The sequence below is a fragment of the Tripterygium wilfordii genome, chromosome 23 (assembly GCF_013401445.1).
Source record: "Tripterygium wilfordii isolate XIE 37 chromosome 23, ASM1340144v1, whole genome shotgun sequence".
In the NCBI taxonomy this organism is placed as follows: Eukaryota; Viridiplantae; Streptophyta; class Magnoliopsida; order Celastrales; family Celastraceae; genus Tripterygium; species Tripterygium wilfordii.
Window position 1 is genome coordinate 4,508,990 of NC_052254.1, and position 69,915 is coordinate 4,578,904.

A 69,915-nucleotide genomic window follows, 5' to 3' on the forward strand; every position below is an offset into this window, starting at 1 on the left:
TATCTACACTTGATGGCACACACATTATGAGTCGCACTAATGAACAATTTGCAACACTAACGCCAACCAGCTTTGAAATTTTAGTTTATTAAACTATTGGGAGACTCATCACTTCAATTAGTCCAATTACGGCTTAATTTCTAAAAATAGGAGTTTGATTTAGTAATATTTTTAATTTGTGCACTCATTCAAGTTTATTGTATATAGAAGAGGATAAGAATTAAGAGAAGATTGCGATAAAATTCAGTGGAATAAATAAAAATTTGAATTATCCAATCGGACAAAAGGCTCAACTAGTCCGACAAGAAATCAAATAATAGAGATATGCACAATTATTTTCACAATGTGGGATCCAGTTAACAAAGATTCTCTAATGAGGACAGACATATATGCATGTTACTTTGGATTCTAAACTCCTTTGTGAAAGTGAAAACACAGGCGCTTTTTTTTTTTTTTTTGTCATTTTCTTACAATGAAACGTCGACCGTATGTTCTGCATGAAGTTACTGTTCACGTAATCCGATACCAGGGTGCAGCGTAATCAATGCATGCCTTTATGTGCCACTGATAAAAGAGAAACCACAAATAGTGTTTTGTTTCTTGAGAGAGATATTTTGTTGATATGATTGGGTAAACAAAATGTATTAGAATAATTATATAAATTTGTCGGCTTTATTTTTGATGTAATAGATAAATTCTCTTATAGAGACATCCATAAATTATATTAATTTACGCATATTTTTTAAAAGTGTAGATGAGTGAAATGACAAGTGAGGATCATTAATTTGTGTGTCACATGTTCCAAACAAACATATATATAGCCAACAAAACGAATGTGAGAATATATATATTAATTTAATTAATCAGTCGCGTCTGATTTTGAGAAAGCCAATTAAATAATACCCATCTCATCTTTTAATTATTTATTTCAAAAGGTCAGTACTTACATTTTTTTTTTTTGGTTTATAACTTTGTTTGTCGAAATTAATTATGTTTCTTTTGTAATTTATAAGTAATAGTATCAAAATAACCCCTAAAAAGGTGACACGTGTCACAATGCATGATGAAAAGGAGACCATCAAGTGAACATATATAAAAAGTTAAGAGAGGATGAGAGCTCTTCGGTCATGTCGAGGAGCCACCCTCGGTACCCCCAATGAACAGGAATACTTAGTATGAAGAGCACGCCCCATGACCAAGGGCCTATGAAGAGATGAGTTACAAGGGAGCAAATGTTGGGTCCTTTAACCCACGTTCTCACCCTCTTAATGTGGGGAGATCCACGATCTCTCGTGACCAACAACTCCAAATTCATATAAAAAGAGACCCTCCACCATAGGTAAACGATTTAAAAACTCTCGCACTCATAAACACTGAATAACAATAATCTCTTTGGTTCTTTGGTTGATAGATAATACATTCTCTTTGTTTGGGAATTAAAATAGGTGTGTAAGGAAACATCATATGGTAGTTGATGGAAAAGTGTGGGTCTTACATGCATGTGATCTATGACCTTTATGATTGATTAGTCTGGCCAACTAATTAAGGTCTCAACTCACAAACATTGTTTTGTCTCTTTCAAATGTGTCATCGTTGTTTAAGAAACAAGGCCTTACCTTCAGTTCTATGTCGTCGTTTGGTCCCTACTCTTAGGTTTGGTTTCAGTTACATAATTAACAACATACATGTGAAATAGAGAGAGTCACTGTTGTTCAATCTGTCAAATGCTTTCTAGTAGTGTTTGGATTTTTTAACTAACAGTCGAGTCAATTTTTTTTTTGGATAATCGAGAATTCCCCAATTCAACATGTTTATCGGACAGTTGGGTTAGCTCAATCTAAACTCAGGCCGTTAACCTTAACCGCTCTTGGATAATCGAGAATTCCTCAATTCAACATGTCCACTCGATAGTTGGATAAACTCAATCTAAACTAAGGCCGTTAACCTTAACTGCTCCACGCTGACTACAATTAAGATCAGACCAAAGCCCAAAAATAATGTTAAAATTGCTTGACGTGTGATTTGAACTTGTAGCTTCCTGCATTTGTTAGAAGTTACCACGTTCAACTTCACCACTACATAGAAACAAATTGATGACTAAAACTATCGCATGTTATGATTTATGGGATCTTAGTCATCCCAGTAACCAATCATGTCATCCCAGCAACCAATCATGTCATTTGATTGATGTACATTAGGTTTTGTAGACCCCTAAATTTGCATCAATCAATGATCATGATTAGTTACTGAGATGACTGGAATCTCATTTATTAAGATCCCTAACAATTTTGCTTAGCAGCAGGTACCTGTTAACATTTTAAAGAATCTATACGTTAGACTTGTCATTCCTAATGTGACATATTTGCCAACCATGCCGGCATCTAATATACTCTTCATCATAGCAGAACAAGTAAAACTTCTCCTTTCAGAATTTTTTCTCCTCCAATCTATTAGAGATATTCTCAGACTTCCCTTCTGCCTAACATGAATGAAAGATGCAACAGAAGACTGATTGCAAATACATTACCAAAATTCTTTCTGAATGACAAGCACACCCATGCAAATTAAATATCGAGGCAAAATCAAAGTAAAGTTGGGAGTACTCTAGCAACTTAGAAACCATAGGCTATTTTAGAGGAACTAAAACTCTTCAAGAAGTTTCATGAGGCTGGATGATGATTCAGAACAATTGTCAATTGCTATGGAAAAAACCATATTTACATTTCAAGAAAAGCTAGTGCGCACAAAGAAAAAGCTCCGGCTTTGAATTCCTTCTACAAGTCAGTCAGCTATAAACATCAAGAAGTTCCACAGGCCTCCTCATGAAACAAAAATGAGAATCATTGCGACAGGTAAATGCGGACAACAATAGCATCCAGTCCAACACTAGGAATTGTGCGCTCTGCAGCAGAACTAGGCATGTCATCTTACGATTAGTCCCATACGGATGACCAAAAAATTAACCTCGTGAAATGAGAGAGTGCCTCTGCAACGTCCAGGAACTGGAATGAAAGTATCAAGTATCAACAGATTCGACTGATATCCAGTGACAAACATGTTACCAATAGTTCATGGTAAATAATAGGTCCGTGTGATTTTGGAATCTTATCAAAATAGTGGCTTGGTCTATTCTACTGAAAGGGAAGTCCGTCCTACAATACACAACTAGGAGGGTGTGCATCTGTGTAAAGATTCTCTACTGGTTCTTTATTTGGTCAAGGGTGAAGTTCTCCTCAGGTTGCCTCTGCCACATATAGTTGGTTGCCTCTATCCACGTTGGATGGACCAAAAATTTCTGCTCTTTCACTGCCCAACGGGACTTCTCAGTTCCTGCATCTGTCGAGACCACATGAGTGACTGTTTGATCAAGTTCTGTTGAGCAAGAGGCTCCCAATTGCTCGGCCATCTTCCAGAAGTGGTGCTTTTCCGCCTGGAACTTGGTAGGAAAAACACGGCTGAAGACAAGTTTACAATTCTTGAGAACTTCCTTGCGTACTGTTTTTAGCACCTGCAAAAAATAAATTCAACATCCAGATTATTGAAACATTCTTATAAGTTAATACCAAAAAATCCAGCATTCAATAAACAATTGCGGGTCATAATGGAGAAACGGCAACATGGACCAGAGAAGGTAAAAATAGATCATCTTGATTGCAAGGGACGACATAATTAAAATACAATAGAGAGTACCAAGAGCATGCAACAGATTTGAAAAATAAAATGGCATGTTTAAAGTTATACAATGTCAATGTCCCCAAGCGATGTGCTGAGCCCAACAATTGGGGATGCAAGGCAGTGAACAAATTGGTTTATAAAAGGAGTAATTGTTCAATGTAAATGAAAAGTCGTGTTCAATATACTTCAGAAATAATTCTACCTGCCTCGCATCTCTGCCATCAACATTATCACCCAGTTCCTACAAGAAAGTCTAGCATCAATAAACTAATTGCCAACAATAACAGCTCCAACAGGGAAGATGTGAAAAAGCAATACATACATCAAAAAACAAAGAGTGAATTCGCCTGAGAACTTTGAGAACAGATGAGAGTGCTCCATCAAACTCGCTTTCGTCACTCTTCAGCTCAGAAAGAGATTTACAATTGAAGCCAAATTGGCGGCAACTTGAAGCAAAGAAATGATATCTCTCCATCAGTATCAGATTGTCTTTGTGCTTTGTCCATGCCTGTCCAATAAAATTAAATTACCAAAACTACCATATGAGCAAAGGAAAAATAAGACAGCCACAATCACCCAATGAGAATACATATCCAAAGGACTTGAAAACATATGTATTAGTATCTCAAATGAATCATAGAAATATATATATATATATATATAATTTATATTACAGCTAGACGTTACAATCTTTGTTTTTGATTTGGTGGGAAACATCTAGGTAACAAGTAAACAACACCCGTGCACAAGACTGTTTTGAGGAATTGAACTCATGACTCTAGGTTGCACCTCGGCAACTCTACCACTGGGTCACATGTTTCCCTATGAGAAACATATATAATATATATAAATTTCAATTTTTTTTTTTCCATTTTTACACCAAACGCAACAGGTGAATTAATTAAACAAGAATGATGTAATCATGGCATTAATGTGATATTTATAGAATTAAGATAAAATAAGTAGCTGATTGCATATTTACTTACATTTTCCGTATCATCAAGGATCAAAACAGCACTATCTTGTCCTAGAACCACATCAAGACCCTTCTGATGTTTCTCTGTACCATCATCTCGAGAAATAATTCTAGAATCGAAGTACTCTTTTCTGGGATCAAGCAGCTTCGCCATTTCCAATGCATAAGATCTATCCCCCATCGTGTATATGTACATCTCGAACATTTCACTTGCTTCTTTCAGAAATGTACGAACAAAGGGCCTTAATTTCGTCATCATATGCATAAACTGCAACTTAAAAAGGCTGCCTTCCGACACATCTGTTGATTTCAAAAACATTAAATCATAAAGCTGCTAAACTGACCAGATTATCAAAGGAATTTCTATGATACATACAGATTTAGCCACAACAAATATGACAAGGGGCATGTCATATATGAAGGAAAAAAATCATCATTTTCACTTGATAATTAAAACCAACTTTTAAGTGAAACAAACTAAAGAGGGTTAAGAAGGAAATAGACTTCACAAAAGCTTTATGAAGGGCATGAAAACGGAAATGCCCCAGTGAGAAAACACACAAGATTTAACAAAAAAAATGAAGGCTAAAAGACATGTGCAATAGTACGAATGGATATAAATGAGAAAAGGATTAATAAAGTGTACTCTCAAATAAGATTGAGTTTAGGCTAAAGCAACATAGCACTAGGATAAAGAAATATGTTACCAACCCTAAATATTTAAGCAATTAAGCTTACGGTTCGCGATTATTTGTACTATAGTCAAATTAAAAGGTGTAGAGCTAATTTCACGCATATGTATAAAAATTTAGTTGTTAAAGAGTTATTAAGTACGCACATTATAAACCACTGGAATCCAAAAACGTTGCATTCCCAAATATCAATTTAACAGAACATACCTTGCAAAGAATCTGTTTGTTCTTTCAGGTATTCCTCCTCCACTGTCAAGTGTATAAGTTGAGTGGAATTAAGCAGAGTGTGATCAAGATCAAGAACCAAATAGAGCTTCTTACGACGCAGCAAATTCTTCATGTCTGTAGCGCGTAGCCGAACAATTTCATCATTACAAAGTCTTAATTCCTGCAAACACAATTGTTCTCTTATTCATTCTAATAAAACAAAACAGGGAATTTCAGATAATCAGATTAAATTTTGGCATCATTTCCACGATAAACAGATATGTTCTTTTTAAATAGTTATACCTTATGGATATACCGTAAAGTCACACCAGATTCAGTGTCCAACATTTGTCCACAAAGTATGCACATTTCACCAAATGATCCCGGATGTTTACACATATCCTTCTTCCAGGATGCTTCTGAAGACATAAACATGTTGACACAAAAAAACAGCCAAGAAAATATAAATCTCAATGAAAGCAAGTCCAGAAGATGCATCAAGGGCAGATGTTATCCCTGTTCTCTCCTGTACCCATATTCTGTAATTGAAATTTGAAACTGATTTCCTACATTGGAAAAAAAAATTGAACATCCTAGTCGGGCTCCAAACTAAAAGAAATAGAAGACAAACTCACTAGCAGAACACCTTACCACCTTACCATGCTCCTACCCAAATGAACACAGAGACACATGAAAATCATGCAGTCACTTGCAAAACACTTTACCTAAGGGCTGTTCCACAAACACATCAGAAGTTGACTCCTGGGTTTCTCCTAACGGCAGTTCCAAGAACCCATTAGAAGTTGACCCTTCGGTTTCTCGTAACTGCTGTTCCACAAACCCATTAGAAGTTGACCCCTGGGTTTCTTCTATGCTCTCCAATTTCTCCACCCTGGGCCTTTTTATTCAGCAGTTTTCAGTAAAAATTACTCATAGAGAATAAACAATAAAAAATTGATGAAATAAAATGACATCATCAGAAACAATATGCACAAGCATGGTGGACGGTTGGACACATGCATGGACACACATATAGTTTACAATTCAATTATATGCCAAAAAATTCTGGAGCATGTCCTAACTTTCTACCTAAAGCAAGCCCAATCAAAAGCATTACAAAATAACTACAGACACCTTGTGATTAAATGTCAACCTCTAAGCGCCTCTGCCATAAAATATGTTTTTCCATTCAAAAAAAAAAGGATCAACCTCATGATTAAATCCTCGTACTTATCAATACTTTACCAAATGAACTAGGAAATGTCTTTAGCTGTAGGATTCCTCCAAGCTCATGTCTTAGAATCATAGACTTGCATATAAGGAACAGCTCGCGGATAGGGGTCCTCCAAACAATCAGTATGATTTCATAAATGTAGACAAGTACATATTTAAGGTATAAGAACTACTTCAGTTTTATGACAGGAAGAACTAAGTTTACAAATACTTGTAAACTATTAATGAATAACATTTGAAGATGGAGATAAACTGATAAACTATTTATCCAGATTAAAATAATGTCAAACATATGGAAATATAGTAGATCAAAATCTAACATGTACACCAAGTAAAAGATGGGCAGCTAGAAGTTCTAATGATATAGGTGGTGTACAGCTTCTTAGCTGCAACAGTACCTTCAATATCTTCCTCCAGTCGACCAAATAGTACATTTATATTTTAAAAAAAAACAAAAACAAAAAATACAAAGCATACAAGTGCAAGGGTTGAAATATCAAACGAAGAACATAACAGTAGATGAAAGAATTACAACTCTTTACCCTAAATCCTATTTAACATAAACATTAATTGATTATTTCATTAACCCCACCCCAACCTTCAAAACTATAAAATGGGATGAAAAACGTAGGACAAGCTTCATCCAACAAGCCAAATTTTAAAAAAAAAGAAAAAAAGATAAGAAAGAAATACTTTCAGAAAGCGGTTCCTTTCAAGCTTTCACTATTTTTTTCTCATAGACCAAAAAAAGGATAAAAAAAGAGACAAAAAAAATACCTCTTGCTTATGAGATTGCAGTCATCTTCAGCCTCTTCGTCAGATGATGAGTCTGAAGAATCAGAATGCCCATCAGTCACTGCGTTTTCATCTGGTGATGAATCTGAAGATTTAGAATCAAGCGTCGAATCAAGAAAGGCCGCAAAATCATCGCTGCTACTAGACGAGTGTACTGGAGAATCGGTCACAAGACTCATCTGTAATACCGGTCAAGAATGGACATCAATTTTTGTGTTGCATGTGTAGCAGTCTCGTGCGATGCCGAACAAACAGAAAATACCTACACACAGTTAAAGAAAATGCCCAATAATTTTTAGGACCCCCAAACCCTCACCCTCTCAACGAATTCCAACACACAGTTACACAAAAATACCCAAGAAAAATTAAAGAAAAATACCTAAATCCTCAATATTTTCCATTCTAATGATTTTAACAACTGATAAAGATTTATTTACCCGCAGTCTCAACAAGCAATGCTTGCCCAAGTCTATCACAATTAACTTCCATAATGCATCAACTATCGAAGCCATTCAAATCAGTCTAGGGATCATGAAACCGATAAAATACAATAATTAACAAGAAACAAATTAAAAAGAAAAGAAAAGGTAATAAAACTGAAGAGAATCGTGAGGAGTAAATGAACTTACTGAATTGTGTGTCACGAACAGCAATATCTGGAAATTTCAATGAAGCAGAGAAAATGAATCCAAAGAAGATATTTCAACTTTTGAAAGGAAAGAACCAGTTATGTTAAACTCTATGATTTCCATTGATATGAATCGAGCATGATGAAGCTCATCAGGTCTGGAAAATTTCGTTTTAGGTTTGCGATTGTTCTGATCGAGATTCATATTTTAGGGTCATCTCTGGGCCTTGTATTATTGGGCTTATCATTGGGTTGTTGTATTAGTTGAGGTCATCTCTGGGCCTTGTGTTTTGTGCGTTTGGTAGGCCAATTTTTTTTAAAAAAATATTATTGAAAAATATGTTTCTCATTAGAATAAAACTTTGGACATACATATGACTAATCCAATCGATTATCAACCGAGTGACCTCTCGTTGGTACTAGGCCAAATTCACATTATCTTTAAATATGATATAATATAAATTATTGAGATATCAGCCCAATTATTTATAAAAAAAATATCAACCTACCATCATGTCTCTTCTATTTATATATTTGTTAAAAATTTGATACGGGTAAAAATATTTTTAAAAAAAATGAAAGGTGGAATTTTTTTTTTAAATACCATTAAGAAATTTTCTCCTCATTGGAATTGAATATTTGACACACATATGCCTAACTTCTTCTATTTATATATTAGTTTTCCTTAATGCATGACTCCAATGGTGTTAGGAATCCTACATCGATTGGTTAGATGTGGAAGTTTCATTCACTTAATAAAAGGTGTTCAACCTCATAATACCTGAGGGTCTTTTTAGGGACAAAACTCACATGGGTATTTGACCCAATGTGACAATACCTTAAGTATTGGTTAGGCCAATCATTCTTCCTTACTCATTCTTCAAATTATTGCACATGGTTAATTTACAATAGTATTGAAACTAATTGATTGTCTATTGAGTATGGAGTGTTTGATATACATTTTTAGGGCAAATTTTTTTTGGACAATCAAGAATTACTGGTGCAACATGACCGTTAGATAGTTGGACCACCTCTAAACTCAAACCGTCAACCCCGATTGCTCCACGCTGATGCATAAGATAACATCTATAGACAGCATGATTTGAAACATATATATGCGCTCTGCTATGCCATTTATGCTTCTTCCTTCCACCATGAAAGCCTTGGTCTGTTACCACAATAAGAAAACACATGATCATTTAGCCAATTAGCCTTATCTTTATTCAAAAATGATACATTTGAACTCATAGTTGATTTAACATGTGATTTGGAGCATATAAATATATATGTATGTGTACCTCATCAACCTGAAAATTTGGTCGTCTTCCGGTCAATACTTGGACCATATACCCCACACAATATCCATCGATATTTACAACCTTTGCTCCCATGTTAAGATTGGTTACTTTTTCTTCTTCTTTTTTTCACTTCCTGAACTTCAATGCTTACCGTGGTAAGTATGTGTAAATTGTTAACGAAAAATATAATTTTTATTATGCAGAAAGTTCAATAAACATACGCATTCTGATCATATTTTTGATAGAGACTGACCTACAAGCCAGCCTGCTAAATCACCGTTGGCAAAATATTCTTAGGCATTGATCCATGCTTTGACAGTAACTGAGAAAACTGACCAGATTTGGATGCCTCATCTTTGCTTTGCATAACTCATCAATAAAATGTTGGATATAGATAGGTTGTGCAATGAGGCTTTTTTTGAGCACCAATAAATATAGGACCCACACGTCTTTTGGAATAAGTGCGAGGTGAAGTACGCACATCTCCGAACATAGTATGTTTACATTGCAAAAACTTACATCGAGATGAATGAGAATTGATCCAAAAGGCGTTCACATAAAGTAGGGAAAGTTGGCGTATTAACTATCAAGACGGTGAAAAGATCACATATGTAATTGCCTGAGATTAACCTAATAAATCTTTGATCTTCTTTGAATAGTAGGTGCATTTTCTTGTTAACTGATAAAGAATTGGAGCCACAATTAATAGCAACGCTTTCAGGATCATGATAATTATTACTTTCTTGGAACACTGGATATACCTATCTGTGTATTTATCAATCAATCAGAACTAATTTGCTTTGGTGTTAACATGAAGGAAAAAAAAAAACATTCTCTGTATTGTATCGAGAGCAAACATGTTTATTGACCTTTCTTGGGATTACTGGTTGCGATCAGGGGAGGAGTCATGCAATGATGTTAGGGTAAACTACTATTAAAATAATTTTCTTTGATTCCTCTGATAAATTTCGACAAGGCTCATGAGCCGCGCGTCTGAATTTTTTTTACGATTATTTATACCAATACAAACTTCATATTTGATATTATCATATTGATATGTGATGATACTTACAAAATTCACAAAGGATGGTTTGGTCATATAAAATTCAAAAAATTTCTTCTAAGTTGAGTAAATATAGCATGACATTAATACTAATGAAACTCTCCACAATACTTGAGAAGTTTTAGAGTACAAGAATAAAGCTCTTCTAAGTGCGTTTTGCGATCGAGAAGCCTGGAATACAAGACCATATTAAGCTCGACTCTAGTTCGACTTTTATGAAATGACTTGAGAGATGTAGTATAAATGGGAGTCAGAAACGGCAAAGCTGGAATACCACTACTTATTTTATTTATTCCGTGAATAGGAGGAGGAAGGACATTAGCACTACATTGCCCCTCTTTTTGGACCCAAGGCCCCGTCGGGCAAGTATACATGTTTCTTAAAATATAGTTTAGAAGCCTAGACGTCACAAATCCTGCAATCACACCATTTATGTGTCTAAACAGAAACGTTAATCGCAACACACAACCAATGAACAATTTGAATTGCAGTTCCTTCCTCTTTTGCCAAAAGAAGCAGTACTGATCGACTTGCAACCCAAGTTAGTGCAACAGCCACGCATGTGTCAATGGTGATGAACCCACAATTCGCGACTATCCGACGCTGCAAAGATTGTCAAGCCGTGTTACCTTATAAACCCAAATGTATGTTCCGCCCCATATGAGACCCTCTCCTTTCCACGCTCTTTAAACACACACAAGTTGCAGAAGGAGAGCCTGGGGGTTCTTAGGATAAGAATTTCTTCTTATCTGCTTATCTGCTAATGGCTTGCAGACTTGCAGAGTCCTCGTTCCTCTTCATGGTATGCTCAGTTTCTCTTTTTCTATTCCTCTCATTTGGGGGTTATGTCATGAATCTTATGTTATTGTGTTCATTTTCAGGGACCCCATGAGAGGCCAAATCGTACCCACATAATCACAACCCATTGTTCTTCATGTACGTTAATCTTTCTTGATAGCTTTCGTGTAAATGGGGATTTGGGTTTTTTGTTCTTCTTCTGTACAGTGCATGTACTTTGATGCCGCATCAGATTGTGCTGCATTTTGCGTTTTAGTATAACTAGTGGGTTCCAGTGGTTGCATAATTTTGAGGTTGCTCCATCCAGTTATTCCTATAATATTATTCTTTTTCCTCCTTTTAAATTGATGAAATTGATTACAACCCCAGTGAGCTCATAATCAAGTAATCAGCCCAATATTGCAAAAGAGTTCTTTAGTTCTGTGAGCATTCATCAGCTCATTGTACTGTTTCACCATTTGGCATTGAGACGCTTTCTCGAATTAAACACTTTTTTTTTTCTCAAGCTCAAATTACGCACTTGATATAACTTAAACTGTACCCTGCATAAGTGCATCCAGTTTCGGCCAGAGTAAGTAGAGTTGGAGATTTGGAAACTTTAAGCATGCTTCTCATTTGCAATAAAACCTATAGCTGATCCCACAAAGGTAGTGCCCTTATGTGTTTTGCCCATATTTTAAGCCAATTTCATTGCAAGCATTTGTGTGCTTTGCTGGTTTTTCCACCCAATTCATTCTTGGTAATGTTTACTGATGAGGCTTTTTTCAAGAGACAGGTTTCAACTATTTAAAATGGGACAGCCTCCTGCTTAGGGGATTTAAACCTCAACGATGTTTAATATCCACAAGAAGGGCTAAACCGGTTCAAGCTGTGGCTATTCCAGTTGCACCATCTCCAGCGGACAGCACTGAGCATAGAAAGCAGTTAGCAGAAAGATATGGCTTCAAGCAAATTGGAGAGCCACTCCCTGAAAATATCTCATTGAGGGATATTTTTGATTCCTTGCCAAGGAAGGTAAGTTGTACCGTGTAGTCAATCAATACGCTGTCTCTTCGGAAAACCATCCATTTCTGTACAATTTCGCTACTTTGGACCTATCATTTGGGTTTTCTCTGGCAAATTATAAAAGTGTTGAAATGTGTGCAACCATTTAATCAGATAAATTTTGACTCGAGCGTTTTCTCTTTACTGCATGGTTGGAGCTTATAGTTTTCTGGAAAATATTTGAGGTTTTATTGCTTATTTGGAATGTACATGACCCAGTACTAACTGGCCTAGCATTTTTCATTAAATATAATGAGTTTTCTTGTTGCTGAACATTGTGTCATTCTTTCATATTCTTTTACTTCTTATTTCCTTTTTCACCCCCATATCAGCTTCAGACATCATTTACAAGGGATAAAATATGTTCTCTAAACTGAGATGTTGTCAATTTCTATATTAGAGAATGAAGTATCAGTGTTATCGTTTTATACCAATTTCATTTCTGTTTTCTTTTTCTTTCGTGTAAGGTGTTTGAGATTGATGATGTGAAAGCATGGAAGTCAGTTTTGATATCTGTAACCTCATATGCATTGGGGCTTTTAATGATTTCTAAGGCTCCATGGTACCTACTTCCTCTTGCTTGGGCATGGACCGGGACTGCAGTGACTGGGGTAAGATCTGTTTTTGTACCTTTTCTTCATGCTCTTCCTTGTTCAATATTTCATTTGCTTCCTACAATTATTATCAAATTCACTCATTTGCCAGCTTCTTCTTTTTAACACCTTCTCCCTCCCCCCAACCCTGAAAAAAAAAGTTATTCAGTATAGGTCATGATTGTGCTCACAAGTCATTTTCGAGGAACAAATTGGTGGAAGACATCGTAGGAACTCTGGCCTTTCTGCCAGTGATATATCCATACGAGCCCTGGAGGATTAAGCACGAAAGTCACCACTCGAAAACAAACATGTCAGTATAATATCTTCCTTAACCAAGATATCAGCATCTCCGATCACCTTCTAACATTAGGCTTCATTTTTTTCTACAAAAGAATCAGAATCACATCCATTATACATAGACTGATTAGACCAATTGATTAATAGAATGCAATGCCCTTGCAGATTTGAAATATCTATTTGCCGCATATATTTGCATCCATGCTCACACATCTTACCTGATTTTATGATAGCATGTGTTGCAAGTGTTATGTGGTGGATATCCATATTTAGGACACTTATCCTTTTTGGGAGCTTGTCATCGCGTCACATGTATTCATAAAGTTTGTGGGGAGTGAATATTGTCCTAAATTTATCAGTCAAGTACAGGCAGGCTTCCCTAGTTTTTAATGTCAGATTGTTGTTCTTCCATCTCTTTGCATTTTAGCTTCCAGAATTTACACTTATCTTTCATCTTATAAAATATAGGTTGTTTGGAGATACAGCCTGGCATCCTGTTTTGAAAGAGGATTATGATTCATACCCTGTTTTACGAAAGGCAATCACGTATGGGTACGGCCCACTTAGGCCATGGATGTCTATTGCTTACTGGTATGTCAGTGAAATTAAAGAACTATTAAACATGAGTTTGAGGATTACAGGACCTAAATTCCTTTGTCCATTATTGTTGATGTAATAGGTTGACTTGGCACTTTGATGTGAGAAAGTTTAGACCCAATGAAGTTACTAGGGTGAAGATCAGTTTGGCATGTGTTTTTGCATTTGTGGCGATTGGATGGCCTCTGATTATCTACAAGACGGGTGTTACTGGATGGATTAATTTCTGGTTAATGCCATGGCTGGGCTACCATTTCTGGGTAATGTTACTGCCTGGCCTTTTCTGTTCTAATTCATGATTTGGAACCTCATGCTTTGAGTATATCAGTTTTGTAATTTACCAAGCTGCAGACATTTTGCAGGTTTTCATAAACTGCTGGATACTCATTAATTTTACTTGGCTAAATTCAAATGTTTCCTATTTTCCTCTTCTTTTTTCTCCTTTTCTTAACTTTGCAGCTGAGTACATTTACAATGGTGCATCATACGGCTCCTCACATACCTTTCAAATCTTCAGATGAGTGGAATGCCACTCAGGCCCAGTTCAATGGATCAGTTCATTGTGATTTCCCTCGTTGGTAATAATTCTTTCAAGGCTGGCCTTTCCTAGTAAAAAATTTGGTGCAGAATCCGCAAAAAATCCTTTAGAAAGGCAGTGACAGTGTGTTGTATTTTATTCTTGATATGTTTGGTTTTGAGATTGATAGGTGCCTACCACTTATGCAAAAGAGTAAAATGGCACCGATTTTTCTTCCACAGGGTTGAGATCCTCTGCCATCATAGCAATGTGCATGTCCCTCATCATGTTTCTACAAGGATACCGAGCTATAATTTATCAGAAGCTCATAAATCTCTGCAGGCCAACTGGGGAAAGGTAGAATCACTTGTTCTCTCACAGTTGTTCAAATGATATACGGAAAAAGATCTGTCTTAAAACATTCTTGTCTGGTTTAAACTCAATTCTGCTGATATATTGTGCTCTTTTCATGCTGTGTTAACAGTACTTAACTGAAGCTACATGGAATTGGCGGTTAATGAAGACGATAATGACAATGTGCCATGTATACGACAAAGACCGAAACTATGTTGCTTTCGACGAGCTTGCTCCTGAAGAATCTCATCCCATTACCTTCCTTAAAACATTCATGCCTGATTACACATGATAACTCAACACTGTGAGCTCCACCACCTTTGTTTTCCTTCTTATCTACGATTTCTCCTTCTTCTGGTCAAATTTGGTATGCCATCCATTCATTTTCTGAAAGAAATGACAAGCAAAACTTCCTCCCAAGTTCTCTATTTGCTTCTCTTAAAAGAGGCTATTATTACCTAGAATATACCCTAATTGTTAAGTTTGGCTATGTTATTAGACAGAGGTGATACTAAACCTTGAGGTTTCATTTTACAGCATCAAGATTTTAAGTGGAAATTTGATCATCATTAGTGTTCAACTTCATATATGCATCCTGCATCATACTATTACTGTTTATTAAGTCTCAGAATTTATTTATTTTTTTAATCTTCACATGCAAAGAGCATCTTACCCTCATTGGGAATATGGGATCATTGATTAGATATTTACTAACACCTGCAAGAGAACTTTAAACCCTAGATGCCACTTTTTGTATGTTGCAGAGGTCAAAAGAAGATTAAAAAAGAGTTCAAAAGAGATGGGCATTAAAGAACTATTCCTCCTTGAGTTGTTAAAATAGCAAAAAGACCTGCAATTTCTGCTACTAGTTAATGATTCCGGTATAACAAATAAGCAAACCATATTGTCTAAGAGGTTCAGACAATCAAACTCTACAAATACAAAACTATGAATATCTACACTGGTTTTCCTGATTAGTATTGTTTCAAATCATACTCCTTATCTTCAACAACCCATAAAATGAAAAGGCAACAATATGTATATGTGAATGTAGCTATGATGAACAAAACCCAGATTGCAAAACCAAGCAAAGTATAGACCTGAATCATATAATGGGAGAAGGTGGAGTCTCCCAAACATCAAACACATTTTCCTCACTGTGAAGTGCAAAGAGCCGATCTCCACCGATGGAGAAGTCGCATATGGATCCCCCATTGCTTCGTCGCAACCTAGATGTTAATATGCAATCCGGTCCAGAAAAAACTGAAATGCAATCATCCATGGATGAGAACAACTGCCCTTCATGTAGTGCCAGTTTTGGATAACAAGGTTCATCAGGCAACTTCCCTCTCATGAGCTGTTTCATCAACCGACTCCTCGAACTCCACCTCACACCACCTCCATTGATTCTCAAGTCTATAAACCCTAAATCATCATATTCATTCACTACACAGATTGAATTACTTTCCTCCATAGCTATTGCATCTCGAACGCGCTTCTCATCGACATTTATAGGCACACCAATGTCAGACCAAGACCAAACCATACTCTTCTCTCTGAAATCCAACAGACTAATGTAACAGTTGTCCTTCCTAGGAAACAATGTAGCTACTAACAAACAATTGTTTCCATTCAACCACTGCAACTTATCAGCATCACCAAGGGACCAACCTGGAGATTCATAGAAGAAATCAATCTGTTTCCCTGTAATCTGATCCCAAACCCCAATTCCATACTCATTACTCCTTCCTTTACAACTACTGAAAACGCTCTCTCCATTCATACTCAATGCACCACCAGTGAAACTCTTCACCTGATTTTCATGGTACACCTGAAACTTGTGTCTTAATTCACCTGTGGATTTGCTGAACAATCCCATTCCACCATCTCCAACCCTGCCTAATCTCTCACAAGCACTGATTACTATGTTTTCAGAGTCGATCCATATAACATCATTGACTCTCTGGTAATCAAGGTTCATTGGAGGGTGCTCCTCCATCATCCAATCATAGACATGAACTATGCTACCGTGTGCGACGGAGCAACCCCCGTCTGGACCGGCCCGGATGGCAGTACCATCTCCGGGTGCCCGACCAGTCACGGACTGGGAAAGGCGGAGGCGATTGCCGTCGAATTGACTCCCCTTGGCGAAGCGGACGTGATCCAGGAGACCGTAGAAGGCGGCCTCACGGTAGAGGAGGCGTTCGGGGATGTTTGAGGGCAAGTGGAGCTCTCCGGTGCGGAGGAGATCGAGGAGGACCGAGAAGCAATCTGGGTTTCGGTCGATGAAGTAATAGTCATCACCATCGCCGGAATTACTGTAATAGTTGTTGGCCGATTCTATATCCCAATTTTCGTCGAATAAGGCACCAAAGAAGGAGTGGCGGCCGGCGTTGGCGAGGGTGGTTGTGGTGGTCTCGAAGACTCTACCACCAACGTTGAATTTAACTCTGTCTTTCTGTATTCCCATGGTTGACTATTTGGCTATATTGGTGCCAAATTCAGGGAAACCCAGATTTTGGGATTTCGAGAGGCCACGAAAACAGAGCCAATTAGGACTGCGAATGGAAAAAATAGGCTGATTTTCCTAGAAAGTTCCAGGAAATTGCGGGATTGTTTTCTTTCTTAGAAACGAATAAATCTGAATGTGAAGGAACAAAATGTAGGTGGAAACAAAAACAATGGTGTCTTCAGCAATGGAGGTTGATCAAACGAGAGAAAATTTGATCAAATTTCTGAGAAACTGAGATCTGGATATTGAAAGGAGAAGGTTAGGAGAAATGGGTTTTTAATTCGGTGGGCTTTGGTGGCAATGAAATGTAGAATTGGAGCAGTTTAAATTTGAAGAAAAGGAAAACACACCGATTTCAATTTCAAATCCGTGTCCTTCCATTTACTCTGCTTTTTCTTTCCATGTTTTTATCTGTGTTCCCCACCTCTGTTTATTTCCCCTGTTTGGTCTCACTCGGGGTCCGGACACTGTTGAAGCTTTATACAACCAAAACACTCCATGGCGGGCACCACTTTAACCATGTTCTCTCCTCCTGTTCCCACCGTAAGATGAAAATTAAAAAATCATTATCTCAAATCATTCTCAAGGAGAAAGAACATTCAAATAAAATTCATAGGTGTCAAAATACATGGACGGACGCTCTTGCCAAATGCGTCTTTGTCAAATCTTTTTCTGGCAATATTTCCAATCACATACTCTAAGAACTTCATATTTGATTGTTTAATGGTCGGGTCCTCCTTATCATAATTTTGGGATTCATCTTAGTTCATTATAATCATTTGTTTGACGGACTGGAAAAAACGGTCATTCCAACGGTGAGGAGTAGATGTTTAATAGTGTTCATTTATTTTGAAGATAATGGCACTGGGTATGCTAATTTTTTGTTAAATCGTCAAATCATGCCATTAATAAGGGCTCTTGTCTTTAATCACTTAGCTTTAAATAGTACAATTTTAAAAACTTGGGTCTCTGTTCTTGTTTGGAATAATTGACTCATGAATTGGTGTAAATAAATGCTTTGCGGGCCGTCGAAGGCAATTTCATTTTTGACCCTAATGAGACTCTTTGTGTCACGATGTTCACTAAAATATTCAACTTATTCTTACCTCACCACCAATGGACAAGCTCAAACCAAAAAGGGCACAAAAATAATTTAAATAATAATTTGAATCTGGATAAGAATGAGCCAAAAGTGAGTGGAAAGAACATTGTGGAATATGGAGTCTTGATTGAGTTTGTCACTAATTGTGAGTCTTGCTCTGTTTCTCTTTTTTTTTCTTCCATGAAGAGGTGGGATTCGAACTCTAATCACTAGGATGATATACATCATACTTATCACTCTAAATAATATTTGAGGTAGTCTTGATTTGCGTTTTCAGTTTCCAACTATGATATTGAATTTTTTCTTAAAAAAATACATGATAATGATTTCATTTTATTTTTTGAAAAAAAGTATAAGCCCCAACAGTTTATTCCATGATAACAAAGTTTCACTTAACGTCATGATAATAGCTTAGGAAATTACAAACTGAAACCGAGGAAATGAGGCACTCGAACTTAATAAACAATAAAAAAACACCAAACAACCATCAGAAAACACTTGGATGACAACACTATCCCGAGATAATACTGGACAAACTAAACAAACCAACATAAAATATACATTTTTCTTAAAATAATACATGATAATGATCTAAGCACTAAAATTATTGCATTGATCATTTTTATTTATTTTTAAATAATCAAGAATTGGTTCAAATTGAACCAATGTTGCAGGGGCCCCAAACCGCTCAAATTATCATTATGGCATATTAAGGTTGTCTTAAAATCGAATAAACTGCTTTGTGTCTTGTTCCTCTTTTGGGTTAGTTGTTGGTCTTTTGAATCCAAATCTGTGTGTGTTCTGGGTGGATTTGATGGAAATAGAACCCAAAAAAAGCAGTTTATACTGCCAATTGTCTGCAGGATTATTTAAATAAGCCATCCAGTCCACAAATTCCTTCAGTCTTCAACAAGTTACTGCCAATGGTCAATTTACTACTGAGCTTTGTTATTTTTGTATTTAATGTATTTTCTTTTGAAAAAAAAAACTATCATAATTAAAGGCCGAGAATAGGTCTAACTAGGGTCACTAAACCCATGAAAAGAGATTCGATCTTTCTTCTCAAATGTAGTTGAAGGCTTGAAGCCCACTTAATTCCAAGCACTATCATCGTCATCCCAAACTTTTGCTGAGGCGGAGATGTTGGTTGGAGGGGACGCAATTGTTATTAGGTAGAGTTTTTGGTGGTGGAGTAATCACCTAGAGGAGCTCTTGTGGGGGGTAGCTGGAGGAGTTATCGAGAATGACAGGGAGGTGTGAGACACTGAGATTGAAACTTAAGAACAAGTATTACAAGGTCAGAGTAAGGTAGAGAAAACTTTACGGGAAATCTTTAAAGGGTGCGTTTGGTATGAGGGTAAGAATTTGGGGTATAATTTGTTACCCATGTAGATGTTACAAGGGTAATAATAATTATGAAGAATAAGTGTTACCCTTATTTGGTAAAGAAGGGTAAAATTTACCCAAGTATTCATTACTCTTGTTTGTTACGACTATACATTACTGGTGTAATATCATTACCATTGTTTGTTATTATTGTAATGAACCAAATTAGAAAAAAGTGAGATTATGTCTTTTATTGTTATGACTATCATGTATCAAAATTTTAAAAATATAGATACATATGCATATATATACACACACAGCCAGACATATATATATATAATAACAATTGTTAACAATTTCAACAAAATAATCTGATAACATTCAAACCCATGACAAAGACTTAACACAAGAGTAGGGGTCATCATTTGACCAGCGGGTCTAGATCCGAGCTCGGCCCTGCCCGACCCCTTGGGCGGGCATGGGCTCCATTTTTTGGGTCAGCCCAACCCGAAGCCAGACACCTCAGGCCAATTTTGGCTCAGCCCGAGCCCAACCCAAGCCCGACATTATTTATTTTTATATATATATAATATGTATATATTTATATTTATATTTATATATATATAAAATATGTATGTATATATGTATGTGTATTATATATATATATATATGTATATATATACACAGAGAGTGCATATGTATATATTTATATGTGTGTGCACTGTCTGTGTATATGTATATATGTATGTGTATATATATATATATATATATATATATATATATATAGACACACACAGACAGTGCATATGTATATATTTATATGTGTGTGTATATGTGTGTGTGTGTGTATATATATATGTATCTATGTGTGTGTATACACACAGACAGTGCATATGTGAGTGTGTGTGTGTATATATGTGTGTGTGTGTGTGTGTGTTTGTGTATATGTGTATATATATATATGTATATATATATACACAGCTCTGCTCACATGCGCAGACCCGTGTTCTGTGAAACATGCGGGCTTCCATTTTCAGCCGTTAGATCTTGGGGACGGTTGAGATTGAAATTGGTTTTTAAAAAAACAAAAAAACAAAAGACAAACAGACAGATGCAGACGGAAGTTCACGTTCATCGTCTTCTGTGTTTGGGTCTCCCCTAAATCGCCTTCATCATCGCACCAAAAGGGATCTTTCAATCTTCTTCGCCTCGCGCCTTCGGTGATTATGGTTCGAAAGACAATGGTGAAGCTCCATTCAAATGTTCCATGTTGCTAACCCAATCCTCTTCATCACTCTTTGGAGTTGTTAAATCTTATGAGGCTTGGTGAATGGTGATAGTGCCTTGTTTTTGTTCTCTTTGTTGTTTCTTGTGTTATGTACGCTTTGTAATATTATATATTAATGAAAATTAGCAGTTTATAACCTCTGATTTTGATGAAGACTTTGTTGCGATTATTGGGTTTTTTTTTTTTGAATATCGCTAAATCGTGGAAATTTCGGATCAATTTGAGTTGTAGACTTAGGTGTTCGATCTTTTGTCTCAATAACTGTTGCAGCTTTGAACCCAGATGCATCAGCTACCCCACAACGAGGGAAACATTTGCACGAGAAGAACATTCTTCAGTAGCTACAAATTTAAAGGACCCAGGCGCTCGATGGTGAAGGAGCTTGCAAGACCTTGCCACGAAGAAGACGAAGCTGCTAGTCGAAGGCGATTTAGGGAAGACCCAGAAGAAGAAGACGAACGAGCATGAACTTCAGTCTTTTATTTTTTCTTTAAAAGAAAATTCATTTTCAATCTCAACGGTCCCAAGATCTAACGGCTGAAAATGGAAGCCCGCATGTTTCACAGAACACGGGTCTGCGCATGTGAGCAGAGCTGTATATATACATATATATAATATACATACATATATATATATATATAATATATATGTGTGTATATAACTTATGGGCTTTTAGAATTTTTTATTTAAAGTGGTAATAGATTGGAGTAAAACTTCTCATTACTTTTTATTACCCAGGTCCCCCACTAGTAAACTTTATGTGTAAAAAATAAGCTCAATTACTAAAATTTATTACAGGAGTAAAAGTTATACTGACATAACAAACACAAGTAAACTTAAAATTTAATTACCCCTGTAACTATTACACCCTATTACCCTTGTACCAAACGCACCATTAGGTGTAATTGAGTTTTATGTTTGAGAGAAAATTGAGTGTGTGATTATAACAATTTTTTATATAATGAATTTTTCTTGGTTGTCTATGGGTGATAGATTTGAGAGAATGATGGATACGATTTGTAAAAAGAAGACTTTCGATTTTTTTTTTTAAATTTCTTTGTGGGTTGGGACTGGTCTAATGTCTCTAAACTCTAAAGTGGTATTTCTAATTGGGTTGGCCGCCCTTTTGGTAGTTTGTTTTATAGCTTTCAATTCTATTTCTTTATGGACTTTATAACTAATATTTTTAGGTTTTAAAATACGTTGAGACTGATTTTAAAATGGACTATCATAACTAAAAATTTTTAAAATTTAGGGGCCTTTGAAATTTGGAGAGCCCTAGACGTTGGCTCAAATCACCAAGGCCTAGGGCCTTCACTGTAGCAACTACAAGCTATTATAAGATGAAAGAAACCCAACTCTAGTCTTTATCTATCAACCAGCAATCGATGCAAAAAGGAAAAGAAGACAACCAAGTAAAAAAAAAAAAAAGTCAAAATCAAAGCAAAAAAGGTCTTTCAAGAATAGCTCAGTAAAGTAGATTGAGAAGACCAAATCTTGGTCACGAAATAGTGAACAACTGAACTGACCATGAAGACCAAATCTTAACATTTCTAAGGTTATAAATTACAAACCAAGGGTATTTTGAAATATTAATCAATAATTTGATGTAGATTTAGAATAACTTTGTGTAACCATACAATGTTAAATTTTGTGGTGTAAACTTAACAATTTATAGTGTGTGAATAAAATTTCTTTAAAAACAATTACAATTATTTAATAACAAACACAACCCTTCATTGTCCAAAAAGGAAAAAAGATTTGCTGGAATTATTCCATCAATTTCACCAAATCTACACCATTGAATGATAGGATGTGATGTTGTCAAATTCAATGCAATCGTGCATTGAATGGTGGAAATGTGATGGAATTGACTGGACTAATTCCAGTTCCCCTATCCCGTCCAAAAAGGGTTTAACAACGGGATAAAGGGCCTACAATATGCATGCAATGTATGAAATCTTTTTACCCACAGCCATCCATATAAAATGAATGGTTGAGATTTAAATTCCCAAAAAACACAACCTTCACTTTTACAACTCCTCTTTTCTTTTCTTTTTTCTCTCTTTCACGACTCCTCTTTTTCTTTTCTTTTTTTTCTCTCTCTACTCCTCTCTTGTCTCACCCTCAATAAGTACCTGTTATTGTTGTGTTTGTTGTGGTGGTGGTATAGTCGGGAACAGGGGACACTGTGGAGGAGGAGAGAGGCGGGGTGGATAAAGTAAAAATTGCGAGGCTAACTGGCCTTCCATTTCCGTCGAAATGGAAAATTTGCTTTTGGTTGCAAATTGCAAATGAAATATGATTTTAATTGGTATTCGAAATGGAAGAACATTCATTTTTCTGTCTCTTGTTAATTTTTCATTCTATTTCTCTGTCAAAAACGTGGGAATCTTTGTCTCAAATACTATTTATATCAATATATGATTTCAGAGACAAATAGAATGGAAAAGAAATTTCTCAATAAACAAGAACATAAAGGAGAAGAAGAGACAGAGTTCATAGTCATTAATTTTTTTTCTTTGTGTTTTGGTTTTGGTCAAAGAATAGAAGAATAAAGAGTCTTTAACAGAGGAGAGAGAGTGGTAAAGATATAATCGTGTGTTTTATATGCATTTGATGAATTGAATGGCTTAGATTAAAAGGTTTTGGTCAAAGAATAGAAGAATAAAGAGTCTTTAACAGAGGAGAGAGAGTGATAAAGATATAATCGTGTGGTTTATATGCATTTGATGAATTGAATGGCTTAGATTAAAAAGATTTCATGCATTGTAGGCAAAATAGATTGCAAGCCCCCCTATCCCAACAACAACTATCAATTTGAATTTAAATAAAACAATTATAAATCATTTATTTTTATTTATTGAAATAATATCCAACATGATTATGGAAAAACAAAGTTCGAAACTGGCTATATTAGACTCGTCTATCTATTCAAGCTAATTAAAACTTGAACGACTCGATAAGAGCTCAATTCAATTGTAATCCTAGACATTAGGGGCCATTTCAGTATGATAATATCAAAATATTCTGCCAATAAAACATTGACACATGTTTGACCTACAGAGAATTGTGCTGAGATCACCTAGGTTTAATCTGGTGTCATCTCGATCAATCTCCTCGATCATCAAAGAAATCTTGGTGGATAAATTGATAAATCATCCTACCGTAAATGTATCTTTAGCTCCCATGATCTCAAAAGGGTGGTCACAATAACAAAGGAGTGATTATATCATGAACATATAAAAAGAGTATCTCCACTCAGGTAAATCTCTCTCACTTTTTACTTATTACTTTTGGTTAAAGAGAAAATTCTCAATACCAAGAAAAAGCTATTCGTGTTCCATTTTTAAAAGGAATTGCATGCAATTTGGACAGTCAATCATAGAATATAATGTGCGAATGTTCAATGCTCCAATATATTATTTAATGCCCTTAAATAAATATAATCTATGTCTCCCATGATCACACACACACACACATATATATATATTATTGTTTTTAGGGAAAAATCGGAATATTTTAACCAAAGTGCATAACGGAGGCAGGGACGTCACCTAACAGAAATCCTAGAATCTCAGATAAACGGCCCAATCGAACTACACTATCAGCAACCCTATTGTTATCCCTTGGGGTATAGGCTACGGAACATGAAAGACTAGCTAGTAGAGATTATATATTTATATTCATACACAAAAATAAAATACTAATATTCCATAAAGATTTTAATACAATTGTGTTTATTCTATAGTAGTGGATACTATGCTATGTCCGAGTCAAAGCCCTCATGTGCAAAAAAGCCCACGGCACCGTTAAAGAATCCGTCAAAGTCAACAAAGCGAACGGTGATCCCCGCAACAGATGCCACGGAGAAATCAACGGCAGCCGTTACAAGAAACCACCTGAGTCAATTCTAGTCAAAGGCACATATACCCTCGACAAGCGCACTGACTACATCCAATCCCGATACGCATAAAATCCGACTTGCAATCCATCCCGTATGTAAGGTTTCGGGTCCTCAAAATTCGGGTTTCAGTTTCGGACAGCACAACATTATTACTAGACTGTTGAAAAATCGAAACTTTACTCTCCGTCTCTCTCCCCTTGCGCGACGGAATCTGCCATGGCTGAGAGCTCGAGCTTTGAAGCTCCGCAAGTAGAAAGTCAAGTACGACGTGATGAGGAACCGCTTGAGGAATTGGAGGAATTCCACGTGGAGGATGATGAGGAAGAAGAAGAAGAGGAGAAGAGTCAACTCGGTGAGTCGCAGCAATTCGTTGAGCTGCCGAGTACTGAAGCGGAGGTGAGAGAGCCTCAATCGGAAAACTTAGAATCGCCTTCCCCGGTTTCTTCTTTCCCGGAGAACGGTCAGTGTGCGGATATTTTTTTATTATTTTTGCTTGCGTTTTCTTTTTGCAATAATTTTTCGGAAAACAGTCTTGTGTTTTTTCGGGGGCATTTTTTTTTATATTCTTTTTTGGTGGAGATGATCGATATGTGGTGATTTCTGTGAATGATCGGCAGGTTTGCGGGTGAATTCTGCTCCAGAATTCCATGAGGAAGCCGAATTGAAGGTTAGTGACGTGACTTTGCTCCGTTTTGTTTTTCATTTCTGCCATTTATATGCTCATTCTTGCATAGTATTTTGAGTGCTCTAGTGATCATTTGGGCCTGCTTGCATGATTTTATCAGTGTTTTGTGTTTGCTTGTTTTATCTTTCGATAATTTGAGTTAAGGAAAGTTGTTATAGTATTAATTTATCTGATTGGTCGAGTATTAGCAGATGATATCTATATGGGTTCCTGATGCATTGTCCTTAGAAATCAAGATATTGGGGTTTGGCTTGTCGATTGATTCATAACCTTTCAAACGCAATTCATATCCCTTCGAACCCCTTTTACTTGTAGGAGTATGTCTTGGATCTGTCGCTTATGTTATGACCGAAGTCCTACTCATGCAGACCTGGTTGAATTAGGAGAAGCTGTAGGTATTATTGTGGGTCAATCTATTGGAGAGCCGGGTACTCATACGAAGAACAAGCCATTTGTGGATATTAAAAGGAAGTTTGTGAAGAAACTGTGTAGTCTCTTTTTCAATACATAAGGATCAAGATCAAGTTCATTTTCTTTCTATTTCTGGTGAAGGAAGATATATTTTGAGCTTGTCGAGAAATAATGATTTGTTCTAGTATTTGTCATAATTACAGAATCCATTTTGAGAAATCGAGTGAAAACAGTTTGTTTTTCGTGTAATGATTGTTGAGTAGGGATTTAGAGTTTTAGTATGTTTCGAGTTGCTGTGGGTTGTCTGTGCGACTGTGCTTATGTGGATAGTAAAGTTGTTTCTTAACATGTAAGAATAATACCTCCAAATATTTATTTAATTCATGGACTATGTTTTACTATCAAAATGGAACTCTGAAAGCCAAATAGATCCTGAAGAAGCTTTCTTTTTTAACCAACATCTTTAATAAGACCCCAGAAAAGTACATTTTGTCTAAGAGTCCTCAAGGTAGAGTCCATCATGGGGAATTTACCTTTCCATCTAGAACCACCACCCCAAACTGACTCATGTTTTAGTCTTAATGCCCAAGACACATACAAGAATAAAGTACTGTGAATTTCCAATTGGGAATCAGTTTTGAACTTTAGTTGCATGGCAATTTGAAATGCAATAGTATGAAGTCATTATGTCACACTTGATGTGTGGTTTATTTTAGTGTATCTTGGAAGTGGTTCTATTAAAATCATTTTCCAATCTCCCAGTGTATTTTGTAGCGTTGTTCCCTATCACTTCCTCAATAGCCAAAATGCTTGGAAGATATTCAAAAAAGATTTTTATTGGAAAGTTTGGGAGAAGTGCACAAGCTTCACCTAATTAAATGGGAGACTGTAAAACAACCCAAGAACTTGGGAGGTTTTGGAATTAAATTTATCTGGTGTTTCAATGAAGCACTCTTAGATAAATGGTTATAGAGGTTTACTAAGGAAGAAAATCAGTTTGGGAGGAAGACTATAAGACTATTGTTTCAAAGTACGGGCTTGACCCAACAATGTGTGGATCACCAAGCATTATTCTGATTGCTATGGGATGGTGTTATGGAAGAAGATTATAAATGGATGGAAGAGTGGGTTTCTCAAACCTTTTTTGTTGGATAGGGGGAATAGGAGTTGATTTTTGGAATGACATTTGGTGTGGCACTTCCTCGCTAAAGAACTCTTTCCAGCCTTGGACAACTTGGCAAGAGACAGATTGCCAAGGTGATTGATAACATGCTTATTTCCAATAGTGAGACTATTTTGAATGTGATCTTCAATAGAGAGGCCATGATTTGTGATTTGATTCTCTTTGATTCCTTCTTTGGGCCATCTGTATCCAAACCTTGTACCAATCTTGAAAGCCGTATGATTTGGAAAGAGCGTCCCTTGGAGGCAAGCTTGGGAATGCAAGGTCGACGCAAGGCATGCTTTGCTGGCTTGGGAAACAACTTGGGAAAGGGTTTTAACTCTAAACAGCCTTCAAAATAGAGGTATCAAACTACCTAACAAATGATTCTTGTGCAAAACGTGTGAAAAAGTAGTGCGGCACCTCCTCCATTTTAACTTGGCAACCATCTTGAGAATGCAACCATCAATTTAATGGGAATAAATTTTGGATGTTGTAAACACTGGAGGGAGAGCCCAAAACTTGGAGTTATTGCTCAGGAGCAATAAGGGGAAATAGGCTAGTCAGGGAGATTCCCGTGACCATGTTTTTTGACTGTGTGGAATGAGAGGAACAAAAGAATCTTTGAGGAGAAGGAAACTCGCTATTTGATATTTTGAAGACTAGATGGTTTTCTAGCATTTGTACGGGGTTAGCGGCACCTATGAATGATATAGAAGACAAATAGAGAATCTATGATGCATACAATAAAGATCTCACGAAGGGGTAAATTCAAAAACTTATGCAATGTGGGCTCATCGGTTATTTGGGAGCTTGCATAATTTAGTTTCAATCCAGTGATCTTATTTTATATTGGGTTATTTAGTACTTCGGTCTTGCTTTAGTATATTATGTTATTGGGTTAATTCTGGCTCTAGTAGTGATAGCCTAGTCATCGAAACCAATTAGGATTATTCCTATAAGCGTATATAAATCAGATGTAACATTTTTATTAAATGATGAATAACAAGATGAGTACTTTCAGTGCCTTTTCATGGCCTGTGTAATGCAACCATGTCCGAGGTGTGATGCCGAGGAACCCAAGTGTGATGCTTAGGTTTGTTTCTTCTAAACCCTGATTGCCTAATCTTACAAAATCCATTAACATAATTTACTGTTCATGGGTATCATTCATTAGTAAGTACTTTTCCTACATCAGTATCTATTGGCTATTCTTGCCTTCTAGGTTCTATTACTTGTGAATGACATTCTGATATTTTTGTATGTTTGTGGGAGACACGCCCTTGGTGACATCATTAGCAAATTCCTTTCTCTGCTGTTGAAAAGGAGTTAATTACAATCGGGATTAACACAGTTACAGTTACATTTGAGACTTGAGAGCATGGGATTCCTAATTTTTCTTCTCAACAGACACATTATGCTTATAATAATGAGTAAGTAACCATGTCATGCAAGGGTGGAGTCTGTAAAGTGAATGTGGCCTACTTGACCTTTGTTGGAAGAGAGATGGTCAGATGGGGGTAAATAGGAGTGCTGGAATGAGGTGGTGTCATGGCCCAAACTTGGGCAAGGAATTGTACACTTCTTAGCCTACAAAGCCTCACAATTTTGCCCTAATGACACCTGCAAAAGTTATGTTGGTGCCCTTCCCTTAAAATTTCTTTATTCACATGATTAACCACTTGGGAGCTTGCACGTCAAATTAGGTCAGTGTAAAATCGTTACATAAAATGGAGAATTGAATATGAAGGCGAGAAAGAGATATGTAAAAGAAAGTGTTGTTGTATCCTGCTGTTCATGTATGAGTACATTTAGTGCTTCCAAAGTTTCATGGTAGTTCTATGTTGGATGAAATGTTAGCCCTGTAGAAAATAAATAACATTATCTTTGCTTTCGTCATGTGTTAATTTGTTTAATCTTCATAGGAGCAAGTTAAAGGGACCCACCAGGAAGCTTTGAGAACTGTTACGGCTCAATGTTCTGAACCCCAAATTCAAAGTCAGCTCGAGTCATCTGCTTGTCCCGCTCCCTTGTCAGAACTGTCGCCAACTTCTGTTACGCAATGCATATCTTCTGCTCAAAGTCCAACAATGCCCAAGGTTGATAGCTTTTGCACACCCGAAGCAATTAAACTGAAGTCTTCGGACGTTAAAGCTCTATCTGTAGATCCAGTTGTTAAAACTTTGGTTTCGGATGGTTACAACTGGCGAAAATATGGTCAAAAACAAGTTAAGAGTCCCAAAGGCTCTCGAAGCTATTACAAGTGTACTCATTCTGACTGCAGCGCGAAGAAGATTCAATGCTCTGATCACTCAGGTCATGTTATAGAGATTGTTAATAAAGGAATGCATGCTCATGATCCTCCAAAGAAGAGTAACAGCACCAGAGAAAACAGGCTTGCAGTATCACCTACCCCGACTTTGGCAAATGATGTCACAGAGCGTCCTATTGGAATGCCTACTGCCTCAGATGCATCCACTTCTTTGAGACAACCTACAGAGCAATCAAGTACCATGCCTGAAAGAAAACGACAGACCTCAAGTGGCTCCAAGGGTAATGGTGAAAGTCAAGTGAAGGAGGAGCAGGTTAATGAGCCAGTACCAAAACGGAGGTAGAGTTTTTTATGAAATTACTTTCTTCACATTCTGTGTCCTTTTTGGTGTTGCTTCTGGTTTTTCATAAAATCATTGTGAAAAGCACTGTTGGGGATGATTTGTTATGCTTTTTTTCCCCCCTTTTTTATGGCCAGATTGAAGAAAGACAATTTGGTGTGTTCGGATTCTCTGCTAAAACCTGGGAAAAAAACAAAGCTCGTTGTGCATGCATCAGGTGATGTTGGTATCTCAGGTGATGGATACAGATGGCGCAAGTACGGACAGAAAATGGTGAAAGGAAATCCTCATCCCAGGTGCATGCCTATTTCTTGATAGTCTTATTGATAGGTTTATGAATTTATCCAAGTTGATTACTCAAGTTTCTAACATTGAGCTGTCAGTGTTATTGAACTTGAACATGATTTGTTTGTAGTTTTATCATAACTGTGAATTGATGTTTATTCCTCTAATAATTGATGATTACCTTTTTCGATGTTGATAATTGATGGTTCCATGTTTCAAATAATTTCTAATGTGAACACCTAGGATAATACTTTCTAATTAATTTTTCGTGATGATAACTTCATTGGATTTGTAATTGCTTTGTTTACATTATCATTTTTTTTATTAATTTGTTTTTATGCTGTTAAATGTAATGGTATCCAGATTTACTGATTTTTTACTTTTATATTTTCTTTATTTAGATTTCATTGACCGAATGACGACTTGCGCCTTTATTTTTATATTAGTTTTCATTATGAATTTTTTCTGGGTATAAATAATAATTGTTTGTTATCATGATCTCGTGCACATTTTTAAATGCTTTACGAGTTTTAAGTTCCATTTTCTTAGTAAAAACTTTGACTTCAAGTTTATTTTTCTTTTCCCCCTAAAATATCATAGCATCCTCTCAGCCATAAAACTTATTTGTGTTTTGCACCATAGTTTATATTCAGCGCATGATTACCCATGACGGTTCCTGCATTGGAGGCTCAAATCTGGTTTAGTGTAATGCGTTAGCAATAGCTACTTAACTTGTCTATAATATATATATGTGTAAATGGGCCTCAATTGATGGTCCAATTTGTAAATCATATGAAAGAGAGTTGCCTCTGGAAGGGCTGAAATGGCTTCCAGATGTTCAGGGCTCCACTCTTTTATATGATTTGTATTTTACGAGCATGAAATAAATCCGATCATGTAAACGATGTGACAGTAAAATTGCTGATATTTCAAACTTCTTTGAATAAGACATTTACTGAAAGTTTACTACTTTGCAAGATCAAGGGCTTTTGTTTGTCCACATGTTATCATGCTGACTTAGTTGATTACCTTTCTGGCATTATGATGATGACAGTTCCCATAGCTTGACTAGTCTTTCTTTGAGTGGTTAGGATTTGGTAAGGTTGCCAAGATCGAACTCAAGTGATTTGGTAAGTGGGTCTTTAGTGTTTTTTTATTGTAGATGGTGATGTGAGAGAGGTAAGTTTTAACATTTTTTGCTAGATCAGAAACTGAGCATCGTGTTTTTTTGACATTCAATTAACACCAAGATATGTGTCCAGAACATTGTCATCTGTAGCGCAATTTCTTAGGGTCTAATATTCCTGACACTGCTGAAACGTTGTCATGAGAAAAACTTTTTCATCCACACAGTAGAACAAAGTTGTATATCTTGTAGCCTTGTAGGTTATCCTCTTGGTGCATTAGAGGCCATGAATAGGTGAAATTAAGGGATGAAATGTGGAAGACGGTGGTGGGCGGTGTTGAACCTTTATATCATGGAACCTCCAGAGATAATACTCCTGTCGTTATGTGACAGTAAGGACTCCAGAAGGTGGTCCTAACCAGGAAACCAAGACTTAAGGCACATTTATCTCATACAAGATGCAGTGACTTATTTGCCACAATTGTCTTGACATCTCAAAAAGTAGATAACTGTCTCTTCCGCAGTTCCGCTGATCATTATAAATCATATGCATGTTGGATTCCTGGGATTCTGCTTATCAACCCCCATCTGAGATGATATAGTGAATGAAAACCTTGATGGGACAGCATGAATACACAATTCTTACTCAAATTTTTATCACTTGGGGCATCTGATGGTGCATGATCTTTGATCAAGCACCAATGTATCTTCTCGTGGCCTGAAGATGAATCAACTAAGATGTGAAGTCACCTTTTGAGAGATGGACTTGGGAGTTTTCTTCTTTTGGCCATACCTGAGGACTATGGTGGGGTCTACAATTCTTCTCTCATTGCTTCCCTCAGCCTATATGTTTCTGATTTTTCAAGGGTGACTGGATCTCCTCGCACGATTCCCTCCTTTTTCTTTTTTGTTTTCGTTCAAGTTTAGTCATCAGTGATAATTCACGTCAAAACTCTAATATCGAAGGCTTTGCATCATTTTTTTCGCTGGATAGAAATTCTGTGGAATGTTGCACTTTCTTAACCAATGGTTGGGCCTCGGTCATGATTCCATGTGGCTTATTGTAGAGGCTTTTCCAAATTCCGCTGTTCTGATTACCGAGAGGATAACAAATATTGCAAAAGATTTATTCTGGAAAGGAATTTCAAAATTTTTAGTAACCTCCCCTTATCTCATATAGAACCAAATTACATTGTCAAAGTAATTTTCTTGGTCTATTATGTTGCCTCAACTTAATTTTATTATTTATTTGCGTGTAGGACCAGCACATAAATCCATGTTGATTTTTTGTCAATTATTGACCTTGCTTGTTATTGGATGGTCAAAATGATGACTGTTTAGCACACTACATCAATGTTTGTACATAGAGCTGACTTAGCACCCATTATTTGGCTCCTTATACTCAGGGTTGCTCCCGGAAGGATACCTATTCATACATTGCTTTATGGCATATTGGATGTGGTTCAGATAATGATTAATATCTAGTTTTGTTTTTGGGGAAATTATTGGAAAATTTCCTATCCTAGCATTTTTTGAATGCATTATAGAGAACTGTTCCTTTTGGAATTTGTATTATCTTTCGACTCTTGCCTGTCATTGGATTGAGGAAGTAACTACATAGGAAACAGTGGAGCAGTGCTTAAGCTTTATTTGTTCCAACTCAGTGCCTGAATGGATTTACAGGAACTACTACAGATGCACTTCTGCTGGATGTCCTGTCCGTAAGCACATTGAAACCGCTGTAGATAACACAAATGCTGTTATTATTACATATAAAGGAGTACATGACCATGACATGCCCGTACCAAAGAAGCGGCATGGCCCGCCAAGTGCTCCTCTTGTTGCTGCTGTTTCTCCTGCTGCTATGAACAATGCACAGTCGAAGAAAAGTGACTCCTTCCAAAACCAAAGAACTTCAACCCAGTGGTCTGTAGGCACTGAAGGTGAATTAACTGGCGAAGCATTGGACCTTGGAGGCGAGAAGGCAATGGAATCAGCTCGAACTCTTTTGAGCATTGGATTTGAAATCAAGCCTTGTTGAGAACTCCTTTGTTTTCTCGAGTGTATGGATGATGGTCTCCATATAAGTGGATGTTGTGAGGTTTGACAATTTCCTTTACTCCCTTTTAAGTTATTTTTTTATTTTCATCTCGCTTTAGTGTATCGGTAAACAGTTGTATATTTGGTGTTGTACACCTTGACTGGATAGAATGTCCTAATTCTAGTTTGAACAAAATAAAATCGGTTGGCGCCACATCTTCCACGACTTGTTTGTAACCAGTTCTGTATCTGCCATATGATCATATCAGTCCGAAACGCTGATTCGTAAGTTTGATAGGCAAGTTATGTATGAAAATAGGTTTTCTTTGATAAGTTATATTCTATCTAGTGTGCAATTCTGTAGGCTTTTAAGTGATGAGCTTTCTGAAAATATGTTTATTCTGGAATAGATGATTTCCTGATGTAGCTTTGCATAACTTAAGCGACTCGGGTTTTGAAAGGATACAGTTTCCTGTGTAATTGAGGTGGGTGATTGAATCCCATCCCATGTCTGCTAAAGATAAAGGAAAACCACCCATATTTTCATTTCTCTGGTTCTCGCAATACATTTTCATTTTCTTCTATTTCACATTGACATGGCCTTTTCTTCTTTGGTTTTCTTGTCTTTGCTCTTTTTGGGAACTCAAGCGATGTGATCTGGAAGGAAATTCATGAACTGTTTTTTTCCCCTCAAAAGTGTCAGAAGAGAATGCCTGCAAGTCAAAGAGACTTTAATTGAATCACGAGACAGCATTACCCTACAACACCAGTAATTTCAGTCCAACGTCAAACATCTATTATAATTGGGAGTCTGGGATCTGGCGCTGTAACAAGGGGACACAACAGTATGGTTTCAGCCATTTAAAGCAGCAACCTAGATCGATCTGTCAACCACATTTTAAGGCAATCATGGGGCATCAAGCAGTCCCACCCAACATACAGTTTCTGACTCCTGAGAGACACTAATCAATCAAAGATCGGATCTTTGTTTAGTGAAATAATCCCAACCAACCCTTGCAACTGTACAGAAAATATTACATTAGTATTAAGCATGTTCATCAGTCTATTGACATTAACTTCTGAATCTACAATCTAGAAATCCATAATGCACAAGGAATCGTGAGGTTTTAACACAAAATCACTTTCATTACCACCCGGGAAGCGTAGCTGTGAATCGGCCAATGTGCCACCAAAGATACCCAAGTTTATCACTCTGATGAGAAACTCAATTTGTCGATAGCTATGGACAATTCAGATTCCATCGCTCCGTCTGGTCTTCTCTCTGTGTCTGCTGCAACGTTGATGCCATTTTCTCCCTTCCCTTCTGCCTCATTTATGCAGTCGTGGAATCTGAAGCAATCGATGAGATGATCGTTTGTTATACCAGCTACCTGCATAAATGAGTAGACAACAGTGGGGCCTACACTGCGGAATCCCCTTCTCACCAGGTCTTTGCTTATTACATCTGCTTTTGGAGTTTTCACCGGAACCTGGCGAGGGTACCGGAATTTGCTAACTATAGGCTTGTAGTTGACAAAACTCCATATATATTTGTCAAATGACCCAAACTCTTCTATCACCTGACATCAACAAACCAGTAAAAACTTAGCTTCTTGCAAGTCATAGCATGTGATGAGTGCATTAAAGACCATGCAGTGGCTCATCAAGTTGACGAATAAAAAATTGGGAGTTATTAAGCAATAAACAATAAGCATGAGTTTCTCTTGAGAATAAGATTAAAATCTCTAAAAGCCAAGCTGTATGAATGCTAGTGTTATGATTTGTACCACACAAGTGATATAATTTGCAGAAGCAACCAGGGCCACTCAACCACTTTTCACCTAACCTTACTGGTCTTATGATGCAAAGCACACATTATATGTCATTTAAACGCTTGCCAGATCAGAGAAAACAAAGGAAATGGTCCACCTTAATACCAAGACTTGATCTGATCAGGAATCAGCATCAGGAAATTGATGCATAAACAAATAACACTTGTCGAATTGGAAAGTGCTAACATCTTGCTATAGATTTATTTAACTACTATACCGTATGTCTCGCCTTTTGCATCTTATATGTTCAACTAATAAATGATTTTCCGAGCACAAAATACGTGCAGTGCCCTAAAATTAAACTGCATAGAAGTAACGGTAATTTATTATGGTAAAACTGCGTCAAAGAGACCAAGAACCTACCTTAGATATGTGGCGTGCATTCTCAATGATAGCACGCAGTTTAAGTTCTGATAAAAGGGAGCTCGCGGTGCTTCCTGGTGCCATTAGCTTCTTCTCATTCAATTTGGAGACAGCAATGGGATCAAAATCTAGAAAAACTTCCCTGCATAAGAAAGCTAATCAATAATCTCGAAATTGAATACTTAATTAATTAGAAGATGAAGCCATCAATAGACAAAGGCAAGGTGGAAGTTTCATGTCAATAATACCAAAATATGTGTCTTTTGCTGAGAATGGCAGGCCATGTAAGTTCTGCCAAAGCACCTGAAAGGACAAGAAGCTCAAACAATTTCCTGCATAAAGGTAACAATATCAAACAAAGAAAGTTGTTAAAAGGAGCAATCCTTTCAAACAAGAAAATAAGGAAGCAACAATGTTCTGAATCGTACTTGTCATCATGTACTGGAACGCCCCACTCTTCATCGTGGAAAGCAGCATAACACGGCTCTGATTCAACATATGAAGATGGTTTAGCAGATGATATAGATACACTTAAGCAACTAGGCAAAATCAAAAATCAATAGGCTTCGGTAAGTACAGTACACCTAATGATGCCAACATGATATGCAAGCTCTACATTCAAAAAACCTGATGCTTTTAAACAATCACTCAATTTATAGGCCAAAACACAAAACTGATAATATTTTTCTTTTATGTTGAGACTAATATCGCCGTATAAAAGAAAACAGCTAGATGGTGAGTATCAATACATGAGTCCAGGGTGATGGTGCAAAATAGATAGAAATGAAGTAGACAACATAGTTTCTGACGAAATTGAAAAGTTCAGCCATGAGATACAACTCATTCATTTGGAAACTAAACGTCAGCATTCAGAGAAGCTCCAAGCTATTGTCAACTTATGCTGTTCTATCACATACCATGGTTACTGTTGAAAGCAAAACACAAACACATAACATATTGTTCCCATAAATAGATCATGTATGGATACTCAAGAATGAGTAGAAGTAAGTCACAGGAACTTCTTACCATGGTTAAACGTTAAAATACTACCTACTCAACTAAAAACCTTAGTAAACTACTAGAATATACACTCATGTTCATAAATTATATAATTAAAGAAATTGAATGATGTTTTGTGTTCTTTTAGAGTTGATGTTTAAAAAAGTATGAGATTTTGCAACCAAATTAGGCAAAAACTAACTCGACCCATCTAACTTTTGGGTTGCTTTGTTGGAAATTTGAGAACCGATGAGATGTATTCCAGATTTAATATATAATCAAGCCAAATTTGGAAACAAAAAATCAAATCTAATTGCAGTCTAAGCCCAAAAAAAAAGCCATCAAACAACTTGAATTAACCCCATGCACTGCCCACTGAACTCTATCAATAATCAATTTCATATCTTCCAGCAAGAAATATAATCTGACATCGCAATCCTTTATTACACAAAAAACACCGCTATTCCTAAATATACAAATAGACACACTTACATCCATACCGGAATAGTTGAGACCATTCAACATTTACATGTACTCAGGAGTCAGGACAAAAACACTGTAGTAATCATTAATTGCGGGTCGTTAACAACACTAACTCAAAAAAAGCGAAGAAATTTAGCTGATAACTAGCATGCAAATGGTATAGCCAAATACGATTTAACAGGATCAAATCATTCTAGCAAGTATTTTGCACAACCATAACTTTTAGACCAGATCAGAGAGAAGAATCTACCAGTATTTGGTGTCACCCAAGCACACCTCTTCTTGCTCGACGAGCCATCAATCAAAGAAGATTCTAAACAGCCATCTGAAGCAACACTTCTTGGCTTTGAAACATTCTGCTTCCTCCTACTTCCTGTACTAAATGACCGTGTTAACCTGCCAATAGATGCACGACTGGGGAAGGAATCTGTAGAGGCATCAGAAGAACATGAAGCATTGAGTGATAAATTTGAATGCAATAATTGTTCATGGCGCCGAAGAACTGAATGCGCTTTAGGAGATGAAGCCGTTGTGATGGTAGTATATGCAAGTGCTTTCTTCTCTTCAGCCACCATAACATCCTCGGGTGATTTTTGGGCCTTTATTGGTTTTGAGGCAGGTTTTCGGTCTTTCAATGACCCAGCCTTGTTCCCTGCAGGTCCAAGGACAAACCTGGTCTCTGAATTGGCAACATTCATGGACCTAACCCTTGGTGCTCCGGACATCCTAAAACGCCTCTTTTTCAACAAAGATTTTGAAGAGAGAAAGGCTATGTCGGCCTCTGAAGCAACCCAAAGTTTCGAAGCTTACCAATATGAAGGTTTTCTAACTAATTCTCAAGGTCCTGTAAAATCCCATATCAGAATCCACTGATACACCCATCTTAACCGATAATGGAGTTCAAATCAACACATAGACCTTAAAATCAACCAAAGTTATCCACTTGAAGTGAACATCAATCATCAACAAGTCCATTGGAGCACCAAACACAGATCTTGGCTCCACCCAAACACCATAAAATTGAAACTTAGTACTAGTCCTACGTTTCAGTCAAATCCACCACAGAAAACCCACCAAAACCCTCACTTATTCATTCCAGCTCAAAGACCCAAACACCTACAATTACTGTGAATCTTCGAAGTATAATGTAGAGTAGAAATGAAGTACCCTTGTGACCAAAGCTAGAATCTTATAGGTACATACACACACGCAAAAGGGGGTATACAGTGTATTCAAAATCAGCCTCGGAGCTCAGAGATTCCGTCCTGCATTGCAAAAACCGAGAGAAAACACTGTAAATCCTCTAAAAGAAAATGTGGGTTTCTTTTAAACTATGTTCTTTCAGTGACTCCGCATAAAAAGAAAAGCTGGCACACCACTCATTCGCTTGCAATTCTTATTCTTCCCGTGTGTTTTAAAATCATTTTCTCGAGAAAAAAGTGCTGGAAAAGTGTGTGTTCTGCATACCTGCGGGAGCTGATCGGAGACTCATTGACAGAATTGTCGATCTATGGAAGTTAGTTTCTCTCTCTAGAAATAGTGCAAAGAAAGAGAAACGAAGTAAGAGCGAATGAGAGAGTGAGGGAAATGAATTTGTTTAGTTTGGTGAGAGTGACTGGGAGAACCTGTTCCTAAAAGGTCTTGACTGGCTATGCCCGGTTGAAATTGGATGTTATTTTCTTGTGCCTCGACACCTAATTAGTGACGTTGATAAATGAATTTTTTTCAATGAATAATGCGTTTAAAATATAACCCTATTTTACCCGAGTCACTAATTAGAGTAATAAGGATATTATATATCACCCTAATGATAAGAGTTTGAATCCTCCTCCTCATTGAAAAAAAAATTGAAATGTTGGATGTTTAGTGGGTCCCACATATATGTTATAATCAATAATTATTTCACATATGACATAGATTTTGGAAATAAAATAATGATCATATTTTAGGGATTCGTAATATTAATCACTTTTGTTTGAATTATTTTTGCAAAGAAATGTTTTACATCAAATTAAAGGCTATTATCAAAAATTGATGATGATAGTTGAGTTGGTCGGAGATGAATTCTTTCATTTGAAATAGCCGAGATCAAGTCACTACAATGACAATTTCACCTACAATAGATTTAAAAAAAAAAATATTATTGAGGTTAATATGCACCTACCTAAGAATATTAACAAATGTGGAATCTCATGACAACGGGTTTAAGAAGAAGTGGGTGGGAGAGATGTGAGATTATGGCAAATGGATTAAGATGAATTTTTTTTAATAGGTCATGGACCTGATTGTATTCATTCCCAATAAAATTAGGTAATTGAGTCCGTAAACACTCGGGACACCGTAAAAATGAAGTACAACCAAATAGATTAAACCAAAAACAAGAAAAAAAAAAAGAAGAAGAAGAACATAAACACTAAAAATGGCCATCTTCCGACACTCCCGAACGATTCCGTATTACACTGGACATTGTCGAACTCCATCGATCTACACCGAGTAACAAAGATTAAAAGAAAAACTACACATTGCTTACACCTTGGATCTACATCAAAGATCTTTGCTTTTCATTCAACAAGAGATGTCAACCTCTCTCAAATCTGGAAATTTCATAACTATAAAGCAAATATATGTCATTGGAGTACATTAGAAACGCAGATGATCGAAAATTCACAATGTATGGAGGAGATCTAGAGTCGGAGAAGAGAAACCCTGTAAAATCCTTATTCAACACAAAATATTAAAAGAAGAATTCTAGATTAAGAAATGATCATATCTATCTAATGAGAGGAGGAGGAAGAAGTGAGGAGGAGGGGAAGAGTTTGATCTCTCCCCCTTCCCTATTGTTTTTGGAGATGAGAGTTGAGAGGTTGGTTTTTTTTTTTTTTTTTTTTAAAATTTAGAGAAAGGGACCTTGTTTGAAATGTAACTCGGATTAAGATGAATTAACAAACATATATATATATATATATGTCTATAACATTGGTTGGCAAAAAATAAAAAATAAGCTTAGCTGAGTATAAGAGTATAATATAATAATATATAATCTTTTGATACTGTGTTTCAAACTTGAAATTGAATATTTTTTAAAAGAACAAAAAAGTATTAAGTTTTGCAAGGTAAACCATCATATTTTATTATTATTGTCTTGTCAATCAGCCTTTCTACTACCAAAACCTTTGTCTCCTCTCTTTACATTACACAACACAACACAACACAAGCTGTTCAAATTGAAATTAAATTTATGCAAGTCAAATGGAATATGACTAAACAATATTATCCTTTCAACTTGCTTCTACACCGACTCTTATTATTCGGCAAAAATGTGCTTTTCATCTCTTAATTATGGGATAAGTTTCATTTTCGTCCCTAAACTTTCTTTTTTTCCCCTCCAATTTTCGTCTATCAACTATTGAAAAATATCATTTTCGTCATTCAAGTGAGATTGGGGACAAAAAATACTTGCATGACACCTATGTGACACACCGAAGAAATCTGATATGACGAACAACATGATGTGATGTTGGATTTTTCCATCGTCGGATTTATTCGAGGGACAAACGAGGTACTTTCCCATAGTTTGGGATGAAAAAGGGAGGAAAAAAAAAGATAAGGGACGAAAATGAAACCCGACCAATAATTGAGGAATTAAAAGTATCATTTTGTCCTTATTATTCCAATCCAATATCATTTTCAGGTTTGGTGCACCAATTGCTAGAATTTTTTTTTGTTTTTGGGTCTAATGAAATTTATAAACATAACTTATTACTAGCATGATAATTCATAAACATTGCTTTTCCACAACAAAACAGAAACAATGCGGTTTAGGACCAATGGGCCTAATGGAGTGTCAAGCCCAATAAAGAAGATTATACAAGGGGGCTCAAATGAAGAAAGATCAAGCCCAATGATGCATATGCCAACCAGCCCAGTCCAATCAACCATGTTTTGGACTAATGGAGTAATGGGAACTGAAGTCCCAAATACTATAAGGAAGTTTCAACATTGGGCCTAAAGACAGAAGATGAAGCCCAATAAAAAAAAGCTTGTGGGCCTAAAGACGGAAAAAAAAAAAAACACATCGCTGATGAAAGATAGGAAATTAACTTCTGTTATATTTACAAGCAAAAATAGGACATTTTATGGTGCAGCTAAAACAGAGTATAAAGGGTTCCAAAAAGCCTAAAATCTCTCTCACGAAGCGGGCTACCTCACTTTCATCTCCGGTGGGTCTCCGACGAGATTCATGTGGCTATCATTACTTTCATCTCTGGCAAGGTTAATTAATTTTGGGGTTTAGTGCATATAGGTCACTGAAAGATACCTCCGTTTGCAATTAGATCACTCAAAGAAAAAAATTTCAAATTGAGTCACTCAATGTTCTAATTTTAAGCAATTAAGTCACTTCAGTCTAATTCCGGCCAATTTCTTACCGGAATTTGCTGACATGTCACAAATTTTTCAAAATTTTAAAATAAAAATGACGTGTGTAATATAAAAAATATATGAATTTTAAAATAAAAAATAAAAAGACATGTGGCATATTTAGCAAAAAAAATAAATTTTGAAAAAAAAAATAAAAATTGGATCTTCTTCTTACGCCTCTCTCTCCCCACGCAGTATTTTTTCTTACGGCCAACCATGGCGACTACACCATCCGGGGACAAAACGGACCACCATTGGTCTCAAAAGAACCAGCATACCACCATAAACTCCCCCTTACCATCCTCTATCAATTCCGTCCACCATAGTAGCAGAAATCGCGTCACAAATCAACGGTGGGTCGCCATTTCTAACATTCGATCCGGCAGATTCTGAGATCCCCTCTGGCTACGGAAGGTACCGTTGGACTCAGCGCATTGAGTACAAGCACTTCCATCCATCCGCCGGTCGAAACTACCATCAGAGGTGCCCGACCCGGTTGTGACCCGATTACCCATCGAGTATTAGATATCAGACTAACCTCATGAGCAATTCTTTCAACTTTCTCCGTCTTGTTAACAGCACAAAGCACTTCAAAAAGAACTCCAGCACAAAGCAATTCCTTCAACTTTCTCCTTCTTTCTATCCATTACACCTTCTCATCTATCTCTTCTTATGTTTATCTGATTTTTTTTGTTGTTTATTCAGTTTTTTTTTTTTCAAAATGACTCTTCATTATCCACATAATCAAAAATTCACTGACATTTGGCTCCACGTGGGACATTATCGGACCTGTCAGCAAATTCTGGTAAGAAATTGGTTGGAATTAGACTGAAGTGATTTAATTGCTTAAAATTAGAACATTGAGTGACTCAATTTGAATTTTTTTTCTTTGGGTGACCTAATTGCAAATGAGGGTATCTTTCAGTGACCTATATGCACTAAACCCATTAATTTTGGTATAGCAACTTCCCCTTACGAATCGGCGTATCCTGTTTTATCGAAGAACAAATCAACAACTAGACGAAACTGTGTTCAAAGTAACATCAAACGTTTTATTAAAATGATGTGTTTTTGAGTCATTTTGTAAAAGAGTATCATTGTTCAAAAATTACACAAAATTTATGGTGTTGTATTCAACCAAAGAAAAAAAAAACGGTGTATTTAACCGTCTTCTTATAATTTTTGTAAATTTTTTTGATGCACCGGTCATATGTACGGACCCTCACCCAAATCCCTATACACAAGTATTGTGTATAACTGGCACTCTTTGAATAATGCAACTAAGTCAGTTTGCTCTTTTCTTGTTTTTTTGTTGGGTGTATGAATTGTGCAGCAACTTGTCTTCATGAGTGATAGGTGCACCACTCAATAGTACTCTTCCTTGATCTTGGTTAATTTGCTCCACAATTAGCTCCCAATTAAATCACCAATTAATCCCATGTTTAGCTCATCAAAATTGTGTTGAATATTGGTTTGTCATGGGTCTATTTTGGGCACAATTAAGTTACAATTAAGTTTGGGACCTGCACGTTCTTTCGAACAGGTCCATTAATGTTGAATACGTACATCTCCGAGTGTAGAAGAGCGTATTACACTTGCATTACAAAAATCAATATTGAGTGAATGAGAAATTGATTCCAAAAATGTTAACATGAAATGGTGTAAATTGGTGTTAGTAAACCCAATCCCACATTGGAAGAATTAGAACTCAAGAGTGAGTTTATGATTCTGTTTGTTGGGAGTATGAATTGGGGCTCAAGGTTTTCTAGGAGAAAGCCATACATGAGCTTTGGCTGGTGGAAGTTCTTTTATTAAAGGGGGCAATCTCGGCTGGGAAATGAGCTAAGACTTTTTTTTATTACGAGGGAAGGAGATGAAGAAACTCGAACTTGAAACCTCAATAAGATACCATGCACATGAGTTCGATCTAAGTTACCCGTGATTCTCGCTAAAGCTTTTCTTAGTTTTGCTACTTCTTTCTTTGGTCCTCCATATAAACTTTAAAATCAGCTTCTCTTCCTTCCTCCTTGCTCGGCAATTTCAATGTTCATATGAGAGAGAGTGTTTCCTCTTTCCTTGGCTCGCTGTTACATTAACAATGTGCTTATGTTAACGTATTACCAATGAGACTTGAGAGGTGAAACTGTTGGGATTGTAAACACAGAAGCATGACAATTAATCACTTTAAGGTCAAAGGTAAACACCTCAAATTGATTTGTTTTTCGTTATTGGTTCTTGTTCTCGATTCATACATATATTAATTGTGTGAACATTGCTAATGTGTTTGTTTTTTTAAGCACGAAAAATAATTATTTGATACACCGGATCCAACAACTTGGAAATATCTTGTAAATCATAGGAAAGAGCATTTTTGATAAATGCGGAAACTTTCTTTGAGGTAATGATGCTCAATAACGTCATATGAAATCTCTTCTGACTAGGAAAAAAAATCTTCCATTTTGTTCCAAATAACCAGCTAAGATTCCTTGACTTTTGAACCATAGAAATCGGCACTTTGATATGTGCCCATGACGTCTTGATGAATCTCCACATAATCAGCTCCTTATTTTTCTTCACGTGGTAGGAAATAACGGGACATTTAGTTGTTAATCCAATGAGTGTGAGTGTGAGTGTGAGTGTGAGTGTGAGTGTGAGGTGAGTGTTAGATGAGTGTGAGATGAATTATTATTTTTGGTATGAAATGAAGAGTGAGTATGATTTTAATTGTACAGTTTTCATACTACCCAATGTTTTGTACATAAAAATAAGAATATATTAATTTAATGGTTGTGATTAATTCTTAATAAGGGGTATAATAGTTTTTTGAGTATCAAACTCATTCTTCCTTATGGAGATTAGTCAATCTCACCATTTTAATGAGTTTGACTAATATTCTCCATAAAGAGGGAATGAGGGTGAGATGAGTTTGAGATTTCACCCTCCCAAACTCAATTAAACGAGGGAATGAGTGATTCTCACCCTCGACTCATCTCATTCCCCCCTCAAAATACTAACCAAATGCCTCGTGAAATTCTCAAATATGACTTTGTATCATCTCCATGAAATGGGGTTGGCCATCTAGACGAATATGGTAAGTGACTATGATCTCTTCATAAGCCACAATCTAACCTATGTCTCAAACACCCTAAATCTTGAATTTCTAATCAAGAAATCTAAGCTAAACCCGAGAGATACACCATAAAGTTTCCCCCCTTTGCTCTCTGTCAATACTCACTGCACATGGCCCTTTGATTTCTCTCTATACCATAAACTTCACCACTCATGCAAGAACTCCACCTCAGCGTCGTACTCAACAACAGCACTACCACCCCACGACAACAAGCTTGCGGCTGCACTGCCCACAGGGCTATGCCCTTAGCACACTCAGCACTGCGATGACCCTTCAACACACCACACAAACAACTCAATCTCTAATTATATAGGAAACAAAGTTGTCATGTGTACCCAACCAAAGAAGACAACGAGCCTGTTTGGGAGTGTTGTCAACTGCTGTGAAGTGCTGTGTGGTTCTGTGAGTTATAAAACTGTGGTGCTGCGAGGTGAGTTGGAACCCAGAAGATGTTTGGCGCATCACTTTTAAAACTGTGGTTCGGTGCTGTGAGGTGCATTTGACGTATCTAAATTACGGTTATATTAGATGACTAATAATATTAACATAAAATCACTTAATATTTACATTGTACATTAATCTAAAATAAAATAATTGATTTAATTTGATTACGTGGGACAATTCAACATATATATTGTAAGCGTTTGGGAGTGCAGTGAGGTGAGATGAGGTGTTGTGAGATAAAAAGCTATGGTGCTGTGAGGTGAGTTTTACTGTAAAAGCGTTTGGCGTGTCACAAAAAACTGTAGTGCTATGAGGTGAGGTGTAACTGAACACAATGTAAACACACTGCCAAACATATACAACAAATACAACTCAAACCCGTATTCTTTTCAATCCACAAATTCAAACACGTCTTTATTGAATTTTGCTTCATTACTTCTCCTTCACGTGGGTCCTACACATGCCAACAAATTCATGCCAAACAAACATTAATTTTTTAATAATTTCAACAAACATCTCACGATAATAAGTTTCACATTCTTCAAATTGATGTAACTTGAAAAATTGTTAATGGTGTACTATACCACATTGTGCTTGCAAGCTCAAATGAACGCAAAGCTTTGCACATAGGTTTGATATAAATTCCACGTGAAAAATTAATTTAAATGGATGAAGATTTAGATTTATCATTATATTAATCAAATGTCATTTTAATGAAAAATAGGAATTGCACCCGATTGTGATTCCTAAAGTTCATTCTTTTGACACCAATCGCGTAACAAACTGTGATTAGACGGTAAATATGTTATGTGAGTAGTGGTGAACTCGAGTAAGAAGAGAGAAAAATGAGATCACAACAATTCATATGAGTCTTTGAGGAGAGAGAACCAAAAAGTAAAAGAAAAAAAGTAAGAAATATCTTAGGAGAGAAGTGGAAAACGTTCAAGATCGAATGAAAAAACCACCTGATTGTCAAAAGATAATCAAAAGAAAACTTCACTATATAGAAAATTTGTACAATCACACACTGACAATTTCTCTCACCAAGAAACACAAGAATACCCAAGAGCCCAAGAGATTATCATAAACCTCAATCTAGCCTATATCTCTAACACCCTATATCTTGAATCTCTAACCAAAAAACCTAGACAAAATCTAAGAGATACACCATAAATTTATCTCCATTTGCTCTCTCTCAATGCACACAACCCTTTGATTTCTCTCTCCACCATGTACTTCACCACGAGCTCTCCGGCTATGAGCTTTACTTGGCACACTCTCTTGCATCACAGCACCGGTGCACCCTCCCTCGCCACTCCCCATCTCACTCGGTGCTTCACCCACACACTGACACAGCAACACCAACACTTATATAAAAAGAAAACAACAAAACTTGCGTGTGCGGTCTCCTCTCATAAAGCAAATAGGAGTTCCGTGTTCAACCACAACATATATACACACACATATATGTTTGTCCTATTACACTACATATTCTTCTATGGGTCCCATATCTTTATTAATATTTTTTTCATCAAAATACTAATAATCTCCACATCGATTTAAAAAAATACATATTTTCGTTATACCATCATCTTCACCGACAATCCCAACTCTCTGCACCTAGAATCATCCTCCATAGGTTTCGCTATAACATTATCTTTACCAACAATCATATTCCACCATAAAATGTATACACACTCAGAACTTTAATATTCCAAGATATTTTTCTTGTCGAAGCATGTCGAAAAGAGTCGTTGAAATTTATGATGCATCCCCCATGTTTGAATTTTCCTGGGAGTTCCTCAGCCCCTTGACATCCTTTCCACCACACACCCTATATAATCGTCAAGCCAATATCCGTGTGCAAATCCATGGACCCGCTTTCAATAACACATCCTCTTTTTTGGCAACCTATAAATTAATCAATATGCCAAAAGGACAATTAGCCTCTTAGGGCATCTCCAACCATAACTTGAAAATTGAGGATGCAATTTAAATTTTGCATCCATGAATAGTGTAAAAGTGAGGGTGGTATAATTCATTTACTCCAATGGTGGGTGGGAAATGGGGATGCAAAGTGATTTCTTTATATTTTTGAATTTTTTTTAATGTGAAACTCTCTCTTAACTACCAAACTTTATTTCCCTCCAAAATTTTTCATCTCCTCATTTGGGAGCTATATTTAGCACTTCATGATGAGAAGTTGTATAATACAACCCCATATACCACTTGGGTTGGAGAAGAAAATTTTCTTCTAATAGTGCTATTTTGGAAGTTAGGAAGAATATAACCCCATATACCACTTGGGTTAGAGATGGTCCTATGGAGAAAATAGACTCCACTGTTAACGACAAAAAATAGCTCTTTTTTTTATCTACTGACTTAGTTAGCCAAACCTGCTCCACCTTTTTGACAATTTTTTTCAGGTGTCAAGATTTTCAACACCTTTTCAACCCCTTGTGTAACCCCTCATTGTACTTGTTGTTGGGTCTTAATTAACCTTACTAGCAAGTGTACTAGTCGGCGACTACAGCACAATGATAAGCAAGGGTCGAATCCACAGGGACGGTGTTATGTCTAATCCAAATGTATACTTGTATGTATGTATGGACAATGCAAACAAAGTAAAATTCAACTCAAGATTGTTTGGTTTGAAAATTAAACTAAGACAAGCAAATACTAAAGTGTTTTTGGTATTTTCTTGGAATAAGGATGCAAACTACACTAATGCAACTAATATGAATGAGATGAACACCAAGGCTTTGGAATCCCCCGTGTGAAATGACTTGCAATGACACAAATTCACACGCATATTTGCTAATTCGGGCATAACGAATCCGTACCTAAGTCGGTTTTAGCGCACTTAAGCCAAATCTCCCTAAAATCGATTACTAGCCATGTTATTGGTCTAGGTCGGATATTCCTAAATACATTCTAGCCATCTTATTGGTCTAAACATGCATAGGAATTCATGGAGTTCTATGGAGATTAGGATTCATACAAATTGTCACCTAATTAAAGGGAGACACATTCATAATCAAGTGTTTCAAGAAGCATAATCTACTTGACATATTATTGTCTAAGCAAATTCTCCAAACAATTTCATCCAAAAACCTAAAGTGTTGGCCAAACACCACAAGCATGAAGAAATTGCAATCAAACATAGAAACACAAGATTTATACCCAATCAACTCATATATATGTAAATCAAGTCATAAACAAAGTCATCAAACCCAAGGCTTCATCCTAGCCTTGGCAAAAGAGATTTAGTTACACATAATGAGAGAAAAACACAAAAGGAGAGATGAGAAAATCATGAATAAACCCAATTAGTTGAGTAGATCCAAGTTGAGCTGAAGAATCTCTCCTCCTAGCTCCAAGAGTCGCCTTCCCCCTATGATTTCGCTCTCCAGAAAATCAGTTCTAGATCTAAAAAAAATTCTCTGCAGCTCGGGCAAATCGCGAATTAAAACATCCCAGAAAAGGCGTACCACGCCTAGGATCACGCCTAGGCGCAATCCTAGGCGTGGTACCACTCAACTTCAACTCAATTCTCTCTGGACTGGGCGTGCAGAAATGGTTCTGGGCGTGCACAAATTTTGCGCCTAGGCGCGCCACGCCTAGGCGCGTTACCCCTAGGTGCATGATTCAAATGACCATAACTTCTCCATATGACCTCAGATTTGCATGATTTTAGCTTCTACGGAAAGCTTGAGATGTCTAGTTTCCAATGCCTTTTGTTGCGCTCGATTCCAATAACGTAACAGAAAGTTATGACTATTTGAACACACGAAGGTCGGTGGACATTTTCTTCAATTCAGCCCATTTTCCGCCGCTTTTCATCCAAACCGCAATCAACCTATCAAAATACAAATCAACACATAAATACACTCATTATTTATCAAAAGAAAGCTTAAGAGGGGAATATTTCTACCAAAACAATAGGTATTATCATACCTATCACTTGCCACAAGCCAAAATTTATTCTCCCATCAAACTTCTCGATGTCAACTTTCACCCCTAACATGTTTGCTTCAAGGAACCTTTAACCGCCCAAAAAACTGAATCCTAGAGCTTTGATACCAATTGTTAGGAAATTTGCCTTAGATCCACTTTAACATATAATATTTACACGACAATATATAAATTGAAACTGAGAAAAACAACAATTAACACAAGAATATACGTGGAAAACCTCCAAAATCGGTGGAGACATTGTCAAAAGACAACCAAGAGAAAACTTCACTATGTAGAAAATTTGTACAATCACACACCGACAATTTTACCCAAGAATACCTAAGAACCCAATAGATTATCATAAGCCTCAATCTAGTATATATCTCTAACACCATATATCTTGAATCTCTAAACAAGAAACCTAGGAAAAAGTCGAGAGATGCACCACAAAGTTATATCCCTTTGCTCTCTAGCTCTCAATGCACACAACCCTTTGATTTCTCTCTCCACCATAAGCTTCACCATTCATGCCTGAGCTTCTCCTATGAGCTATACCCGTCACACTTTCCCGTGCATCACAGCACCAGCGCACCCTCCTTGCGCCACTACCCGACTCACTCGGTGTTTCATCCACAACCCTGCAAAACCAACACTCATATAGAAAGAAAACAACAAAACTTTCGTGTGCCTTCTCCTCTCATAAAGCGAATAGGACTTCTGTGTTCAACTAGAACATATATACACACTTATGTTTGTCCTAGTCAACTACATATTCTTCTGTGAGTCCCATATCTTTATTAATATTTTTTTCATCAAAATACTAACAATCTTCACATTGATGAAAAAATTCATAATCTTCGCTATACCACCGTTTTACCCACAATCCCAACTCTCTGCATCGAGAATCATCCTCCATAGCTTTCATCCTAATATTATATTTACCGACAATCATACTCCACCATAAAAGGTATACACATTCATAACTTTACTATTCCAAGATATTTTTCTTTTTGACACATGTCGAAAAAACTTTCTAAAATTTATGGTGCAACCCCCATGTTTGAATTTTTCTAGGAGTTCCTCAGCCCCTCGACATCCTTTCCACCACACACCCTACATAATCGTCAAGCCAATATCCATGTGCAAACATGTGAACCCACTTTCAATAAGACATCCTCTGTAATAGCAACTTAGAAATCAATCAATATGTCCAAAGGACAATCAACATCTTATGGAGAAAAGAGACTTCACTGTTAGTGACAAAAAAAAAACAGCATTTTTATCTACTGACTTAGAGCTTTTAGCCGAACCTACTCCACCTTTCTGACAATTTTTCTTCAAGTGTCAACATTGTCCACACCTTTTCAACCCCTTGTGTAATCCCTATTGTATCGCATATCCTTGACTTGCGCTTGCCACAAGCCAAAATTTAGTCTCCCATCAAACTTTTCGATGTCGACTTTCACCCCTAACATGTTTGTTCCAAGGAACCTTTAACCGCCTAAGAAACTGAATCCTAGAGCTCCGATACAAATTGTTAGAAAATTTGTCTCGAATCCTCTTTAACAGATAATATTAACACGACAATATAAAATTTTAAATTGAGAAAAATAAAAATTAACACAAGAATATACGTAGAAAACCTTCAAGATCAGAGGAAAAAAATCACAGCGTTGTCAAAAGACAACTAATTAAGAGAAAACTTCACTATGTAGAAAAATTGTACAATCACACACTGACAATTTTACCCAAGAATACCTAGGCAAAACTCAAGAGATGTAGCACAAAGTTATCTCCCTTTGCTCTCTCTCAATGCACACAACCCTTTGATTTCTCTCTCCACCATGAGCTTTACCATTCATGCATGAGCTCCGCCTATGAGTAGGGGCAAAGCCATGAATTGATCATGGGGTGGGCTGACGCATTTTGGTTTGTTCAGAAAATTTTCGTGGGGGTTTGGGGGCAGCGACCCTGAAATTTTTTTTAGGGTATTTTACAACAATACAACTTATTAAAATGATACTATGGATGAAAATTCATCTCAATGTTTGGTATCATAAAGTAACCCAATAGTTTAACACAAATACATATTAAAATTGATAAAAATTAATTAAAGACCATGTAAGATACAACTAGAACACGTAAGTATTGTTATATATTATTGTTTAATATAAATAATAATAGAATGAAAGTTACTATTATTATGTATCATTGATTATTATTAGGTAATAAAGCATCATAGTCTAAAGATACAAACATATATATATATATATACACACATGTTTTCTCTTATAAGGACTCAAAATAAGGACTGGTTTAATAGCCATTGGATCAAACCAAAGGACCAGATTATATCTCAAAAACATAACCCCTAAAATCCACTCCCACGCGTGTTCCTTCTTCTCTCGTTCTCTCTCTCTCTGTCATGAATCTCTCGTTCTCTCTATCACGAGACCAGCCTGGGATGAACCTCCCTTTCCAGTCCTTCTATTCCCGAAATTAACCATAACATCTCTCCATAAGATCTCTTCTCTTGCTTCTCTCACTCTCTTGCTTGACTCATTCGAAGACCCAGACGGAGAGATTTCGAATCATGAACCACGAAATCGTGGAATCCATGATTATATGGTGATATTTCGATTTAGGATTCTGGTGTGATTGCCATGATTTGGGATGAAATCGCACAGTTGATTAATGCTTTGATTAAGTTACAGATTTGTAGCTTTTTTGGCACAGAGGTATGGATGATAGAAAAATGGGAAAGACTATGGCAGGCTCGTTGTCATCGTCGATGTCCTCGATCAGAATAGAGCTCTAGTTGATGCCCCGGATATGATTAGGACCCAAATGAATTTCAAGAGGTTGTCTCTAACTGACATCAAGATTGAGATTAACCAGGTGCCCTTGAAGAAGAATATGATTGAAGCTATGGAGAAGGCTGATGTCCAGAACAAGTGGGAGAACAACTCTTGGGGTAGGAAGCTGATTGTTCAGAAGAGAAGGGCGTCTCTTAATGACTTTGATAGATTTAAAATTATGTTGGCAAAGATCAAAAAATCTGGATTGGTGAAGCAGGAGCTTTCAAAGCTGAAGAAAGAAAGTGCCTTAGGCAATTATTTATAAGAACTTCCCAGTTTTGTTTGCAATGTTCTTGAAATGATGATGTTTTTGGATCTTACTATTTTTCTTGTGTAATTAAGAAAAGTGGATTTTGTCGGGAATGATGAATGAATGGATACAAATATTTTTCTGAGTCATTTTTGCTAGGACAAATAATATGATATGGAATTTGGTTGGCTTGGCTTACTTTTATATAGGTCCTCCCCCCTTCTCCTATATTGGGGCTTGGATTGTCGGCTTGGCCATGAGTGAATTACAATATCATAGTATCATGTATGATTTATGAGTGAGATTTTTCATGTACGATTTATGAGTGAGATTTTTCACCAAAAAAACATCTGTAAACTGGTAGAGAAATCTACATATGATCACTCAATATTGAAATTATAAGGCTAGGTTGTTTACTGACTGGTCTCTGTTCTAAGCAAATTGACTTTGTTGAATTATAATTATCTTTCAAAATAGTTCAACAACCCTGTCAACAATACATCAATAACCATGTCAACATTACATAGTAAGAATCAATTTTCCAGAATGAGTGCAACTCCAACAAATCTCAGTTTGAAAGAATGAGTGCAGCTCCAACAAATCCCAGTTTTTGCACTTTGCTGCAGCCCAACAAATCCCAGTTTTGCACTTTGTTGCAGCTCCAACAAATCCCAATTTCTCACTTTGCTACAGATCCAACAAATCCCATTTTTTCACTTTGCTATAGCTCCAACAACTCCAAGTTTTCCAGTTTAAGTGCAGCTCAAAAAAAATGTCAGCTAAACTGAAAAAAACAAAATAGAAGTAATTTTCAGTTTCTTAATACATCTCCAAAGTGAGGGTTTACCTATAATACATGTCAATATCAAACTGAAAAACTGATTACATAGGTTCTTGTAGTTGAATCATTCCCCAAGATCATGCCGTATCACTCCTGCGTGAGAAAAAAAGCAGCATAAATTAAATAGTAATAATTTCTAATAAGTGAACAATAAGTGGACAATTTCTCTAATAACTGAATAATATCAGCTTACCTATTTTTAATAAGTGGATAATTTCATTGCTCGTGTTTTTTTAGTACTCCACATTCGAATACTAAACCTAGCAGCCCGTGCATATTCATCGTAAAAATTATGAGCTTCAACTAATGAATCAAACTCTTGCTCAATTTTCGGAACTAGTTCAACCCTTACTTGAGGAACATAGTTAAAATCATTAGACGACGACGAACCCATATCCGTTTGTGATTCTGCATTACATCCAACACTAATACCATCCATAACTGGACAAAAAATCAACAAGTAGCACAACATCACAATAAGAATAAGAAAATCATGTCAATAAACATAAATCCCCAACTTTCACATATCGAAATCACCAACAGTCCAATATAATGATTGTAAACATGATTGCCAACACGAATTTCCAACATGAATTCTCAAAATTAATCCCCAACTCAATCACTGTTTGTTCATAACCTAACATCCAATTTTTGCCTAAATTCCATTTATTTTTTTAGAGATTCGTATCAGACATACGAAATAATAAAATGCAAAGGATTTGTGATTACCTTTAGACAACTCGAAGATGAGAGATGTGAACCTATTGTTCCGCGTCGACAGTTTTGTTAGTTCAAAGGATTTGTGATTACCTTTAGACAACTCGAAGATGAGAGATGTGAACCTATTGTTCCGCGTCGACAGTTTTGTTAGTTCGAGCAAGACAAGTTTCTCTCCGGCTGGATCTTCAAGTGAGAGAAGCAAGAGATCGCTTGTGTGATTTCTAGAGATGTTATGGTTAATTTCGGGAAGAGAAGGACTGGAAAGGGAGGATCATCCCAGGCTGGTCTCGCCACAGAGAGAACGAGAGATTCACGATAGAGAGAGAGAGAGAACGAGAGAAGAAGACGCACGTGGGAGTGAATGAAGAGGGTTTAATTTTGAGATCTAATCTGGTCCCTTGGTTTGATCCAATGGCTATTAAACCAGTCCTTACTTTGAGTCCTTATTTTGAGTCCTTATAAGAAAAAACCTGTATATATATATATAGAAATTCTCCCATAAGTACTCAAAGTAAGGACTTAAAATAAGTACAGCTTTTTGACCATTGATTTAAGTGAAATGACTAGTGGGACCCACTGGTTTGGATCCCACATGTTTTAAATCAATGGTCAAAAAGCTGTACTTATTTTAAGTCATTATTTTGAGTACTTATAAGAGAATTCTTCTACATATATATATATATATGTAGAAGAATTCTCTTATAAGTACTCAAAATAATGACTTAAAATAAGTACAGCTTTTTGACCATTGATTTAAAACATGTGGGATCCAAACCAGTGGGTCCCACTAGTCATTTCACTTAAATCAATGGTCAAAAAGCTGTACTTATTTTAAGTCCTTACTTTGAGTACTTATGGGAGAATTTCTATATATATATATATATATAAAGTTGTGGACATCCGCATAAGAGAATTTCTGTGTATATATATATACACACATAAATTCTCTTATGTGGATGTCCGCAACTTAATAACTTGCGCACTCCACTTTTTAAGTGTTTTTAAAAGTGAAATGACAAGTGTGACCGACTACTTTGGGTCTCATATGTTTTAAATCAATGATGAGATTGAGATACGTAAGTTAATATAACTTGCGGGTGTCCGCATAAAATAATTCCCGTATATATATATATAGTGTATATATAAGTATATATGTATATATATATATAGTAATGTATATATGTAGTATATATATGTATATATATGTTGTAGGATATTTATATGTCGTATATATATATATATGTTGTATATATAGTTGTAGGATATATATATATATATATGGTATGTATATGTGTACATATATATGATGTATATATATATATTTAGTATTGGGGTATGGGGGTTGGGGGGACTACAGCCTAGTGTAGTCCCCCCTCCCTCCGCCCTTGCCTATGAGCTATACCTGACACATTCTCCCATGCATCACAGCACCAGTGCACCCTCCTTGCGCCACTGTCAGACTCACTCGATGTTTCATCCACAGCGCTACAAAACCAGCACTCACATAGAAAGAAAACAACAAAATTTGCATGTGCCTTCCTTCTCCTCTCATAAAGCAAATAGGACTTCCGTGTTCAACCACAACATATATACACACACATATGTTTGTCCTCTCCAACTACATATTCTTGCATGGTCCCATATCTTTATCAATATTTTTTTCATCAAAATCCTAACACCTTTACACGTGTCATATGGGCACCACAAAAACATTAGATTAGCAACGCCCTGGTCTCTTTATAATCTGATTCCTCAATTTGCTTTTCAATATAACAAAAGTTTCCAATCTTTCTTTAGGTGTCAAGATTGTCCACACCTTTTCAACCCCTTGTTTAATCCCCGATTAAATCAACACATCATTGACTTGTGCTTGCCACAAGCCAAAATTTATTCTCCCATCAAATTTATCAATGTCGACTTTCATCCCTAACATGTTTGCTTCAAAGAATATTTAACCACCCAAGAAACTGAATCATAAAGCTCCGATACCAATTATTAGGAAATTTGCCTTGGATCCTCTTTAACATATAATATTTACACGACAATATAAAAATTGAAACTGAGAAAAAAAAACAATTAACACAAGAATATACGTGGAAAGCCTCCAAGATCGGAGGAAAAAATCACGGCATTGTCAAAAGACAACCAAGAGAAAACTTCACTATGTAGAAAATTTGTATAATCACACACCTATAATTTTACCCAAGAATACCTAAGAACCCAAGAGATTATCATAAGCCCCAATCTAGCATATATCTCTAACACCCTATAGCTTGAATCTCTAAACAAGAAATCTAGGCAAAACTCGAGAGATGCACCACAAAGTTATATCTCTTTGCTCTCTCTCAATGCACACAATCCTTTTATTTCTCTCTCCACCATGAGCTTCACCATTCATGCATGAGCTCCGCCTATGAGCTATATCCCACACACTCTCCCGTGCATCACAACACCAGTGCACCCTCCTTGCGCCACTGCCCGGCTCACTCGGTGCTTCATCCACGGCACTGCAAAACCAGCACTCATATAGAAAGAAACAAACAAAACTTGCGTGTGCCTTGTCCTCTCATAAAGCAAATAGGACTTCCGTGTTCAACCACAACATATACACACACATATGTTTGTCCTATTCAACTATTGCATGGTCCCATATCTTTATCAATATTTTTTTTATCAAAATAATAACACCTTAACACGTGTCATATGGGCATCACAAAAACATTAGATTAGCAACGCCCTGGTCTCTATATAATCTGATTCCTCAATTTGCTTTTCAATATAACAAAAGTTTCCAATTTTTCTTGTAGTAAACTAAACAGCCTAACAAAATGTCCATGGTTTCCTCCGAACCATCCCAGATCAGTCTTTCATGCAATCTTGTTGTCGAGGAGGACAAGCAAAAGCAAGAGCCGAATCTTCAACGCAAGGAGACAATTTCAACCTTTCCTAAAGTGAAAGATTGGACTGGGTTGAATTATCTCCATCAGTATCAAGGCTTTTAATTTGGAATCATGCATACTTCTTACAAGGTATCATGTCAGCTCAAGAAAACTTCAAACCACAACCTTGTGATATAATCATCAGCAGCGTTCCGAAATCTGGTTCAACATGGCTTAAGGCGCTTACTTTTTCGATCGTAACTCGAAACTGCTACGATGATTTCTCCTCTAGCCCTTTGTTTACTAAGATTTCTCATGACTGTGTTCCAAGATTGGAGCTTAACCTCACCGGAGACTCAGGCAACCAAAAGAGGGAAGTTCCGCTCGTGGCGACGCATCTTCCTTTCACTTCATTACCAAAATCCATCATTGATTCTAATAACAAAATTGTCTACATATGCAGGGACCCCAAAGATGCATTTGTTTCTTTATGGCACTTCTTTTATAAAACATTTTCGGCGAAGGGTGTTGAAATACTTCCTTTAGGGAAGGCTTTGGAGCAATTCTGCGATGGCTACTTTTTCTTCGGACCCTATTGGGACCATGTTTTGGGGTATTGGAAGGCCAGTCTTGAACTGCCTGAGAGGGTTTTGTTCCTGAAATATGAGGCACTGAAGAAAGACGGTGAAGCCCAAGTCAAGAGATTGGCAGAATTCATGGGATATCCATTCTCACTTGAGGAAGAAAATAATGGAGCTGTTGAGAATATCGTAAGGACTTGCAGCTTCGACTTTATGAGCAACCTGGAGGTCAATAAAAATGGTAAGAGGGGAGAAGACACGCCCTTTCCACATCCAAATAGTATTTACTTTAGGAAAGGTGATGTCGGGGATTGGAAGAATCACTTGACAGTCGAAATGGCAGCCCGCGTCGATTCAATATCGGAACAGAAGTTGTTGGGTTCTGGCCTTAACTTGACATGTCTTACATAGGAGGCCAGATTACTTACTCTCGATCTGGAGCTGCAACCCCAATAAGATTATTATGTAATGGCAACTGGGATTTGGGAACCAGTTAGGATTTTGTTGTGGATCTGATGCCTTATGTCATGTCAATTGAGATACTTGTAACACTGCTTGTATTGTAGCTTGTTCAAACTGTTTCAGCATGGTTTTGATTTTCTATGTCTATGAAGTTTTTGGAGATAGCGCATTGTTGAACCAAAAGTCCTACATTTTATCATTGTGCTATTTGATTAAAGGTTTGATGCGATGAATTTATATGCAACATATTTGAATTTGACGTGTACAATATGTTACTTAATATTTCGGCAATATTTTAATAAGAAGGTAGAAAACAATCAGCGTAAAATTTCTCACAACAAAATGTCTTAACAATTAACGATTCTTCCCAACGTATCATGTACATTGTTGGCCCTCTTATGGGACCCGGCGAAGTGTAATGGGAATATTGGAAACTAATGGCCTTTTTCTTGGTGTCTTCATCAAATATTCAGAGTTTGTATTAATGAACCGCAAAATTAGGACAATAGATTAAATTAAAAGGTGGAATATCAAATTAAATGTATATACCAAAATAAATTTAATTGCATGAAAACTTACATTAATTATCCAACGTTATATCATCATTTACGAGAGATGTCATATCACCCCACATGATGAAATTATCACCAGTCCAAAATATTGTACTGAAAACACATCACAAGTTGAGTTAAAATTTTATTACATTGGTTAGGTGAACAATGTAATTAGAATAGTGTAATAAAGCATTGAATCCATTTTGGGCCAGTGTAATAGGACCCTGTTGGGAACAATCAACATAAAATGTAAGCAAATTTAGTAAGCAAAATCAAATGTAAAAGATAAAAATAAATTTTTTTTAAAAAAAAAACCCGCAAATCTATTCTAGTAATATTCAAACCCTCTCACGCAGAACCAAAAACCCACAAATAAATTAATAAGAAAACCGAATCAGAATAAAGACTTTTGTTCAAAAAATAAACGGGATATGGTTTATCCCACCAACATCACCAATTGCATGATAACACCTGGAAGAATGATGACATCGTCTGAACCATCGTCCTAAAATTATAATTTTAGATCCACTATGTGAATTTATGAAAAAATCACTAGAAATTCATTATGTGTATACATTTCATTATGATCCCGAAAGAGTAGTGATGTGAGATTTCAAACCACTAAAATTATAGCAATTCAAAACTCAATTTGTATTCACAAGTGTACGAATCAATAGTAGTATAACTTAGTAAATACGAGTGCTGTACTCACATGGATTAAAACATTAGTCTGTTTTCTAATTCCAAAATTTACTATAGTATCACCGAATAAAAAGTCAAGATTGTTTATGGTTGAAAAAGTAAGAAATTAAAAACATTAAAGAGAAATCAAATTGATGGAAGTACTAGGATTCCGATTTCACCATCTTATTGTACTTAAATCCTTTAGTTTGTCAATTATCAATTCCTTCATGTATGTCAAAGACCAAGTCCTCTAATTCATGTAGTAGTCATGGCGTCTAACTTACTACGTCTATTCTTAATTTGCAACTATCCATGACATCTAGACTAGTTTAACAAACAAGAATACAATTAGATCTATGTCAACGTATGTAACGATCAATTGAATCCTCACATATGACGTCTATGTCTAGGCAATCATGGTATTCAAATTGAAAGAAACTATTACCAATTCGAGCGTGACGTCAACTACGAATTACATCAGAACAATCGAATCTAGATGATAGCTAAGCATCATAGTCCAATCATCAATTAACCACATTAATCAACACTTCACATAGCATAAAGAAGTCAATAATTAATCAAACTAACATCATTAAGCACAATCAAAGAGGTTACATCAACCCCTAACAAAAAGATTGAGCTACTTATGTTACAAGAACAAAATAAAAGCTAAAGAGAATGTGGTTCACCAACTCCCTTCTATTTGTACTAGAGAATTCCTTTTTATATTGAATACTTCCTTCAATTGATACTCTCCTTCTCCTAGTTGAATTTGGTTGTCCTTTTCATTACTGGTCCGATTTTCTTTCAAAGAATCACAATTCTTCCTTGATTTCACCGGGTCCCACTCTGATTCCCTTCATCCCTTATAAATTTTGTCACGTGAAGCTTGGACTTGTATCCTAATCAAACTTGAGTTGCGTCGCCCTTATTTCCTTCATTGTGCCAAAGTCAAAGATCAACTCTAACTTGAATTCTTCTCTTTATGACCGCGTGCACAATTTACTTGGTGGCCCCACTTTCTTCTTTTGCTTTCTTTGTCATACTAGCTGGAAGCCCTTATGAGTGGCGGGGTCTGTTGTAATTTACAACCACGTTCGTTGTAAATGCATTATTCAATGTTATAATTTTTTTATAAATTTCAAAAAATTATGATTATATTTTGATCGAAATTACGAGTTTAACGGTATATTTTTTGTTTTAAACAAAAATCAAATTGAACATGAGAAAGGAAATGAAAATTTTGGATCGTTGAATATAAACCCGAAACAATCAACGTTTCTTTTTGACGTGAATTTTATTTTTGTTTGAAACAAATACTATACCGTTAAACTTGTAATTCCGATAAAACACAATCATGATTTTTTTGAAATTTATAAAAAAAATTATTAAGTGATGAAAGTTAATTTACAGCAGACCCCCGGCTTTCGCCCTTGATCTCCTTCCTCTTCTAGCTTTTTATTTCCTTCATGGGTCTGAGAGAGGGCTTTAAAGTATGGGCTTGAATATATCAAATGTTTATGATAGTTTTAGTCACACCCTGGTTTTTTCTAAAGACACTCAATCTAAGTTGACAATCCCTTGTAAAAATCAGTTGACGGGGTGTCTTTAGAAAAATCGGGATGTGATTAAAGCTATCCAATGTTTATTAGCAAGCCCAACAACAATTTAGCCTTAGAATATTCTTTCTTCAATAAATCCATAAAATTGTCCGCTTTCATCACTTTTCATGGTTATGAATCTGAAAACCGTGTTAGGTTTGATTTGAAATTTGACATCATTCCGGATCATGTGTAGAGTAGGAGTCCGCCGTGCTGTAACATTTTTTCAGGTAACCGTCCGGACAGGTGTTTAGGCGTCCGGATGATTGGGTATATATGAAGCAGCAAACGAGGTTTACTGGAGATCTTTCCACAAGGATATCTAGACAACCCGTCCAGAAGAGAAATGTAGGTCGTGCTCTATTGAAAATCAAGTTAGAATGCGGGCAAAGGACTAGGCGTCCAAACAGGCTGAGTAGCCGTCCGGACCAAACAAGCTGAGTAGCCGTCCGGACAACTGTCGAGGCAGTATTATTTTTGTATAAATAGGGAACTTGTCTCTAAGTTTATTTAACCCTAATTTTCTCTCGGTGGGGAAAACTTTGTGGTTCATCTCTTGGTGTATCTCTCGGGAGTTCGAATATGGGTTCAAGAGTATGAAACTATAAGAAGTTCGAGATGTAGAATCATAAAAGGGATATGCTGAATTGGGGCTTATGAAAAAATCTCTAGGGTTCTTAAGTAGAAAGAGGTCACTGACAATATGATTATAATCATTTCATATCATTCATATATTGTGAGTTTCTCTGGTTGTCTCTGTCAACACCCATGCTTTTTTTTTTTTCGTTTTAGAGTTTTTCTACGTAAATTTTATGTTTGTTGATTGTATTATCTCAAGTTCAATTTCTATTTGTTGATAATTATGAAAAAAGATCCTGAAAGTAATTTCTCAACAAACCAAAATCACAATAATTTTATGTAATATCCACAATTATTTCAATGAAAAGAGATAAGAGCAAGTGCAAATTGAGGTATAAAAATAAGTATAATATGGAGATATCAAATTGTGAATAGTCATTTTCCAGTGCATGGTGCACATAATTGAACATGACACCGCATACATAAGATCCTAGGAGAAAAAAATAAGTCTTACTGCGACCTATCAAGTGTACCGAGTGCAGAGAACAAATCAACAATTATAAATAATGTATCATATCATTCGATGAGCTTCACATTCTAACTTCTTCGAAGAAATCTTCACGGCTAATAAAAATGGCAAGCCCCAATAAAGAGGAGCATGATTAGGATATGTCTTGAAGAAGAAATTAAAACACAAGGACAAATAAATCCTACTCCTAGTGTGCTAGTCATTTGTAAAGGAAAAAAAAGGTACATAGAACTGTCCTTCATAGCAACAAGTTGACGCCTAATGGAAAAATACTAGCGCGCACAAAGCACTCTCTAGCAGCAGAAAAATGAAACCCACCACCTGACTGTGTTTACGACATGTGATTTAGTCCAGTTACAAGATCCGGAAGTTGCATCTGAAAGCATTCCACATACGAATTGTTATTTCTAGCAACAAACACATAGGATGGCTACTAATTGAAAGGAAATATGGATAGCAAAAGGCAAACGCAATTTCACATAGCATTCAGGTTTTACTACAGGCGAAAAAGCTTTTCTTTGAATAATTAAATGCATGCACCAATACACATTTCCTAAGTTACACAAGAAAACATAGACAAACCAAGTATACAAGAGCAAGAAAGGAAGAAAATGAGTATTCTGTAAAAGCAGTGGCTGAAAAAGTGTTGCTGTTATTATTACTTTTTCATAAGGATAGAAAAAGAAATCAGAAATGATGAATTCCGACATTAAAGAAACACAAATGTGAATGACAAACAACACTTTCTATTTTACCTTATCTTAGCCAGCATTTAGAAGCAATATGTTTATAAATTGTTGTCTAGAAGATATATTGAGAAAGTACAAAAAGAGCAAGTGACACCAGCCTTCAGTAGATTTGAAAAGGAATAACTGGAAGCCGAAAACAGCAACATGGATGCTCTTGTTGAATGAAATTGAGACATTTAGTTGAAAGAATATCATAAACAAATTTTCAGACCAGCACGTAGAGAGTATAAAAATTTCACAACCTATTTTTTACTTAAAATACGACTAAATAAATAGTATTTCTTCAAAAGAAGTATTATCCAAACAATATCATTCATAGTATTCTTTTCTCATTCCACTATTCAATAGAAAAATTATTGTAAGTCAAATCCTTCCCTTCCAATTTCTCAATGTAAACTATCTGCTTTGTGTCTTTTAAAGGTAACATGCCAATTACGCAGCAATATAAATATCTTGAGTATTATCTCTTTCTCACAAAGGACTGCAGCAAATTTAATTGAATTGATCTAACGTGACAGGTAATTACTAGAACTAACTCCAAGCAGTAACACAAGTAGGAAGAGAATAAAATCTTAATCATTCAAGGTTTACCGTATTGATCTAACCTTAATTTACAAACTAGAGTTCCTCCAATTTCTTTTATTTTATGTTTCCAAAAAAGACTTAAAAATTTCGAGTTTGTAATTATGAATAATAGAACAGATCAAACTGCCATAATAATTGCAAGAACAGAAGAGATTTACCCTAGCAGACCCCTGCCCTGCCAACTTCTGGGAGTCACCGTTAAGTTGATGAGGGCACCTTGCCTCATAGCCACTACAGGTATTGCCTGGCCCTGATTTGCTTGGGCTTCGGAAGCGAGCCTTTGCAGCAAATTCTCACCACGCTGGTAATCCACATTTCCAAATTTGAGAATCTGATCTCCAAGTTGCAAACCATCTGCTGCTGTTGGAGATGCATCCACTATTTCATCAACAACTGCAAATAGAATACTGGCAATAGCATCCAAGTCCATGGCAGTAGGAGAATCTCTCGGAACAACATTGTTTGAGGATGAAGGTGCAACAACAGTATCAATGGAGGAGCTTTGGTTAATTGACATCTCATCATCACCTTCAAAAGACGGGAAAAGAAGTTTAATCAGCTTATCACATATGGAACAACCTGTGAATCTCCACATAACACTTTCAATTACTATACGAGTACACATCTCCAAAAAACAGAGACAATTCATATGCGAATGATAAAGAAGATGATACGAATTCTTCAAAAACTTCTAAAAAATTGAAGCATAAAACTTGCTAACAAAGCCAGGGATCAATCATATTAATAATAGGAAAGGAAATTCTGTCTTTAATTACAAACACTAAAGAAAGAAGAATACATGATACAAACTAAATGAAGAATGCATAAAGTTGCACTAGAGCACAAGGCTCCCACAGTGATACAAATGCAGAATGACCATTAGATATTAGACAGCTGCTGCCCTGCAAAAGCAGATATAAGGTTCGTATCTTACTACATAGTCATTATGTCTTTCAGCACATAGGATAAATTCTTGTAAAAAACTGTCCAATCTTTTGGCATCAAGTAGATCACAAAGTTGAGATAGATATATTGGCCATAAATAAATATGGGACAATACATAAATACTTAAATATGGATATAGATATGTCTGAATTGCATGTATCAATGTATGCATTCTACAATTTATCATATGTTACTCAGAACAGGCCGCGAAAGTACAAGCAAGTATTGGAATTGATTTTTGCCACAGAATCTCTGTTAGGGCATTATCAGGTGCACTAACATCAAAAAGAAAAACAGTAAGATAGCTTTAAATTGCTTTTAGAAAAACATACTTGATTAGAGAAAATAGGTCTATCTCAAAATTTGGTGTCAACTGACTAGTGACGCACCTGAATCTATAGTGGAGGAAGATCTAGGAGCAAGCCTAGCTGAATGCAGAACTTGTATATTTGCATTTATTTTTTCTGTAATCTCTTTGTGATCATTTCTCAGCACTGCAAATAGGATAGGGAAAACCTTAGTCAACAAACCTGTCATCTGGAAGATACACGTCTAAATATATTATGAAGCAGTACCACCTCCTGCCAATAATATCTCGTCTTCATGCGAATAGCACTTGTATTGAGTTATCGCAATTTTTAGAATCTATAGCTGTTCTGACAGACTGACACATGGCCCAAAACCAATGCTTGAAGCATATCAAAACATCAGTTTCAAAGTTGGAACTGCTTGATAATAATTCAAACCTTCAAACAAAACCACATAAACAAAATTATAGCATCTTATTTTTATGAGCAGAAACTCGAATTTGTTTTACCAGTCAGTTTAGTCATTTAATTTTTTTTTTTTTTGTTGAAAGAAACACACTCTTATACATACATGGCTATTCATTAAAGAAACTTTTGAATAACCTTTTAAAACCCATTTATCATTATAAAAATATGTAATATTGCAATTTAATTCAAGGGTTAGTTTGGGGTTCGTATGACAGTGCTGCATATTCAAATTTGCTATGAAGAAAGAAGAACCAAAATAAAGGATTCTCTATTTGCAAGCTATTCAACTTGCTAGTCATGCAGTAGCAAGTCTCAATATCCCTTGTCAAGATTTAAATAGTTGCATTAACTCTCAACCATGTTAAGGCCCAAAAATTATGTTTAAATCATCAGTAATTTCCAATAATTAGACCTAGAAACTAAGATAAAGTAATTAAAATGAGACACCAAAAAATGCTAAATACAGAAGTCCATCAACGAAAATGAGCACTTTACCAGTAAGGCGGTGTCTTTCTGCCCGTACAACTGGAACATCAACGTCTGACCGAGGAAATCCCTAAACATTCAGTTTACAATTTGAATATCTGGAGGAAGTCCAATACATTCCAAGCACTAACATCTCTTAGAGAAAATGAAGAATTATGAACAAAAAAGACAAATCAAATGGAAATCCAGTGTGTGAGCGTGCCCGGGCAATTACACAGAAATGAGTAAATTGTCAAATTAGGGCATTGACTGAATTATTTATTGAGCTAAAATCGTCATGCTAAGAAACATAAATAGCTGAGTAACAATACGATCCTTGGTTTTCCTTCGCTCCAGTGATTTCCAAAATCAATCGATATGAGAGAAGATACTGAAAAAATACTAAACCTCTTCCAAACAAAAATAACAACAGGGAATTTTTTTTTAATAAAGAAGAGGAGAAGAAGAAACCATCCCTCGGAGTCAACAAGATTTCCGGAGAGACCAGGGCCGCCAGGCTGACAGAGGCGCTCGATGATGGCGTTCATCTTTACCTCCATAGCTGTTCTCTTTTGCATTAGAGACATTGTTTCTGCTTTCACATTCGTCCCCACCATTGTTGCTTCACTTTAATGCTTTTTTGTGCGCCTATAAGGTAGCCGAGCTATATAGAGAGTGAGAGGAGGCTTAAAGCAGTGGATTGTCTGGGTGGAGATGAAAACCTTCCGATGCCATTTCGAATTGGTTAGTGTTTTATTTTTTTATTTTTTTTAAAGGTCACGTAGACCGAAATATATTCAGTAATCCCAAATGAAAGAAAAAAATTTGAGACCCTTAAGCACTGGGTTCATTATAGAGATGGATTATAACATAAATATGGATTATAACTAAGAGGGTTTATGAAAATAGATAGAAAAACATAAACATAAAATCAATCGTCGTCGGATATTCTCGGACGACCCCATATTCTATCAGATATCATCGTCCGAGACCGAACGATAATGTGTTACATCAAAATTGGTCAGATTAAGCAAACAAAGATGATAAAAAAATGAACATAGCAGCTTTGATTGATCTATTGAGAACTCCTCCAAACAAATATAGAAGTAGATCAAGAGCTAAATCCAAATCTAACTCTACCAAAATCATGATCATCCATTCTTGATCAAGGAGTTTGGAATTCAAAATGTATTAGAGAATCTATGATTATACATCGGAAACAAAACCATATTCCAAACGAAATTATGAGGAAAGAATCATGATATGCTCGTAGTGTTTATTCAACAAAATATCAACAAATTAAGAGTGTGTTTGGATTGAGAGATTTGGAGGGAAGGGAAAGAAAGGGAAATAGAGTTTCCTTCTAATTCTCTTGTTTGGATAGTTTATTAAAAATTAAGGGGAGAGATTTGAGGGGATTTGGGAGGAAGATTTCTTTAAATTCTTGTCAAAATTCTCTCTCCAAAATGGAGTCGTTTGGACGGAAGGGATTACTAATTAAGTCATTTATAAGTTAAATATCTATTTTACCCTTGTATATAATATTTTAACATAAAAATAAGGATAAATTAGTAAATTAAACAAATTTTCTTTCCTTCTTTTTTTTATCTACCCAAACATGGGAGAGGGAAAAATAGTCCCCCTTCCCCTCCATTCCCTTCTCTCCCCCTCCCCTCCTTTCTCTTCCCTTCCCCCCAAATCACTCAATACAAACACACTCTAAAAGAAGAAAAGTAAAAAAGGGAAGAATATCTTTTTTGTTGTAACTTTGTATTGTATGATGTACGAGTGACATGATTACTCAGTAATTACTTCAAAGTATTTGTTTAAATCATTTTTGGATAAAGGAGTCTATTTTGAGCGTCTTATTTTTTAGTGTTATCTTTTTGTTTTTAAATAAGATAGGGGATTTGAACCCTAATCATTAAGATAATACACATCATCCTAACCATTTTACCTAATCATTAGAATTTTTTGGAGGGTTATCTAAAACAACTTTAAAAATAATTAACTAGATATAAGAAAGATGAGAACTAATTGCACACTAGAGTTAGCTAAAGACACCCTAGCTGACCCTACCACTTCTCATTTCCTTCCTTTCTCCTTCTTTCCTTCAGTCTCCATCTTTCTTTACAACGCCAAACCCATCACTCTCCAAGACGACGAAGTGTTTGAAGGAGTCTTCACCGGAGTAATGCGGACGTCTGACGGAGATGGTTCTCGAGGTCGTGATCTAACAAGCCAGTGAAGATGTGGAGGTGGCCAACGTCGAAGAAATCATGGGAGGTTGTGAAGCTATTAAGCAACCACTTGAGTTCTTGATATGACAAGCCAATGAAGCAACCAAACGTCCAAGCAAGTGAAGCAACCAAACTGCCTTGACAAGCCCAATCAAGTGAGTTCTCCTTCTTGTCCTCTACCATTCATCTCTAAAACACCCACTTGAGATTTTTGAATTTAGATGAAGAGGATGAATTGTGTAATTTTATATTTTTAAACTTTTTTTAATCTCAACCGTTGGTGAAATCTAACGGTTGAAATTATGGATTGTAAATTGTTAAATTTGAAAAAAATTGAAATTGAATTGAACTCCTAAATATTATATTTTTGATTGAGGTTTATTTAAAATGGGGTTTGCTTAGTAAAAATAATCCTAATCTATGAGAAAATTGATGCATTTGACCCTTTATCCTATTTTCTATCACGCACTCTTCATTGAGTGAACTTCCCACACACTCGGGAAAGAACACCGAAAGCGGTTGAAGATCTTTTGGGTTCTTCATTTCAAAATCCGATCGCTATTATTTAATTAATTAAAAACTCTTCGTTTCTCTCTTGCCTTTCATTTCCTTAACAAATTCCTCATTTCCAAGGGGCCTCCACTCGGGACCTATGTCCGCTTCGACGGTGTCGATCACGGCCAACACAGCGGCTCGGCGGAGACCGGTTGTTGTCGGTGAGAAGAAGTCCAACCTAGAACTCTTCCCCAACGAGGCACTAGTAAATGGTTTCGGCGGCGACGATAGGGTTCCTACTGCCGCTGCCAATAGCAAAGATCTGAGCCACCACTCAATCAGAGGCGAGCCGGTCCCGCAGGTGAAAAAGTCTCTCCCTAATTCCACTGGATCCCCGCGCCGAACTCGTAAGGTCGCCGTTACGAGACCTGAGAAGCCTTTGTGGCTGAGGGTAGTGAGTGTGTTCGCCAAGAATTTCGTGCTGTTTTTGATACTTATTGGATTGGTTCAGATGGTTAGGAAACTGGCCTTCAAATCTGGGGATCCTGTGTTGGTGACGCAGATGGGATTATCTGAACTCGAGCAGAGAATTGCGGAAGTAGAGAGGACCATGAAGACCACATCGAGAATGCTTCAAGGGCAAGTGGAGATTGTCGACAAGAAGATCGTGAATGAGGTTGAAGGACTGAGAAAGGAAGTGGACAAGAAGATTGAGGAAAATGGTAAATATTTTAAAAGCGAGTTGAAGAAGCTAGCGGCAAGGAGTGACGTAATGGAGGGGTTATTGAGAGAATTGAACTTGGCAGATTGGTTATCAAAGGAAGAGTTTGATAAGTTTATTGAGGAGTTGCCGAAAGGGAAGATCGGTGATGAAAATGGTGTAAGTCTGGATGATTTGAGGGCTTATGCAAGGGATATGGTTGTGAAAGAGATTGAGAAGCACGCAGCAGATGGGCTTGGGAGGATCGACTATGCACTGGCCTCTGGTGGGGCAACGGTTGTTAAGCACTCGGAAGCTATTCTGACTGGGAGTCGAGGCAATTGGTTAGCACTGCCACTGCTTAATAGAGATTCTGTTCACAAGGATGCAGAGAAGATGCTGAAACCAAGTTTTGGTGAGCCAGGGCAGTGTTTTCCGTTGAAAGGAAGTAGCGGGTTTGTTCAGATTAGGCTGCGAAGTGCTATTGTGCCTGAGGCGGTCACTTTGGAACATGTTGCAAAGGTAATGACATTCATTTCACTCCATGAAAATTTGCTGCTCCTTTTTTTAATTTGATAGGTATGCTGATAAGTATCTGTTTTTCAAGGCTACTTATGCATTCTTGTCTTTCATATTGAAAGACTATGCATCTTTTTGAGAAGTTTAGAATCCATAACTTTCCTTGCCATGATTCTCCTCCTATAAACTTATTAATTTGTTATGGTTTGATAATGGGGCTTCAGCGATACTACTTGAGCTTGAGGGCCAAATGCATTTGATGACATGGTGTTATTCTTTTATTGCCAATTGGTGGTGATAAAATTTGGTGGTTGTGTAGGGATTCAAATTGATGCTTGAATTTCATGGAAAAGGAGTCAGTTGTATATGAATTGAAAGACAATGTCTTAAAGTAGTGTGTTGGTTTACCTGTGCCTACTTTCATGTCTTTTGGCTTACCAGTTGTTCCTTCTTGTAGGAGAAGTTGTGCTTAAACATTTACTTATTTTAAAATAATTACAATTAATGTATACGGTTCCATGGTTCACTATTATAGTTATGTATATAACTACTGTAATTTGTTGATCTCATATTGTGATTTCAACTTTTCAGCTTTAAATGAAAAAACCTTAGTTAGTCTTTGGGTTTTTTTTTTTTTAAAAAAACTTTTGTCTGTGACTCTGTTCTTTTCTTTTACATTTTAAATTTTATTTTACTGGGTTCATAATAGGTTAATAACAACTAAGAGCTGATAGGCAGACGAAACACAGAGTCAAGTAATTCAAGGGATTGTTGTGGTATAGCCATTTTTCAGTTGCTGCTAAAGTATATACTATAAAGTAGAACCATGTGATTGCATAAATTTATTTAGAAACCATGTTTACTGCTGTCATCGAAACTTTTAAGAATTATCATTTTCCTCTCAGGTTCTTGATTCTGCATCTAGATTAGAATTGCCATCTGGTCCCTTTTCTAAATGACTCGGATAGGTAAGACTTAGATGGTAATAGACAAGAGTTTACCACATGTACTGAATTTGCAAGTTGATAGTAATAGACAAGATATATCAAT

At 36.3% G+C, this 69,915-nt stretch overlaps 8 protein-coding genes, 1 long non-coding RNA gene and 1 pseudogene across 13 annotated transcripts in view; 5 read left to right on the forward strand and 5 right to left on the reverse strand.

Moving 5' to 3' along the window:
* Positions 1–2,601: 2,601 nt before the first annotated feature.
* On the reverse strand, positions 2,602–8,394 carry LOC119993860 (RNA polymerase II C-terminal domain phosphatase-like 4). Of its 3 annotated transcripts, XM_038841155.1 has the most exons (10): positions 8,208–8,394; positions 8,016–8,100; positions 7,561–7,840; positions 6,276–6,448; positions 5,854–5,969; positions 5,551–5,731; positions 4,662–4,951; positions 3,998–4,183; positions 3,878–3,916; positions 2,602–3,508 (listed from the first exon to the last, which is right to left on the reverse strand). In XM_038841155.1, exons 3-10 carry the CDS (start codon positions 7,755–7,757, stop codon positions 3,197–3,199), a joined length of 1,494 nt encoding a protein of 497 aa, XP_038697083.1. In that variant the 5' UTR covers positions 7,758–7,840; positions 8,016–8,100; positions 8,208–8,394; the 3' UTR covers positions 2,602–3,196. The 3 variants fall into 3 exon arrangements, with proteins under 3 accessions (XP_038697083.1, XP_038697081.1, XP_038697082.1); XM_038841153.1 differs by lacking the exon at positions 8,016–8,100 and having other exon boundaries at positions 7,561–7,757; XM_038841154.1 differs by lacking the exon at positions 8,016–8,100.
* Positions 8,395–11,330: 2,936 nt separating this feature from the next.
* On the forward strand, positions 11,331–15,311 carry LOC119992698 (omega-6 fatty acid desaturase, chloroplastic-like). Its single transcript, XM_038839492.1, has 10 exons — positions 11,331–11,369; positions 11,449–11,503; positions 12,141–12,379; positions 12,877–13,020; positions 13,164–13,315; positions 13,771–13,893; positions 13,982–14,159; positions 14,359–14,477; positions 14,659–14,773; positions 14,901–15,311. Exons 1-10 carry the CDS (start codon positions 11,331–11,333, stop codon positions 15,060–15,062), a joined length of 1,326 nt encoding a protein of 441 aa, XP_038695420.1. The 3' UTR covers positions 15,063–15,311.
* A 262-nt stretch (positions 15,312–15,573) lies between these two features.
* LOC119993584 (BTB/POZ domain-containing protein At2g24240-like) lies at positions 15,574–17,716 on the reverse strand. The gene has a single exon (XM_038840772.1). The coding sequence runs from the start codon at positions 17,238–17,240 to the stop codon at positions 15,876–15,878; it is 1,365 nt and encodes a 454-aa protein (XP_038696700.1). The 5' UTR covers positions 17,241–17,716; the 3' UTR covers positions 15,574–15,875.
* A 7,253-nt stretch (positions 17,717–24,969) lies between these two features.
* LOC119993162 (probable WRKY transcription factor 32) lies at positions 24,970–33,568 on the forward strand. 2 transcript variants are annotated; one of them, XM_038840130.1, is made up of 5 exons: positions 24,970–25,365; positions 25,523–25,581; positions 29,089–29,774; positions 29,913–30,071; positions 32,870–33,568. In XM_038840130.1, the coding sequence occupies exons 1-5, from the start codon at positions 25,122–25,124 to the stop codon at positions 33,225–33,227; spliced, it is 1,506 nt and encodes a 501-aa protein (XP_038696058.1). In that variant the 5' UTR covers positions 24,970–25,121; the 3' UTR covers positions 33,228–33,568. The 2 variants fall into 2 exon arrangements, with proteins under 2 accessions (XP_038696058.1, XP_038696059.1); XM_038840131.1 differs by having other exon boundaries at positions 24,972–25,365; positions 25,523–25,572.
* A 624-nt stretch (positions 33,569–34,192) lies between these two features.
* LOC119993163 (probable GMP synthase [glutamine-hydrolyzing]) lies at positions 34,193–38,492 on the reverse strand. The gene is made up of 6 exons (XM_038840132.1): positions 38,371–38,492; positions 37,154–38,168; positions 35,850–35,907; positions 35,670–35,753; positions 35,422–35,563; positions 34,193–34,806 (listed from the first exon to the last, which is right to left on the reverse strand). The coding sequence occupies exons 2-6, from the start codon at positions 37,626–37,628 to the stop codon at positions 34,435–34,437; spliced, it is 1,131 nt and encodes a 376-aa protein (XP_038696060.1). The 5' UTR covers positions 37,629–38,168; positions 38,371–38,492; the 3' UTR covers positions 34,193–34,434.
* A 12,986-nt stretch (positions 38,493–51,478) lies between these two features.
* On the forward strand, positions 51,479–52,143 carry LOC119992700 (60S ribosomal protein L14-2-like). Its single transcript, XM_038839493.1, has 2 exons — positions 51,479–51,505; positions 51,605–52,143. Exons 1-2 carry the CDS (start codon positions 51,479–51,481, stop codon positions 51,974–51,976), a joined length of 399 nt encoding a protein of 132 aa, XP_038695421.1. The 3' UTR covers positions 51,977–52,143.
* Positions 52,144–52,393: 250 nt separating this feature from the next.
* On the reverse strand, positions 52,394–53,227 carry LOC119992434. The gene is made up of 2 exons (XR_005466399.1): positions 52,848–53,227; positions 52,394–52,745 (listed from the first exon to the last, which is right to left on the reverse strand). It is a non-coding gene; the product is annotated as an uncharacterized LOC119992434 (long non-coding RNA).
* A 3,061-nt stretch (positions 53,228–56,288) lies between these two features.
* LOC119993597 lies at positions 56,289–57,606 on the forward strand (annotated as a pseudogene).
* A 3,784-nt stretch (positions 57,607–61,390) lies between these two features.
* Positions 61,391–65,654, reverse strand: LOC119992594 (26S proteasome non-ATPase regulatory subunit 9-like). 2 transcript variants are annotated; one of them, XM_038839369.1, is made up of 5 exons: positions 65,388–65,654; positions 64,942–65,002; positions 64,060–64,164; positions 62,884–63,253; positions 61,391–61,798 (listed from the first exon to the last, which is right to left on the reverse strand). In XM_038839369.1, the coding sequence occupies exons 1-5, from the start codon at positions 65,526–65,528 to the stop codon at positions 61,723–61,725; spliced, it is 753 nt and encodes a 250-aa protein (XP_038695297.1). In that variant the 5' UTR covers positions 65,529–65,654; the 3' UTR covers positions 61,391–61,722. The 2 variants fall into 2 exon arrangements, with proteins under 2 accessions (XP_038695297.1, XP_038695298.1); XM_038839370.1 differs by having other exon boundaries at positions 61,391–61,767; positions 65,388–65,652.
* A 1,964-nt stretch (positions 65,655–67,618) lies between these two features.
* Positions 67,619–69,915, forward strand: part of LOC119993664 (SUN domain-containing protein 1-like) — a 4,328-nt gene continuing 2,031 nt past the window's right edge. The window contains exon 1 of the mRNA XM_038840867.1: positions 67,619–68,868. Coding sequence (XP_038696795.1) covers positions 67,804–68,868 — 1,065 coding nt within the window. The 5' untranslated portion in view covers positions 67,619–67,803. The remainder of the gene's footprint in view (positions 68,869–69,915) is intronic.

What these genes read in the sequence shown, in the direction of transcription:
- LOC119993860 (XM_038841153.1), bottom strand. Translation starts at nt 7,757, where the DNA reads ATGAGTCTTGTGACCGATTCTCCAGTACACTCGTCTAGTAGCAGCGAT. An exon ending in ACAAACAGATTCTTTGCAAG is followed by an intron (nt 4,952 to 5,550) that starts GTATGTTCTGTT and finishes TGAAATCAACAG; the next exon opens with ATGTGTCGGAAGGCAGCCTT. An exon ending in ATGGCAGAGATGCGAGGCAG is followed by an intron (nt 3,509 to 3,877) that starts GTAGAATTATTT and finishes TATTTTTTGCAG; the next exon opens with GTGCTAAAAACAGTACGCAA.
- LOC119992698 (XM_038839492.1), top strand. Translation starts at nt 11,331, where the DNA reads ATGGCTTGCAGACTTGCAGAGTCCTCGTTCCTCTTCATG. An exon ending in CACAACCCATTGTTCTTCAT is followed by an intron (nt 11,504 to 12,140) that starts GTACGTTAATCT and finishes TTCAAGAGACAG; the next exon opens with GTTTCAACTATTTAAAATGG. An exon ending in TGGATGTCTATTGCTTACTG is followed by an intron (nt 13,894 to 13,981) that starts GTATGTCAGTGA and finishes TTGATGTAATAG; the next exon opens with GTTGACTTGGCACTTTGATG.
- LOC119993584 (XM_038840772.1), bottom strand. Translation starts at nt 17,240, where the DNA reads ATGGGAATACAGAAAGACAGAGTTAAATTCAACGTTGGTGGTAGAGTC.
- LOC119993162 (XM_038840130.1), top strand. Translation starts at nt 25,122, where the DNA reads ATGGCTGAGAGCTCGAGCTTTGAAGCTCCGCAAGTAGAAAGTCAAGTA. An exon ending in TTCTTCTTTCCCGGAGAACG is followed by an intron (nt 25,366 to 25,522) that starts GTCAGTGTGCGG and finishes AATGATCGGCAG; the next exon opens with GTTTGCGGGTGAATTCTGCT. An exon ending in CCGAATTGAAGGTTAGTGAC is followed by an intron (nt 25,582 to 29,088) that starts GTGACTTTGCTC and finishes TAATCTTCATAG; the next exon opens with GAGCAAGTTAAAGGGACCCA.
- LOC119993163 (XM_038840132.1), bottom strand. Translation starts at nt 37,628, where the DNA reads ATGTCCGGAGCACCAAGGGTTAGGTCCATGAATGTTGCCAATTCAGAG. An exon ending in TTGGGTGACACCAAATACTG is followed by an intron (nt 35,908 to 37,153) that starts GTAGATTCTTCT and finishes ATGTTGAATCAG; the next exon opens with AGCCGTGTTATGCTGCTTTC. An exon ending in GTTCCAGTACATGATGACAA is followed by an intron (nt 35,754 to 35,849) that starts GTACGATTCAGA and finishes ACCTTTATGCAG; the next exon opens with GAAATTGTTTGAGCTTCTTG.
- LOC119992700 (XM_038839493.1), top strand. Translation starts at nt 51,479, where the DNA reads ATGGTGATATTTCGATTTAGGATTCTG. An exon ending in TATTTCGATTTAGGATTCTG is followed by an intron (nt 51,506 to 51,604) that starts GTGTGATTGCCA and finishes TATGGATGATAG; the next exon opens with AAAAATGGGAAAGACTATGG.
- LOC119992594 (XM_038839369.1), bottom strand. Translation starts at nt 65,528, where the DNA reads ATGGTGGGGACGAATGTGAAAGCAGAAACAATGTCTCTAATGCAAAAG. An exon ending in AGAAAGACACCGCCTTACTG is followed by an intron (nt 64,165 to 64,941) that starts GTAAAGTGCTCA and finishes TCCTATTTGCAG; the next exon opens with TGCTGAGAAATGATCACAAA. An exon ending in TTCCTCCACTATAGATTCAG is followed by an intron (nt 63,254 to 64,059) that starts GTGCGTCACTAG and finishes CGTCTTTTGAAG; the next exon opens with GTGATGATGAGATGTCAATT.